Source organism: Callithrix jacchus, chromosome 8, assembly GCF_049354715.1.
Source record: "Callithrix jacchus isolate 240 chromosome 8, calJac240_pri, whole genome shotgun sequence".
Taxonomy (NCBI): domain Eukaryota; kingdom Metazoa; phylum Chordata; class Mammalia; order Primates; family Cebidae; genus Callithrix; species Callithrix jacchus.
Window position 1 is genome coordinate 88138951 of NC_133509.1, and position 72089 is coordinate 88211039.

A 72089-nucleotide genomic window follows, 5' to 3' on the forward strand; every position below is an offset into this window, starting at 1 on the left:
TCTTGATTTCTTGACCTCATGATCTGCCTCCTCGGCCTCCCAAAGTGCTAGGATTATAGGCGTGAGCCACCGTACCCGGACACAACAATGTTTTTCAACAACCCCAGTGATATTGAGAATACTTACCCATACTTGAAGGTGAATACTGAGATACTAAAATTAAATCTGATCATGTCATATCTATGTTTTGGTGTGAAATACCCTTTTGAAATTATGATAAGGGTTGTCCTTTCTTACATATTTACTTCTCAGAATAAAAAGCTGGCATATCTATTTAAAACATTACTCCAAATTACATGACTTTGTCTTCTTCCTAGCATTGTTGAGCTCATCTGATAAGATTTTAACCAGCACAGTCACAGGATGACTGATCATTTGCAAGTTCCAGGATCCTAAGAAAGGATCCTGAAGTAGCTATTTGGCTTTCTAGAAGCCAAGGCTGAAGCTGATGCCAGATGCTAGATTTAGTCTGAATCTGATGTTTAATGCCTACCTAAAATTTGTCTTTTTCTTCCCATATTCATAGCTTCCATCTTCTAGGTCTTGACTCTCTTTGTGTCTTCATTCCCGGGTTCTCTTTTCTGAGCTTCTACACATCTTATGTGAGGTCATTTGACATTTAGTCATTATATTTCTTTTTGCTTTCATTGTCTTACATAATTGTTCAATTTTTGTGTGCATGCTTCTCTTATTTCCAGCTCAATAATAAACTACTTGAGGTTAAGCATGGGCATTCTTTAGATTCTTCCCTACCTTTAATGCTGTATGGCTGAGAGCTCCATAAAGAATATATGCTTTGTGAGTGAATAAATGAATGACATAATTCAGCCTTTACTGAACATCCAGAGGGGGGAATAGTAGTTGTGTCTGTCCTGCAGAGACAAAGTCTTAGTGCTGAGAAATTCTGCCAAGCTTACTGTCCCATGAATTATCATGATAGGACAAACTGGCTTTTAGCTGAGTCACCCATGACATGTTTATGTTATTAGATCTTATGACATGGCAAATCTGCAAATGTTAGATCACAAATACAACTAAATGAGTGTGGGTCTGTGCGTGTATAAATACTCTGTTTCAAAGATCTCTTAATAAAGAATATGTATATGGGTTTATATGCCCCAACTAAATGATATGAAATGAAAGTGACAGAGCCAGGATTTGAACTTAAGCAGTCCTGCTCCAAAGTTCCAGTTTTTAATTGTTCCACTGCACTGCACCTTTATGAGGTACACACGGAATCAGAGTAATCATCATCTAACCTCATGGGCTCCATTAGCTAAGAGAGAAGCTCAGCTTAATGTCCTAGGCAGTGCCACAGCACCCCTGCCAGGAGCCAGATACTCATTTCCAGACCACCAAAAGCTAGCCCTGGAGGGGAGACCTTCTTCCAAAAGTTCTGGAAGAAGTCAAGGTGCCCTCAGTCAGGTGTGTGAGTTAGTTCCGAGTCACTCTGAAAGGCCAGCAGGGTGACCATATAATTTACCATCCACAGCAACATTGTTCTGAGAGTGAAAGGAAACTGTAATAATTATGCTGAGAGTACAAATGTAAGCTGGGACTACCCCAGGCAGTTCTAGGTTTCTGAGTCTGGAAAACCTCCAAGAAAAAAAAAATGTAAGTAAACTTAATAAATTTGGTAAGACAGTGATCTGAAACAGAATAAAATGGGAAAAGAGCAGTCTACCTAGGGATAGAAACCTAACGATTAATAATGTTTAGAAAAGAAAAATTGGGCAAGTATGTATGACAGATGAAATAGTGGGGCAACAAAGTACTTAAGTCTCTGACCCAGTAATCTGCTTGTAATAGAACAGAAAATCACCTATCCTGAATTGACATTATATAAGGTTAAAAAAAGTATCTAGACAGGCAGAGCGATATGGAAGTTTGTGCATGAGTGAGAACTAGTCAAGAGAAAAATGAAGCTAAAAATAGATTTCCAACAACTATTCTCGAGGTGAGGCCTGGATTGATCTAACAGGTGAGAACGTCACTACAGGAATTCTGAAACAAATTATGTGTATCACAAGCTCAGGGTGAATGTTAGGGAGCAAGTCTGGGTTGGCCGCATCTGTATCTTCCTGGTGCCAAGATTGTTCCATGTTTTTGTTAGATGGTGTGCAGGTATTTCTTCTTAGCTGTCTGAGTTTTCTGAAACTTTCAGTGATTGAAAACTAAATGTAAAAATACTTTGGAAATGTAGGATGCCAAGCATCTGAAAAGAGGTAAGACTGGGACAAAGTCAGTATACCCAGGGACAGAAAAAATGAATGCAGTCAATGCTGTCTAGGGAAGAAGTAGGTGAGGCTGTATGACAAGAAAAGACCTGAGATTTAAATTCAAGTGAAATATAAGTCAGCCATGCATTTCCAGATCAAAACTGACAGGAATGTGACATCAAATATTGGAAAGAAACTTTTCGTTGCTCCAAGACTTGCCAAGGACTTATGAGGGCAGGATGTACAATTCTGACTTCACGGTTAGAAAAATGATGCAAAGAATTAAAGTTTGCAAAAGAATGACCACAAGGACTATGATGGTGGGAGCATGGTCTCTCATGAAATTTAATGAATAAAGACAGAAAGCTAAGGGTTGATTTGACCGTTTTCAAGGATCATGAAGAATATAGATATTCACTGTTTTGTTCCTTTATAGTAGATTGAATTGGAAGAAATGGGCTGATGTTGCCGTAAGAGATAAGTTAGTAATATTTAAGGAAGACTTTCTTAACCAAATATTGGGACAATGAAGTGCTTGTGTTTCCAACTCTGAAATCTCTTTATAGTGGAATAGAAAAATCACTAGTTCTGAGTTGTTACTTTATAACATACTTGTTGTACGAGGGTGGGGAGAATGAATGGAGGAATTTGAGATCTGTCTCTTCACAGATCTGGGGTTTCTGAAACTGGTTAGAAGGGAGAGGGAAAAGTCAAAGTCAATTAACCATTAAAAATCATGTAGTCAGCTCTCTACCCCTAGGTCATGGGTGTGTTGAGATGGTTCCTCACACACCAGGGCCAAGCCTTCCCTTCTGAAATCCAGGTGGGGATGCTTTGACATTGTCCCGTGACTCCACCAGGGTTGTTCCTCCTTGTTCTACTTTAGTCCGTGGTGAGTCACCTGGGTGGGGACCTTGCCTTTGGCCCTGAGGAGGCAGCTGCGAGTTAAACATCTCTGCTCCCTTTTGAGCTGGGAGGAGCAGCTTCTGTAGGTGTCCCGCCCAGAAACTCCACGCAGCTTTGTCAAGCCTCTAAGGCTTTTCTCTGTCTGGTCAGAGATCCGAGAAAGAATAATAGTATCCACAATTATCTGGTATGGTTCTCAGTTCTTCTGTTAAGAGAGAAAGAACACCTTTGCACCAGGGCAGTCGCCAACATCAAACCAACTTCAGGAAACATTAAGGCCAATATAGTAGTACCCCTTAGAGTTCAGCATCCAGCCTTTCTCTGCCCAGCTGGCCACTAGACTGGAACTTACCTTTACTCAGATCTAGAAGCCCAGAATCTGCAGAACCAGAGCAACATAGCTGTCCTCACAGTGAGGTGCTGGTCTCCCTAGGGGGAACATGCCATTTTCTGTTTGTGATGCAGGTAGATTAACCAGACAATATATCACTGAAGATTTGCAACTTCTCACAAGAGGTAGGAGGTTCCACAGAAGAGAAAGGACACACGATGTGTCCTTACAATGTGGATCTGTGTATAGTCACTCTGACCTTCGTTCTGAAATCACTAAATGAAAAAAGAAAAGGGAAGTGTAGCACCAAGATGTGACTCTTAGAAAGGAATCCTACTTCCTCTCTGTCTTATGCTCTGTTTTTGCCTGCATTATGAGTCCTGCATTTGTTGAATTTATTTACTCAGCAAATATTCATAGAGTAGCTACTATGCTCTTACATAGGTACTGGACATCAAATGATCAATAAGATGATGTCTTCCTGTCATAGGGCTTTTTTTTTTTTTTTTTTTTTTTGAGATGGAGTTTCGCTCTTGTTACCCAGGCTGGAGTGCAATGGCGCGATCTCGGCTCACCACAACCTCCGCCTCCTGGGTTCAGCCAGTTCTCCTGCCTCAGCCTCCTGAGTAGCTGGGATTACAGGCACACGCCAGCATGCCCAGCTAATTTTTTGTATTTCTAGTAGAGACAGGGTTTCACCATGTTGACCAGGATGGTCTCAATCTCTTGACCTCATGATCCACCCGCCTCTGCCTCCCAAAGTGCTGGGATTACAGGCGTGAGCCACCACGCCTGGCCTGTCATAGGGTTTATACCTGATGAGGGGAGACAGATTATAAATAAAAGAAATAAGCAAGAGAATACAGATTGGAGTAGGTGATAATAAATCAGGGTGATTGATGAGAGTTAGTGCTGGGATGGGGAGAATCGTTTTAGCTTGAGATACTGTGGAGAGGGGCTCACAGAAGAGGTGACTAAAGAAGTTAGCCAGCAACTTGAGTGACAAAAGAGAGCTAACCTGGTGATAATCCCACATTCCAGCAGAGGGAATTGCTGGTGCAAAGGCCCTGTGCCAGGAAAGGGCTTAGCTTTTTGGAGGAAGGGAAGCCCATGTGCCTAGAGTTTCATGAGCCAAGAGCTAGGAGATCCGAGATGAGGTTGGAAAGCTTGTCGGGCCAGATCACTAATGGTCTTGCTGCCACGGGGATAGGGAATTCAAAATGCTTCAAGAATTGGATTAGACTCTGGAAGTCATAGAGTTTGCCCTTCTCACTTCGAAAATGGAGAAACAGAGCCTAGAGAGGTCAATTCTGTCACTCTGTCTCAGCCAGCCAAGCATGATAATGTGGTAACTAAATGTGAGAACTTCTGACACATGGTTTCTGCCAATTTCTGTTCAACTCTTCCTGAATACTAGAAAAGAGGAACTACTGAACGTCATTAACTATTTAAGCACCTCCTCTTTAAAATATGTCATGGTCATACTCTCTTTTTGACTCATACAACTAAAAAATCATGGAGGCAAAAGTCAATCTTACAGATTTCTATTTTCTATAGAGAATGATAGTTTGAACATTAGTTTTTCATTAAGAATTAAATTTTTTAGGGACAAAAAGTTTTTCATCAAGAGCCCATGTTCAGGTTCTATACTTGTCAATGAAGGCTTTTCCTAGCCAGGATGATAGTTCAGACTGCCTGCTTTTGATCCATAAGGTCAGGAGACTCTGGAGAAATGACTGGATGAGACGTACTATGCACGTTTTTAATGTGAGTAGGACAAGAGAGTGTGGGTGGATATGAGGAAAACACAGATGAGGTTTGGTCATTGTTAAAGCCACCGGGGCCAGGTGCAGTGGCTCATGCCTGTAATCCTAGCACTTTGGGAGGCTTAGGTGGTTGGATCACTTGAGGTTGGGAGTTCAAGACCAGCCTGGCCAACATGGTGTTGGCCCATCTCTACTAAAAATTCATAAATGAGCTGGGTGTGATGGTGGGTGCCTGTAATCCCAGCTACTTGGGAAGCTGGGGCAAGGGAATTGCTTGAACCGGGAGGAGGAGGTTGCAATGAGCCAAGATCACGCCACTGCACTCCAGCCTGGGTGACAGAGTGAGACGCCATCTCAAAAAATAAAGCCACCAAGAAGCATGGTGTCATGACTGAGCACATGGCCTGTGACACTAGACTACATGAGTTGCAACCCCAGTTCTGCTGCTAACTCGCTGTGTGAATTTGGACAGATGGCCTCATCTGTTCCTCAGCTTTGCTACCTGTAAAATGGAATGATGATAATATCCTTCTCATGGGGAATTAAATTAATATCTGCAAAAGCATTTAGAACTACATATGTTACATACTAAACACTATAGAAATGTTTCAAAGATTTTTTAAAAAAGACTTGTAAAAAATGTAGAATTATCTTTTGCTCCCCTTGTAAAAGAGTGGGGGTCTTGTCAGTATGTTTATGAGACAGTTTTGCATTGTCTCAATGTAGAGTGCATAGTTTCGCTATTTAATGTCACAGATCAAATGCAATCTCTTCATTCTAGGAGTAGGTCACATTCCCACCACAGGGACATATGGTGCAGCTTCTATGTCTAGAAGGAGCTAACATTCCACTATACATATAAACATTCAGAATCAGAAAATTATACTGTAAGTTATGTACACACAGGACATATGTGTATATACATCTTTGGTTTTTCAAACAGCAATGGCATTGCCTAAGGGAGCAATAGCTTTCACATCCTTCAGAGTTGAAAAGAAGCCTTTATTGAAGAGGACATATGGAAGGAGATTAATTTTGGAATAGCTGAGATTTTTAGTTCTAAAAGGATTTGAGGCTGGCTTGATCAAGCACAAACCCAAAGCAAAAGATGTGCTGGTGGCACAAGAGCTTGTCAGTGCTCTGGCCCTTGTTTAAAATTTACAGCCCAAGGACCTGCCATCAGCCAGATGTGGTGGCAGGTGGCACCCTCATTCTCTGGCCTGTGGCTCTCCCAGATGTCATGCTATTTCCTTGTAGGGCTCCTCATTGTTAGGCCCCCTCAGGATTCCCTCCCATTAACTGGCCAGTGAACTATGACAGACATTCTGTTTTCTTTCTTTTCTGTATTTCCCCTTTATCTCTATATCCGAGGGAGAATACAAGGAACCAAAATCCCATTCCTTCTCCCAGGAGATCTTGGAGGCACAGGAAGAGCATCCTCCTATCTTTGTTGAGCGTGGATGAGAATATAAATGGCATAATGATGTCTTCACACTAAGGATAGTAGGACTGGAAGTAATCTCAGAGTCCATTGGGAAATTGCCTTACTTTTTAGTTTTCATGGCACGTGTAGAAGGGTTTTGCACACTAGGGTAGATGGAGATTTCTTACAACTGAGGTGCCCAGCCCAGGTACTCCGGCTGCCCCAGACCCTGCTTGTCCACGCTGAGGATTAAGGGGACCTAAGATTGACATCTCTGATTTTCACGGCCAGTCCTAGGTATCACTAACCAGCTCAAGGTGAAGAAAAGCAAGCATGAAGGACCATCTGGAAGGTTTTATGATTAAGACCTGATTGTAAAGTGCCTGACTTTGGTCCACAGTCCAGTGGGCAGCACCTGTCACATGGACACATCTGACTCTCAGAAAGGCTAAGAACCAGGTTTAGCTGTGTCGGGAAAAAAGGACACAGGTTTAATGAATAGCTTAGCCAGTCTCTGCCACAGAGAGTATGGGACCAATGGTGCTCCAAAGATAGACACCAAATTGGAAGTAAGACACACATTGCTTAACCCATAGCACAGTGCTCTCCCCACCCGACCACACTTGGCCATACCTCTCATATGTCCTCTTTCTTTTAAAAACACAGCCCACAAAAGGTGCCCAAAACAGGGAACCAAGGACAAAGTGGCCGAGCCATATTCTAAGAAGGATTGGTGTGATGTGAAAACACCAGCTATGTTCAATTGGGAAACTGAACATATAGATATTGAGCGTATCTTTATTATCCCATAACATAGAAAAACACCGAAAACTCAAATTACATGTGATGGCCTCAAGGGTCATGTTCTTGAAGTGAGCCTTTTTGGTCTACAGAACAATGAGGTTGCATTTAGAAAATTCAAGTTTATTACTGAGGATATTTGGGACAAAGATTGCCTGACCAACTTCCATGGGGTGGATTTTACCCATGAAAATATGTGCTCCATGATTAAAAAGTGTCAGACCAGGTATGAAGTTTATGTTAATGTCAGAGCTACTGATGGTTATTTACTTCATCTCTTTTGTGTTGGTTTTACAAAAGAAAATATATATCAGATTCTGATGACCTCCTACACTGAGCAACTATAGGCCTGCCAAGCCTGAAAGAAGATGATAAAGGCTGGGCGCAGTAGCTCATGCCTGTAATCCCAGCACTTTGGGAGGCCGAGGCTGGTAGATTACTTGAGGTCAGGAGTTAGAGACCAGCCTGGCCAGCATGGTGAAACCCTGTTGTATTAAAAATGCAAAAATTAGCCAGGTGTGGTGGTGTGTGTCTGCAATCCCAGCTACTCGGGAAGCAGAGACAGGAGAATTGCTTGAACCCGAGAGGCGGAGGTTGCAGTGAGCTGAGATGGCATCACTGCACTCCAGCCTGGGCGACAGAGCAAGACTCCACCTCAGGAAAAGAAAAAAAGTAAAAAAGAAAGAAGATAGAAATCTCAACCTAGGAGGTACAGACGTATGTCTTGAAAGAAGTGGCCATTAAATTGATAGCAGAAAGCACTGGGAAAGATAGAAGAGGCTTGCCAATTCACTTATCCTCTCCATAAGGTGTTCATTAGAAAAGTGAACCTGAAGATGCCCAGCTCTGAACTGGGAAAACCTAGGGAGCCTCATGGTGAAGGTGGTGATTTTAGAAAAGCTACTGGGGGTGAGACAGATGCTCAAGTTAAATGGGCTGATGAATAAAAGTCCAAGAATCTGTTTAAAAATTCAAACTTTTAATCATGACAAACAAACATATTATTTGTGGGGAATTTAAAAAGCACATCTCATTAATTACACTTCTAGTCTACCATAAGTCAATTCCACTCATGGGCGAGGCTTGGTGTAATTTAGGAATCCCACAGTGAAGGTCAGCCTCACCTCTCAGAATGACAGAGAATTTCCACTGTACCATGAACTCTTTGTAAAAAAAAAAAAAGCAGCATCCGAATCTTCAACTTTGCTTTCTTCTTACCTCTTTCGATCCTTCCCCACTTGCTTGTTTCCCGAAGACCGGGGGCAAGATGAAGGTTACTGCATGGTTCACTGCAAACACCTGTCTCTCAGTTTTACCTCAACCTTTGATTCAAATGTTTTCACTTCCTCCTCCTCTTACATTTGGCCCTTTGGTCTCTGTCCCCTAGGCTGACTTTCATCATCCAATTAGAAATAACACTGTCTTCTTGCTACCATTTCTCTGAGAACTGTAGGGAGTAAACCCCCAGCCTCCTGCACTCCCCACAGGGGCCAGCCAGGCTTCAAAGGAGTGTGTTGGCAGCACCACCTCACGGCTGGGCTTCCTTTCTGTTTGAACAGCTTCCATTGCTCACTGCTGATCGGTAACTCAATGATTCATTAAACACACAAACAATGAGTGAATCTGTTCCATTAGCAAGGCCACCTGTTGATCTCAGACATTCTTAGCTGAACTCGGCGAATACGCACAACAGAATGCCTACATCAGTTGAGTGCTCTGTCTCTATTTGATGGCATGTTAGAGCAGGAAAAGCAGAGTCCAGGCTTTGCTGACGCTTTCATGCTTTTCCTTTCATCTGGTGGCAGGGCTGTAAGAATAAAATGTGGAACACAACCCGCCTCTCTATAATCAACTGGAAAATTTTAAGAGCTTGGTTGCTGTTGCTTCCTTAGTCTTATAGAATTAGAGAAAAAGGAAGAGTGGGAATATTTTGTACCCTTTTGCTTGCAGGTGCAAGGGCAATAGAATTAACCAAGCCCTAAACACACAGACACACACACACACACACACACACACACACACACACACATACACACACACACACTCCCCAAAAGAAGGAAAACTGTAAAAGACATCTTATTGATTGCAATGACATCTTCTGTGCCCTAGAAATAATACAATCTCTTTTCTATGTAGCTTCTGTTTCATGCAGCTGCTCCAGGCCTTTAAGAACTAGTCTACTAGTGTTTACAAGCTTTTATACAATATTATGCTTTATTTGACTACTAAAAGTCATATAAAGCAGACTGAGTTAAGCTGTTGATATAGGCATCACGGTCAATGAAAGTTGATATTTTATTTTTAAAAACAGCATTTTCCCTCTCTTATAACTCCTCTTATTATTATAATAAAGAGGAGAGCTTTCATAAAGTGGGTAGTATTTGTTTGAACCCTGAAAGGTGTACCATACCAGGAATAATGAGACATATGATCTTTTCTCAGTTAAATACTAAATTGCCTCTTTAGGGTGAATTTAGTGTTTAAATGCATAATTATGGTTGGTATTGTTATCTTTAAAATTCTCTGCAGTGACACTGATTAAACACAGCTCAGTGTTTCTGTTTGTGACAGATTTATTCTAGGACATCAGTAAAAACTTCACTGGTTGGTTGGTTTTGTAATCAAATGGAAGATGAAGAGGCAGAAGGAAACAACTTTTCAAAGAAAATTCTAGTTCCTATTAGTTTATTATGCAAAATTCATAAAATCATGAAATTCCCCACTGCATTTCAGAAACAACTGTTGCTAGTGGCTGGTTCACTTTCATCTGTGTGGCACTGGAAATGACAGAGTGCCAGGTGAGGAATTCGGCTTGTGTCTCTTTTGTGAATATTATTTTGCTTTGGGAGGACATGCTTTGAGCTACACATATTCAGAATGAACAAGGTAAACAGACTGAGGCAGGCAGACCCCACTACTTGGATTCTCTAGGCAGGTGTGAACATATCTCCCTCATCCAATACATAAAAGACCACGTGCATTTTCAAAGGGATTTCTGCAATCCCTTTTGCAATCTTTTGACAACCACTACTATGATTTGATTGCCTAATGCAGGTGCTCATGCAGCCGCCCCACTGTGCAATCAAAAGAACCCTCAGATTCTTCTGACTAAAAGGGACAGGCAGAAAAAGTGACTTTTTAAAAAGACTAGAAAGGAAATAGCCACATAAAATGAAAATTAGATGGAAGTTGAATAGCTGTTCCCTCCTGTGATTAGAATAGCACCATCCAATAGAACTTTCTGCAGTGATGCAAATGTTCAATACCTACATTATTCAGTGTGACAGCCACCAGCCACATGTGGCTACTGAGCGTTTGAAATGTGGGTAGTATGACTGGGAAAATAAAATTTAATTTTAATTAAATTGAAATATGCACATGTGTTTAATGGTTGTCATTATAATATCCTCAAGTAACTAGGTTGGTTTCCAACCTTCATTGTAAGCTCTCAGGAAATATCTGCTGAATAAAAAAGATAAAGGTGGCCGGACCTGATGGCTCATGCCTGTAATCCCAGCTCTTTGGGAGGCCAAGGCAGGTGGATCACGAGGTCAAGAGATCGAGACCATCCTGGCCAACAGGGTGAAACCCTGTCTCTACTAAAAATACAAAAATTAGCTGGGTGTGGTGGCACGAGCCAGTAGTCCCAGCTACTTGAGAGGCTGAGGCAGAAGAATTACTTGAACCTGGGAGGCGGAGCTTGCAGTGAGCTGAGATCTCACCACTGTACTCCAGCCTGGGTGACAGAGCAAGACTCCTTCTCAAAAAAAAAGATAAAGGTGATCATGGTCTATCTCCCTGAATACTCTTAGGTGTTACTCTCCTGGCATGAGGGTTCCAACTCACTGCAGGCCCTGCCTCCTCTACCCTTAGCTCCAGCTATCCATCCTGTTTCTCCATTGTTCGACTTGCCCTTATCGTTCCTGTTTCTGTGTTTTTGTGTGTACCATTCCCTCTGGCCAGAATGCTCTTCTTCCCACTTGTCTACCTTGGCAGACCTCCGCTTATAATACAGAAATATGACTTTCTCTGGGAATGCCATGCCAGCTGCCACAAATGAATATGGTCATTCCTCCTGGTTCCCGTAGTGGTGTAGTGTCAATGTCAGAACAGCGGTGTCTCAGGGCAGACTCTCTGATCTGTGTTAAAGTGTTCATGACTATATTAGTCAGGGTTCTCTAAAGGGACAGAACTAATAGGATAGATGAATATATGAAAGGGAGTTTATTAGAATTGACTCACATGATCACAAGGTGAAGCACCACAATAGGCCATCTGCAAGCTGAGGAGCAAGGAAGCCAGTCCAAGTCCCAGGACCTAAAGTAGGGAAGCCGACAGTGCAGCCTTCAGTCTGTGGCCAAATGCCATAGAGCCCCTGGCAAGTCACTGGTGTGAGTCCAAGAGTCCAAAAGCTGAAGAACTTGGAGTCTGATGTTCAAGGACAGGAAGCATCCAGCATGGGCGAAAGATGAAGGCCAGAGGACTTAGCCATCTCATCTTTCCATGTTCTTCTGCCTGCTTTTATTCTGGTCCATGCTGGTAGCTGATTAGATTGTGTCCAACTAGATTGAGGGTGGGTCTGCCTTTCTTAGTCCACTGACTCAAATGTTAATCTCCTTTGGCAGCACCCTCACAGACACACCCAGGAACAATACCTTGCCTCCTTCAATCCACTCAAGTTGACACTCAAAATGATATTAATCATCCCAATGAGGAAATTCCCAAAGGAAATTGGGACAGTAGTGGGGAGGGGGGTGCAGAGGTGAGGGAGGGAAGGAAGCCAAGGGAGTGTCCAATCGCAGACAAAGTCCATAAGTTTTTACCCAATCTGCAAGCAAAGTAGTCATTATAATTCAGGCCTCAGAGTTGTCTTAACCTAAGGCAAAGGAACCAGAGTTTTCATACCCTCGTATCCAGCAGGTGTGGGTCAAGAACTACCCCAGGGGACATGCACTCCTAAGGCACTTTGGTTTCTCCATTTTGTGTGGGCAAAGGAGACTCAAAAGATAGTTCTCCAAGAAAGAGTGCACGTGTTGGCTATGGGAAGTGAAGCCCATGTATGTGGGAATGGCAGCAAGGTGTGGAGTTAGGGTGAGGCAGGCAGCACAGAAATGGTGAGAAATGATCCTGAGGGATCTCCTGAGGTGATGGGGTGGGAGTGATAGAATTGGGTCTATCTGGGCTGCAAATTCAGATCTATCTTTTCCTAGAAGAGTGACTTAACTGGCTGGGTGTGGTGGGTCATGCCTGTAATCCCAGCACTTTGGGAGGCTGAGGCGGGCAGATTGCATGAGTTCAGGAGTTAGTGACCAGCCTGGGCAACACAGTGAAACCCCATATCTACTAAAAAAATACAAAAAATTAGCCAGGCATGGTGGCATGCACCTGTAGTCCCAGCTACTTGGGAGACTGAGGCAAGAGAATTGCTTGAACCTGGGAGACAGAGGTTGCAGTGAGCCAAGATCGTGCCACTAAAACTCCAGCTTCGGTGACAGAGCAAGACTCTATCTCAAAAAAAAAAAAAAAAAAAGAAAAGAAAAAGAAAAAAAGTGACTTGTTTTCAGCCTCAGTTTCCTCCTCTGTCAAATTTAGAAAATGATTGTATATGCCTCTTAGGCTCAAGGGAAATTTTTTTCAAGACAGACTTTTGTTCTTGTCAGCCAGGCTGGAGTGTAATGGTATAGTCTCAGCTCACTGCAACCTCTGCCTCCTGGGTTCAAGCTATTCTCCTGCCTCAGCCTCCTGAGTGCTGGGATTACAGCTGCAAGCCATCATGCCCAGCTAATTTTTAGTTTTAGTAGAGATGGGGTTTCACCATGTTGGCCAGGCTGGTCTCAAACTCCTGACCTCAGATGATTCATCTGCCTCAGCCTCCCGAAATACTAGGATTTCAGGCGTGAGCCACAGCCCCCAGCTGTGGCTTAAAGTAAAAGTTAAAAATAATAATGTAATTAAAGTATTTAGCATAGTACAGGACACCTAGTAAGAAAGTCTGCATACTGCAGGCATTATTATAACATTGTATTTTATTGTGAGTAGACATCCAATTCCTCCACCAGAGTTGAGATTTTCCAGGGAGGAACCTACTCCATTAGTCTTCCAATCACTGGCACCGTAGCCAATGCACGACCCAGAGTAGCTGTCTAAACATTAATTCTTGAGTAAATGAACAGTGTTCAACTTTGAACCTAATCTCTCTTATAATCTCTGAAGCTATAATCCACTGAAATGCTCTATTCATGTGGCCATTTTGCCTATCAAACCATGAGGGTAGGAGGATTTTCTATTATTTTTTGATTGCCTTAAATGTAGCACAACCTGGTACATGACAGTTGCTAAATAATTGTTGGTTGAACTGATGTTTGTTGGGTAAAGATTCAGCACGTTCCACGGGTAAGACTGTTATGAAACCTTAAGGGATATTTTCTCTACTTTAGGGTTTGTTTGCAGACAGTGGTCTCAGATCACTTACGGTTCAGTGCAGGAAAACAGAAACCACTATAGGTTTTTCATGCAGGATGTAATTTAACAAAGGGAATTAGGTGCTATGGTAGGCAGAGTTTATAAAATGGTTCCCCAAAGATCTTATGCTGTAATCCTATAAGCTGTAAATATGCTAATATAACTCTCCGGTGATGTGTTATATGACTCAGTTTATTTTAAGAAAAGGAGATTATCTGAGGGGCCTGATGTAATCACCTCAGCCCTTAAAAGCAGGCAGCTTTCTCCTGGTGAGAGCAGAAAAACAAGTCAGAGTTAAAAGTGTGGGGTTGGATTTGACACAAGGATTCTGTTGCTGGCTGTGATGTAAGAAGGACTCCATGTGGTGGATGGAAGAGGCCTTGTGGGAAGGAACATTGTGGCTTTAAGGAGTTGAGAAAGGCCCCTGGTTGATGCTAGCAAGGAAAGGGGAATGTCAGGCTTAAAACCAGAAGGAAGTAAATCCTCCCAACTACATGAATGAACTTGGATGTAGATTCTTTCCAAAGCCTCCAGGTAAGAGCTCAACCTGGCTGACCCCTTGATTTCAGCCCTGTGAGACTCTGAATAGAAAACTCAGTTGAACTCACCTGCTCTACAGAAGTGTGTAATAAGTGTTGTTTCAAGGTGCTAAGTTTGTGTTAATTTGCTATATCAATTTTTTTAATAAAATTAAATTGCTGCAACTTCCATTGCCTGAAACAAATAGCAATATTGCGGAAAAGACTGGAACCAAGAAAATACTGTGTTGTAGAAAAGACTGGAACCCAGAGAGTAAGGTGGATTACTCTTAGCTTTGAGGTTATGCCACACAGGTTGCCACCTGAGGTCAGGAAATGACAACTGGCCCACAACCCTAAAGTTGGTGCCTAGAGGTGACCAGCCAGCTACCATGTTGGTTACATCTGTCGAAGCTCATACTCGGGTCACTACCACCACCGACTGAGGAAGAGGCATCTCCATTGCTCTCTTCCCCCTTACAAATATCTCACAAATGAATTTCATTGTCAAATATAAGTCAAATTCAGAACCTTGGTGGAAATCAAATCTGGGACGTGTAGTTCCCAGGCTTCCAGTGCCTGAGATAAAAGGGAACATATATAAAGGGGAGGAAATAATGCTGATTGACCATGAATTTTCCTCAATATGGCTCTTTAGAGTTTCAAGATCCTTTTGAGTCGGCATTCTCATAGGAGTTGTTATTTTCATTTTACAGATCAGAAGACTGAGCTTCAATTGGGTTGAGTATCTTGCCAAAAGTTTCATAAACGATGTAGCAAAATTGAGAGTCGAAGTGAAATTTCTTTCTTCCCAAGCCTGCATTTTTCAGGCTCTGCAGCTGGTGATGGCCTGCAGATGGAATTTATATTCTTGGCTGACAATTGGGCCATGTAGACTCAACTGAGAAGGCAATGGAAGTTGCTCCAATTTCATTTTACTGAAAAAAAAATTGTCCTGGTAAAGGGCTGCTATTAGACTCTTGGAATCCTGTCCAGCTTCATCTTCTCCTCCCTTCGCTCATCCAAGCTTCCTCCTTGGCCCACATTACCTAACTTTGCACGCAAACCTTGCAGTATATGCTCTGATTTCTGGGTTGAATTTGGTGAAGGGCATCCCCTACTGTCCTTTTATCTGGTGAATACATGGAATTGGTCCTTCTCCTCTGCATTTAGGGTCTCACTGCCTTCCCCCACCAGTTGGGAATGGGTGCTGGGCTAACAGCAGCATCAGTAGTATCCTCTACTAAAGGGAATCATGTAGCATTTCCCCCAGACAGCTCTATCTTCCCTGCATACCAATCCAATTACAAACAAATTGGGCCACAGGCTTAAGCATGAGAGCAATTTGGCCTTCTCTCCTCTCTTGCTGACAGCTTTAAACCTGCTCTCTTTAAAAACTCAACTCCAAGAGGGGATTTTAGCACCCAAGCTCAAGAGCGGTGGGTGCAATTATCCCAAATATCAGGGTGCAGAGAGACTTAGAGAAGAGCTCCAGATAATATTTTTCAGGGGAAAAAAATAAAGAGACAGGTTCTTTGGGATTTCCCTGTGGCTGCAGGTTAGAGGCTTGGAGGCTGGTCTTTGCAGGTCTGTTATTAACTTGGCCTGACTTGATCAGCTCTCTCTGGGTTGCTTTTTCCTCTCTGGCTGGTTGCCCTTTTCTCCCCTAGACTCTGCCTTAGTGGTGAGGAATTGATTCCTAGGTTTCTGGAGGGACAGAAAGAATGTTTCAACTATCTTTACTATGCTTTAAAAGTCATAATTTTTGATACAGCTGAACTCACATAAAAGAAGGGCTTCTTCACATGGGATGAAAAGTGGACAGCCTACCTTTTTAGAAACTCCAGGATCAGCCAGGCTTTCTTCCCACAAAGAATCCCATGGGAAAGCTGCTGCTGGGGGAGATGCATGAATTTGCTCCTTCTGCCTTTTAAAATGTCTATTTGAATGTACTTTAAATTGACAATCCAACAAAACCAGAAAGAAAACAGATAGGAAGATTGTACATGTAAGTTTATTTTTTTCATCAAAATTTTCCAAGATCAGATTTTCCTGAAGTCTAATTATTCTGGGTTGCATCTTGGTATTGATGAATAATGTGCTACCTACCTCCCTTTCCTTTGCCTTTTTGAGGAAAAGATCATTCGCCATTTTCTATCATCACACCAGTTCTCATATGAGTACCCACTGGGGTTTCTAGGGGAAATCTGGTTCACTTGAGCGAGGTGCCCAGCTGGCAGTGAGCCTGAGGCAGACTCCCTCTTCATCCCAGGTCCCATCAGGGGCCTCTCCTACACAAAGTTCACCTCTCCCATGCCACTCTTCTTTTCCCAGAGGTGTCTCCAGTGGTTTCAAGGATGGTCTAGAAGACCTTACTGAGATCTTTAGATAGTGAAGTGAAGTGGGTAGGCGCATTCTCTGTGCTCATGGAGTCTAGCGGCCCGGGGGGAAGCAGATAGGTACAGGCTATTGCAGGCAGTAACAGCAGTGCTGGGATTGGAAGAAAGGTGCTAGGAGAGCATGACAATGGGGTATGTAACCCCAACTTAGCTGGAAGACCTCCTAGAAGAAGAGGCCATCTGGGATAAATATGTTAATAACATGGCCACAGTCTCTGTGACGGGTCTGAGTGGAGAATAAAGGTGAGTGCCACTGAGGTGGAGAATAAAGGTGAGTGCCACTGAGGTGGAGAATAAAGGTGAGTGCCACTGAGGGGAAATGCATCAAGGGAGAGCCTTCATGAGATCCGCTAGGATGACTGCAACAGCACCATGGCCATGCCAGTGGATTGTGCAGCTGCACTTTGATGGCCTTTGACTCTCTGTCTCTAAGTCAGTTAAAGGGCCAGAGCTCCTTTTCCTTTATTTCCTGTGTCTCTTAAGCAACAGCTGTGTAACTCAGTGCCTCTTGATGGGGAAATATTGAACAGGAGAGAGGAGTCCCTAGAGGGCTGTGTGGTGAGGGGAGTGGGAGATGAGGCTGGCTTTTCCTTCAGCTCAGTTATGGCACCTGCCTCACCTCTTCTGAGCTTTCAGCCCTCAGGTCGCGATAAAAAAGAAGATGCTGGGATCATCCTGTCAAACTGTCAAATTTGATGGTGAATGAAATATTCACTAGGGAGCTCCAAGAAGCCAGAAAACTCATATTTACTTTCAACTAGGGAGAATTTGAACCTGTGTCTCCAGATTTGAAAGTCCAGGCTATTAATTCATTGTGACATCTGGTCCTTCTCTTTGATATTTTAAAAATAGGCTAGAAATAGAATTGTGAATCTATGCTCCAAAGATTCTGGGAAAGCATGCAACTCTGAATGTATCTTGTTTATCCAGTAAGTCTCTGGTCATTTGTGTAACACGATATTTCATCCACTGGATGCTGTAAGCCAAATTCTAGTGCAGGGTTTCCATTTTGTTTCAATTGTCTGTGAAAGAAAAGAATGTGGCAATGTCTGTCTTGCCATTTTCAAGGACTGTGGTGGCATCAGTTGCTGGCTTCTGGCTTCTAGTTTTTGCTGCAGCCATTGGAGAATTCAAGACCCTTTCACAATTCTAAAGACTGCGAACTAGAAAGGAAATTCAGCAGTGTGTAACAAGAGCTGTAATGATGTGCTCTTTGTTCCACTCCTATGAATGTCAAAGGAATGTCACTCGGCAGACCCACAAATGTACATTCTTAAAAATGTTCACTCTAGAATTCTTTTGTAAAAGAAAACAACTTGAAAAACCACCAAAATGTTCAACATTATGAACCCTGTTTTAAAAATGAGAACACATTAACCTGAAGAGATAGTATACAGTCCTAAACTAATTATGAAAGCTATGCACGTCGACAAATATTTATTGAATGGCTGCCAGATGCCAGTGCTCTTCTGGAGTAAAGATACATGCAGATTGCAAATCTATGTACTCTATGACATTAGCCATGTAAAAGATGTGCGCTGGGGAAGAAAATCTGCAAAATGTTATTAGTAGACAGGTTATGGATGATTGTATGTCATTTAATAAATTTGTTACAGGTGTTACCTATTGACACTTGAGACAATAAAAACATATGGTAAGAGTACTGCAGAAGGTGCTGCTAGCTTTGGGAAAGACTTGAGTATTTTTAAGTGTGAGTGTAACCATCTCTTCATTCTTAGTTCATGTATTTATATAGCACCTACTAAGTATTAGAAAATATAGCAGTAGTTAAGACAGAGACACAATCCTTACAATTTTTAGTCAGATCTGTTTAACTTTATTAATCTTATACTTAATGATATTTGAATTTTAAAAGTCTCCTTTATAATAATCTATGCCAATTTTCCTCTTTCCTATCTCCTCCTTTTCCTCCTTTCTTCAAAAACAGTTGTTATAGAGATGGAATGTAAATCATAGAGACAGTAATTTGCTGAGATCACACAGCTTGCTTGCAGGCAACCTGATATTAGACTCTGATTCTTGGTTTACTGGCACCCTAACTTCTCTCCTGTAATCCTCAAATTTCTTTTGGATACAAAGTTGGAGAATTAACAAGTATTATTTGGAATCACAATTTAATTGTATTGGTCAGGGAGAGAATGATTCAAACAAGCACTTCTCAAGCTATACAGTATGTAGGCATCACTGGAGGATCTTGTCCAAACACAGAACTTGATTCTGTAGTCTAGGGTGGGGCTTGAGAGTCTGTATTTCTCACAAACTCCCAGGTGATGCTAATGTTACCTTTTCTTGAGTTGCAAGGATCTAAATGATAGAAAATAATAGGATTTAACTCTTGGCCAGAGTTATTTTTAGTATTGTCATCAGGGAGGTAACAAAGTCAATTTTTTACAAAATTAAATTTTCTATCACTAACTACTGATGCATTTTCCTTTTCCCAACCAGCATTCACTCTCCATCAGCATCTCTCTAACACAATATGGTCATGAAAGACGGAAATTTTCTAGACCCACACCACTAGGAGATAATGGAATAGGGTCTTGTGCCTTGGTTATCTGACTCCCAAACCCTTGCATGGCTCTTACCCACTAGGATACATGGCCCTCACCTTGTGTTCCCCATTACCTAGTGGTCAAAGGCCGGGTCTTTGGAGTTAAGACCAAAACAGGGTTTAAAACCTAACTAAGCACTCAATACTAGGGGTGAGTTACTGCTTTTCTTCATCTATAAATGTGGATGGTAATAAACACAATCTCCTTCGACAATTGCATAGATTAAATGAGATAATGTATACAAATCACTTAGTCCAGGGTCTGGCATGAAGTTAGTGCTCAGCAAAGGTAGGTATTATTATTGTATTGAGTTGAGTTTGAATCTCATTTTGAATACCTGACCTAGAGAAATTCACAGCCTAGTTGTTGAAGCAGAAAGGAAGTTAAATAATTTTATTCATTTTAATTCTAGTTTTAATTGAACATACTATAAATACAAATAAATATGAACATATTAATAAAATGCTAAATAAGTAGTAATGAGGATATATAGAAAACACACACCTATGAATATGTATATTTATATAAACAAATACATTTAAATAATGTATGTAATTAATGTTTACACAATAACTATAAATATATAGACAAACTATAAATTAGAGAAACAAACATATACATATATAAGGTATTACTAAAACAAATATAATAAAAATGTAATATAATTTAAATTTAAATAACATTAAATAAGATATTAATACACAAATAAATGTAATTTTTATATATAAATGCAACAATTGTTAGTGCAAATGTATTTATATGAATAATATGCAGACTCAGAGATGCAACTAGAATAACTTCCTGGATGATGGGAGAGAGCACTTTTGAGCTGAGTCCTGAAGGATTAGACTGAGCTTAGGGAAAAGCATTTTGTCCTGAGAGTTTGGAGTTAAGGAGGGCAGTAGGCAGTAAGCCAGTCATGCAGATTGGTGCTAGTTTGAAAAGTGCTCCTAAATCATGCCCTTTACCTGTGGACTGTGAGGAGCCATGAAAAGATGGGTTTAAGCAGACCAGGGATGTGACCAAATGTGTGCAGGTAAATCTATAGGGCGGTTACTTGGTTGGAAATCCTTTGGGATGCTCTCTGCTTCCTTCAGGAGTCTAAAGTGTTTTCCAAGCATCGTCAAACCCTGCAATAGTCTTTCAAAACAGTCGTAGCCACTGAAAATGTAAGGGGGACACAGTCACTATATAATTGGGTATATTCCAATTGGTGTACCTCTGGGTTCTAAAATTTCACATTCAATGCTGAGGTTTGTGGCAATTTTGTTGAAAAGAAAACAACAAGAAATGGTTCATGCAAAAGATGTATAAGAGGAAAAAAAATCAAAGATAAAAAAGGGGCGAGCACAGAGAAATGTCTTATGTTCCTATTGCTAACTACTGATTTATTCTTAGAGACCCTTCCCCTGAACCTGACCTTGAAAAACATGAATGCTCAATGATGTAGGATTGTTTAGGAGATAGGTAAAAACTGAAGGTAGAATGCTGTGATGATGGAGAAAGAATTTAGTTCTCTTCTCCTTCATTACAGGCTAACTCATGCAGTTGGAGATAATTTTTTAAAAATTCTAAAATTAGAGTCTTTCATATCATTTCTGTATAGGCTATTTGCTGGCCATCAGATGCACAGATCTGCATATCTCTATTGGCCTCTGTCAAAAGAATAGCATCTTAGGTCTTATTCCATAACATATCATGCAAAAATAAAATGATAATTATACTTCACCTTTCCTTTCATCTAAGGATCTTAATCTTCCAAACATTAATTAATAAAGACACACAACACTCTGTGAGATAGGTGAATATTATTGTACTGTTTTATGGATGGGGAAGGTGATTAAAAAGGAGATTAAGCAATTTGCCTACAACAAAGTGAGTCTGTAGATATAGGAGTCAAATTTCTACCCTCTGAGATGAACGCAATAATTGCTAAACCAAGATAAAAACCTTTACTTATCCTTTTAAAATGATGGCACAAAATTGAATCATGGCTTTTCATTCCCAAGTTACCCAAGAATCTAGAGATCATCTAAAATAAAAAAATATATATTTTTCAAAAAGAAAGAGTCTCACATTTATGTATATGAATTTGTTTCTTCATCATTTAATAGAACCTGAGGATATGGTGTTTTGTTCCTTACCTAATTTGTGACTGTATCACAATCTTTTAAAAAAAAAAGGCATGGAGTTTTGTTATTATCTAGCATACTCTAGGTATACTAAATCTATCCTGGAATTTAGATCTATGTCTTATAGGATACCCTTAACACAGTACCCTGCTGCCTTAGATGAGAATAATTTTGTAACACTTGTTAGGATGTAGGGTCCTCATGTATTTTCACTAGAAATATCAGTTATAGGGATTTCCAAGATAACGCAGTAGGAACAACTCAGGATTGCAGCTCTCAGTGAAGGTGCAGAGGGTGAGTCATAGCTGCATTTCCAGATGGATCTTTGTTGCCCACAGAACAGGGAAATTCCCAGGAGTGGGAGAGACACAGGATGCCAGTGCAGCCCTCTCAGCTTGCGCTGCTGTTTCGGGTGGATCCGCAGCGCAGCGGCACCCCACAGAAAACGTGCTGGTCTGGGTGCCCTGTTAAACCAACAATCTGAGATTTAAGAGGGCAGACTAGCATATCCATCTGATTAAACAGGACTTGGACAGAGAGCCAGACCAGGAGATTCCTGGGAAGTGACATTTGAGCTGGTGTAGTGGGTCGATGCACGGGAAATAGCACACATCCTAATGCTCTTTCAGCAGGTGACTAAAACACCTGGGAGAGAGTCAACTGCTCAACTTAAAAAAAAAAAAAAAGAGTGAGAGAAAGGGATCTGAGGCAGGGAGCCAGGTGATCAGGCTCAGTGGGTCCCACCCCCACAGGGACAAACAAAACGGCGATTCGAAACGCTCGGGGTTGAGAGTTTCACCGCAGGCACAGCTGAATCCAGGATGGTGCAGCTCGGTGGGGGAGGGGCGTGCGCCACTACCGAGGCATTCTGCGCCTACTGAGGTACACTCCCATTGCTGATGTAGCCTGCTGTTGCCTTGGCAACCCACCATAACAAGGAGACTCCGCCAACAGGGAGGAGCCTACAACAGCAGGGCAGAGCCCACGGGCAACAGGCCAGAGCCCACAGCAACAGGGCCAAGCCCATGACAGTAGGGCGGAGTGCATGGCAGAAGGGTGGAGTCCACAGCAGCAGGGCAAAGCCCATGGCAACAGGGTGGACCCTGCAGTAGAAGGGCGGAGCATCGGCAGGCAGATAGGGACTAGACTGCCTCCTAGCTGGGCAGGACAGTGCAACGGATACTCATAAAGAAAGCTCTAACTCCCCAAGTCAGAGCATCTGAGGAAAAAAAGGGGATTTATAAGTTGTGCTGCAGCAGACATAAACGCACCTGCCTAACAGCCCTGAATGAACAACGGAGCTCACAGCTCAGTACTTGAGCTCCTATAAAGTAGAGTCCGTCTCCTCAAGCAGCTCCCTGACCCCTGTATATCCAAAGAGTCACCTCACAAAGGACTGATCAGACTGACATTTGGCGGGCATCATTCTGGGACAAAGATAGCAGAAGAAGAAACTGGTAGCATCCCTCACTGTTACGCAGCTGCTACAGGTGTACCCCAGAAAAGCAGGGCCTGGAGTGGACCTCAGCAGTTGTACAGCAGAGGGGCTAGACTGTTATAAGGAAAACTGAGCAACAGAAATACTTCATCATCAACAACCTGAGCGTCCACTCAGAGACCCAATCGAAAAGTCAGCAACTACTCAGATGACAGGTTGATAAATCCACAAAGATGGGAAGAAACCAGCGCAAAAAGGAGGAAAACACCGGACACCAAAACACCTCGCCTCCTACAAAACTGCTCACCAACAAGGGAACAGAGATGGAAGGAGAATGAGTGTGACAAAATGACGGAATCAGACTTCAGAAGGTGAATAATGAGAAACTTCCGCGAGCTAAAATAACATGTTCTAAATCAATGCAAAGAAACTAAAAACCTTGAAAAAAGATTCGAGGAAATGATAACAAGAATGGACAACTTAGAGAGGAATATGAATGAATTGAAGGAGCTGAAAAACACAACACGAGAACTTTGTGAAGCATGCAGAAGTTTCAACAGCCAAATTGACCAAGCAGAAGGATATCAGAAGTCGAAGATCAACTCAATGAAATAAAACAAGAAACCAAGATTAGAGAAAAAAGCACAAAAAGAAATGAACAAAGTCTCCAAGATGTGGGACTATGTGAAGAGACCTAACCTACATTTGATAGGTGTATCAGAATGTGACGAAGAGAATGAATCCAAGCTGGAAAATACTCTTCAGGATATTATCCGGGAAAATTTCCCCAACCTAGCAAGGCAGGCCAATATTCAAGTCCAGGAAATACAAAGAACACCACAAAGATACTCCTCAAGAAGAGCAACCCCAAGGCACATAATCTTCAGATTCACCAGGGTTGAAATGAAGGAGAAAATGCTAAGGGCAGCCAGGGAGAAAGGTCAGGTCACCCACAAAGGGAAGCCCATCAGACTCATAGCAGATCTCTCGGCAGGAACCCTACAAGCCAGAAGAGAGTGGGGGCCAATATTCAATATCCTTAAAGAAAAGAACTTTCAACCCAGAATTTCATATCCAGCCAAACTAAGCTTCATAAGTGAAGGAAAAATAATATCCTCTGTGAACAAGCAAGTACTCAGAGATTTTTGTCACAATCAGGCCTGCTTTACAAGAGCTCCTGAAAGAGGCACTACACATAGAAAGGAACAACCAATACTAGCCACTCCAAAAACATACCAAATGGAAAAGAGCATCAACAAAATGAAGAATCTGCATCAACTAATGCGCAAACAGCCAGCTAGCATCAAAATGGCAGTATCAAATTCACACATAACAATATTAACCCTAAATGTAAATGGGCTAAATGCACCAATCAAAAGACACAGACTGGCAAATTGGATAAAAAGCCAAAACTCATTGGTGTGCTGTATCCAGGAAACCCATCTCACATGCAAGGACACACAAAGGCTCAAAATAAAGGGATGGAGGAAGATTTACCAAGAAAATGGAGAGCAAAAAAAAGCAGGAGTTGCAATTCTCATGTCTGATAAAATAGACTTTAAAGCAACAAAGATCAAAAGAGACTAGGAAGGTCATTATATAATGGTAAAAGGATCGATACAACAAGAAGAGCTAACGATCCTAAATATATACGGACCCAATACAGGAACACCCAAATATATAAGGCGAGTTCTTAATGGCTTACAAAGAGACTTAGACTCCCACACAATAATACTGGGAGACTTTAACACTCCACTGTCAATATTAGATCAACCAGACAGAAAATTAACAAGGATATCCAGGGCTTGAACTCAGATCTGGAACAAGCAAACCTGATAGACATCTACAGAACTCTCCACCCCAAATCCACAGAATATACATTCTTCTCAGCACCACATCACACCTACTCCAAAATCGACCACATAATTGGAAGTAAAGCACTGCTCAGCAAATGCAAAACAACTGAAATCATAACAGTCTCTCAGACAATAGTGCAATCAAGTTAGAACTCAGAATTCAGAAACTAACTCAGGCCACACAATTTCATGGAAACTGAGCAACTGGCACTTGAATGTTGATTGGATAAACAATGAAATGAAGGCAGAAATAAAGAAGTTCTTTGAAACCAACAAGAACAAAGACACAACATACCAGAATCTCTGGGACACATTTAAAGCAGTCTCCAGAGGAAAATATATAGCAATAAGTGCCCACATGAGAAGAGCGGAGAGATCCAAAATTGACACCCTATCATCAAAATTGAAAGAGCTAGAGGAGCAAGATCAAAAAAAACTCAAAACCTGGCAGAAGACAAGAAATAATGAAGATCAGAGCAGAATTGAAGGAGATAGAGACACAAAAACCCCTTCAAAAAATCAATAAATCCAAGAGCTGGTTTTTTGAAAAGATCAACAAAATAGACCACTAGCCAGACTGATAAAAAAGAAAAGAGAGAACAACCAAATAGATGCAATAAAAAACGATAAAGGGGCAATCACCACAGATTCCACAGAAATTCAAATCATCATCAGAGAATATTACAAACAACTCTATGCACATAAACTAGTAAACCTGGAAGAAATGGATACATTTATGGACACCTGCGTCCTCCCAAGCCTAAACCAGGAGGAAGCCAAAACTATGAATAGATCAATCACAAGGTCTGAAGTCGAGGCAGCAATTAAGAGCCTACCACACAAAAAAATCCCAGGTCCAGATGGGTTCACAGCCGAATTCTACCAGACACACAAAGAAGAGCTGGTACCATTCCTTCTGAAACTATTCCAAATAATTCAAAAAGAGGGAATCCTTCCCAAATCATTTTATGAGACCAACATCATCCTGATACCAAAACCCAGCAGAGACTCAACAAGAAAAGAAAACTTTAGGCCAATATCCATGGAACATAGATGCAATAAAATACTGGCAATCCGATTGCAACAGCACATCAAAAAACTTATCTATCATGATCAAGTAGGATTCATCCCAGGGATGCAAGGCTGGTTCAACATACGCAAGTCTATAAACGTAATTCACCACATAAACAGAACCAAAAACAAAAACCACATGATTATCTCAATTGACACAGAGAAGGCCTTTGACAAAATTCAACAGCCCTTTATGCTAAAAACCCTCAATAAACTCGGCATTGATGGAACGTATCTCAAAGTAATAAAAGCTATTTACGACAAACCAACAGCCAATATCATACTGAATTGGCAAAAACTGGAAGCATTCCCTTTGAAATCTGGCACTAGACAAGGATACCCTCTCTTACCACTCCTATTCAATATAGTACTGGAAGTTCTAACCAGAGCAATCGGGCAAGAAAAAGAAATAAAGGGTATTCAAATAGGAAAAGTGGAAGCCAAATTGTCTCTATTTGCAGACGACATGATAGTATATCTAGAAGACCCCATCGCCTCAGCCCAAAAACTCCTGAAACTGATAAGCAACTTCAGCAAAGTCTCAGGATACAAAATCAATGTGCAAAAATCACAAGCATTCCTATACACCAATAACAGACTTAAAGAGAGCCAAATCAAGAACGAACTGCCATTCACAATTGCTACAAAAAGAATAAAATACCTAGGAATACAACTCACAAGGAATGTAAGGGACCTCTTCAAGGAAAACTACAAACCACTGCTCAGTGAAATAAGAGAGGACACAAACTGATGGAGAAACATTCCATGTTCATGGTTAGGAAGAATCAATATCGTGAAAATGGCTATACTGCCCAAAGTAATTTACAGAATCAATGCTATCCCCATCAAGCCTACCATCGACTTTCTTCACAGAACTGGAAAAAACCACCATGAACTTCATAGAAAACCAAAAGAGAGCCCGCATAGCCAAGTCAATTCTAAGCAAAAAAAAAAAAAACAGCAGGAAGCATCACACTACCGGACTTCAAACTATACTACAAGGCTACAGTAATCAAAACAGCATGGTACTGGTACCAAAACAGAGATAGACACGACTAGAACAGAACAGAGGCCTTGGAGGCAACACAACATATCTACAACCATCCGATCTCTGATAAACCTGACAAAAAGAAGCAATGTGGAAAGGATTCGCTGCTTAATATATGGTATTGGGAAAACTGGCTAGCTGTGTGCAGAAAGCAGAAACTGGACCCCTTCCTGACACCTTACACTAAAATTAACTCCAGATGGATTAAAGACTTAAACATAAGACCTAACACCATAGAAACCCTAGAAGAAAATCTAGGCAGAACCATTCAGGACATAGGAGTAGGCAAGGACTTCATGACCAAAACACCAAAAGCATTGGCAATAAAAGCCAAAATAGACAAATGGGACCTAATAAAACTCCACAGCTTCTGCACAGCAAAAGAAACAGTCACTAGAGTGAATTGGCAACCAACAGAATGGGAAAAAATTTTTGCAGTTTACCCATCTGACAAAGGGTTGATATCCAGAATTTACAAAGAACTCAAACAGATTTACAGGAAAAAAACAAGCCCATTCAAAAATGGGCCAAGGATATGAACAGACACTTTACAAAAGAAGACATACATGAGGCCAACAAACATATGAAAAAATGCTCATCATCACTGGTCATTAGAGAGATGCAAATCAAAACCACACTGAGATACCATCTCATGCCAGTTAGAATGGCGATCATTAAAAAATCTGGAGACAACAGATGCTGGAGAGGATGGGGAGAAATAGGAACACTTTTACACTGTTGGTGGGAGTGTAAATTAGTTCAACCATTGTGGAAGACAGTGTGGTGATTCCTCAAGGCCTTAGAAATAGAAATTCCATTTGACCCAGCAATCCCATTACTGGGTATATATCCAAAGGACTATAAATCATTCTACTATAAGGACACATGCACACGAATGTTCATTGCAGCACTGTTTACAATAGCAAAGACCTGGAACCAACTCAAATGCCCATCGATGATAGACTGGACAGGGAAAATGTGGCACATATACACCATGGAATATTATGCAGCACTCAAAAATGATGAGTTCGTGTCCTTTGTAGGGACATGGATGAATCTGGAGAACATCATTCTCAGCAAACTGACACATGAACAGAAAATGAAATACCACATATTCTCACTCATAGGTGGGTGAGGAAAAATTAGAACACATGGACACGAGGAAGGCGGTACTACACACTAGGGTCTATTGGGGGGAATAGGGGAGGGACAGTGGGGGAGTAGATGGGGAGGGATAGCCTGGGGAGAAATGCCAAATGTGGGTGAAGGGGATGAAGGCAGCAAAACACACTGCCATGTGTGTACCTATGCAACTGCCTTGCACATTCTGCACATGTACCCCAAAACCTCAAATGCAATTAAAAAAAAGAAATATCAGTTATACTTTATCAATCACTTATTATGTGACATACACTGTGCTAAAGGCTCAACATACTTTGTATTTATTGCTTTTACTATATGAAAGATACTATTTCCATTTCACAGATGAGAAATCTGTAGGTTAAATAGGTTAGGATACTTCCTCAGTAGAGATAACACACCTAGTTAGGAGTCTGTAGAGCTTGGAATCTGTCCCAACCCTTTCTGACCCACCACCTCACTATTCTGAGTATCAAATCTTAATCACAAAGATGAACTCATTAGAATTCTTTCCTAAACAATAAGAAAAGTTGAATATATATGAGGACTTCAAGATGTCATGGAAATGCATATAGTGAAAAAACTAAGCATGGATTTCAAAAATTTTTTGAACCAAAAAACTTGTATTAACTTATAACATGTCAAATAGGACCTAATGTGAGACACTAAGAAGGATAAACATCAGTTTGAAAAGAGCCCTTATTTGAACAACATGAATTCTGCTAAAACTGAGGCAAGAACAAATATCAAATTTATGGTAAAGCTTGGGTGGAAGAATGGCAACATTATTGATGTTTTATAAAAAGTTTATGGTGGCAATACCCCAAATAAATTAACAGTTTACACATGTTAATTTGTTTTAAGAATGAGATGATGTTGAAGATGAGGCATGCAGTGGCAGGCCATCCATATCAATCTGTGAAAAAAATATTTCATCTCGTTTGTGCCTTACCTGAAGAGGACCAATGATTAACAGCATAAAAATAGCCAACACCACAGACATCTCAATTAGTTCGGCGTACACAGAGTTCTGACTTAAAAATTAGTGTTATGCAAACTTTCCCCTTGCTTTGTGCCAAAACTATTGTGTCCAGATCAGTTGCAGACAAGATCAGAGATTTCAATGGAAATTTTAAGCAAATGGGATCAAGATCCCAAAGCCTTTCTTTGAAGAATTGTTAACAAGAGTTGAAGCGTGGCTTTACCAGTATGAGCCTGAAGACGAAGCACAATCAAAGCAATGGCTACCCAGACAGTGAAGCAGTCCAGGCACAGCAAAAGAGGATTGGTCAAGAGCAAAGGTCAGGGCAACAGATTTTTGGAGCAGCTCATGGCATTTTGCCTGTTGATTTTCTGGAAGGCAAAAGACTGATAGATAACATCTGCTTATTATGAGAAAGTTAGCCAAAACTTGAGCAGAAAATGCCCAAGAAAGCTTCACCAGAGTCCTCCTCCACTATGATAATGTTGCTTCTTATTCTTTTCAACAAACAAAGACAATTTCTCAAGAGTTTCAGTGGAAAATAATTAGGCCTGCACCTTACAGTCCTGATTGCTTTTTGAGTTTGTTTTATTTTCTAATCTTAAACATTCTTTAAAGGGCACACATTTTTCTTCAGTTAATAATGTAAAAGACTATATTGACATGATTAAATTTTCAGGACCTTCAAATGTTTAAGGATGGACTAAATGGCTGGGTACTTACAAGAGCATCTTAAACTTGGTGGAGCTTATTTTGAGAAAGAAAGGAGGGGAACAACACACATTGGGGCTTGTGGGGAGTCAGGGAGAGGGAGAGCATCAGGAAAAATAGCTGATGCATATGGGGCTTAATACCTAGGTGATGGGTTGAAAGGTGCAGCAAACCACCACGGCACACATTTACCTATGTAACAAACCTGCAAATCCTGTACGTGTGTCCCAGGACTTAAAATAAAGTTTATATCTTTCATTTTTATCTTTAGATTATACTTTCCACAAACTTTTTGATATCCCCTCCTAAGTCTCTCCTTGTGCTTTAGCTTCCATTAAAATAAGGTTAAAAACATGAACATACTTTTCTATCCAATTAAAATGGCAGTGAAAATTTGTAACGTGACTCTTGCTTATAGTCCCAGATAGAATTTATTGGAGGGTTGGAATTGACTATGTTAAACCATTAATCTTGAGAATGTTTTTCTGATTGCTGGGGGTTCTTATTTTTCTTCGCAGAGTAAGGTAAATATTCTATTAGTTGGTGTCCTCTATCTCCCCAACCAGACCCAGCAACTCCCACAGGATACATACTTGCTGGTGGTTGTCAAAAGTTCATTTTTTCCTTTCAAAGCCTTTTTTGTCCTATATTCAATTTTAGTTTCCTTTCCTTTTTTTTTTGACTTTTCTATAAAAAGTTGGCAATGTCTGAAGCTCCATCCTCTCTTCATTGTGATAACATTCCAACTCTATTACTATTTACCTTGTTGGTTCCATGGGGGACATCCTAAGGATTGTTTGTTTTGCTGAAGGACTGGTAAATGATGTGTTTCAGAAGTGACATTTTGACTTGTAGAGGCCAGGCAATCTGGACGTGGAGAGAATTTCTATAAATCCCACATGTTTTTCTGTATTTCGATGCTGTCATCTTAAATGCAGCATCTGTAGCATAAAACTGCCAAAGAGGGTCATATTTTTACTTTTACCAATAATTCTAGGTGACCTGGTTTAGCCCAGATCCAACAACTTGGATTCTTTACTGATTTTTCTATTAATCTGAACACAAAAGATTTGATACAGTATAAAATATCTCTTTGGCACTGCCACATGAGAATATATACACATGCTACTTCCAGAAAACAGTCTTCTTGAAGAACAAGATGAAAATTTAATGGCAGCTTTAATTTTAACTTAAGACACTTACAAGATTACACTAGCAAAAAAGAATTCACCACCAGCTGCATGTCTGAGAGACCAAGGGAATGATTAAATCTGTCACATGGACAACATCTAACTCTTTGAATGGTAGGTGTGCACTACAGCTTGCAGTAAGTTTGTTACCAGATGAGCCAGCTTCAAAGATAGTGGTGGGTGGCGCAGAGGATAGTAGGAGGTGGGGAAGCATCAAAAGCTTCAAAGAAAGTTGAAGTTAGTTTTTTTGCAAAAAATTACTTAAATTCACTGAACACAAAGATATTTTGAGGCATGTTGATTGTGACCTAATATTTACTTTCAGTTTTTGTGACATTAGTATGCAAAGACAGATTAAATAAATAATGCAAATTAATTGCATTTGTATTTTAAACAGAAGAGTGGTTAAAATGCAAGTAGGAGACATCCTGTCTACAAGGATATTTAGCCAATAGCTTGATGCATGTGGTTGCAGAGAAGATTGAGTATTATCCAAGAGACACAGATGGGATGATTTAGGCACAAACAACTTTTATTTTGTTACTTCTGTGCACTCTCTTGGACATACCTGCGTTCGTAAAAATTATATTCTTGATGCACATATAAAAGCCTTAAATATACATCAAGAAATTATACATAAAGCCCTTTCTTGGCTGATTTCTAGGGTTGTTAAACTCTAATACGTTACAGATTTATATTCTTTAGAGATTTGTTATAATTTAGAAGCTAAATGTTGACAGTTCATAGTTACAGATCTTTTATTTAAGATTTCTGTTGAAATAACATTTTCCACCTGATTTGAAGCAGCAGTTCCTAGGATTTTAAAAAATGCATACGTATTGTGAATGTACTAGGTGATATAGTCAGCTTAAAGTATTTTTAATACTAGGAAACTTTTATGCTTGAGATGTTTTTAAAAACTTTTTCCTAAGCCCCTCAAGTGCCCACTAAAGTATCTGCCCTTTCGAAGTGGGCTAACTAGGAAGCTTAGAGCCAAGTTTGTAGCCCACCTCCAATAAGGCTAGTATTTCATGACATGCATATTTGTATACTAGCTTTATTCCTGGTTTGAATTTATTTTCTTACCCCTTGTTTCCTTTTTTAACTTTTCTTTTTTTGAATTATGTTTAATATTAAATTTCTAAAGTTTAAACAGCTTTCTTTTAAATTTTATGTATTCTTGTCATTCTACATAAGCCACTTTAAAAATATTTCTCAAAACAAGTAGAAATGAATTAAATAAAAAATACTGATGTTTTGATACCTATAGCTAATTCATGATGTAATGCCACAGCTTTAACTGCCTTTTTGCTGGGCAACTAGGGTTGTCTAGATTTCCAAGGGTAAAGTGGAATTAGAAATATTATTATAAATAATTAACTCATCCAGGTCATAATGAGGATAATTATTTTTGTGCATCTTTATCCCTCTGGGATATGCAGTAATAGCATCTGATCTTTGCCAGGGAACATTTAAATATGGTTATTGGTTGAAACAAAATGCAAACCTCTCTTTGGCCTCTTTCGATGTGTCCAAAGATACAGAGAAGGTAACACCCAGATTCACATTCACTGAGGGATTCCAAATAATGCCCTAAATGACTGTTTTGGAGCTCAGTTACATGCAGGTGGTAGGAGGATTTATGCTGTGAATGCCTAAAATACTTTCTCCACCGAGGGGAGATTATTAAGTCCTAGTGAGCCTGAATGTTCGGTGCCAATACTAACCATTAGCTTTTGGCTCTGAGCCACGACTGTCTACTCTGCGGTGGATTCTGCCACCAAGGGGAAGGTCATTAAAGGCTGTTCTTTCTTCTCGTTAGTATGTTCCAACATAATTAACAGAAGTTGTTCACCAGATGGTTTCCTTCCTGTCAGCAAGTACCTCCAGCTTAATGGGCTATGCAGGATTCTTTACTTTAAGTGGGTGAGGCGGGAAGCAAATTTAAAATATATCATCTTTGATCCTCCCACTTCTAATTAGTTCTAAAGGTTTTAGATAATAATGTAAAGGGGGCAGGGAAATGGAATCATTGTAGAAATCAAAGAATCACAGAAGGCTATCAGGCATTTCACACATACTGTGGTGTGTTCCTTCCTCCCTACTAGGCCTCCACTCAGCACCAAGAAAAGTATAGAAATGACTGTCAGCTTACCACTGAAACATGTTTATAATGCCTGAGAGCTAAAATGGATTTAAAATCTGGTGATAAAATTCAGTAAGTACTTACTGAGTTCCCAGTGGGTTTTGGAAATTGTCTTGGGTGCTTGGGATGTAAGAGCAAGTTGCCTCTCTTGCCCCAGAAGTTAGAGAGTAATGGATTCAGCCATGTAGACAGGCCAATTTTAGTAGAGTTTGGTAAGTACTGTACCAGATACTTTTGGTCTCCAAACTCAGCACCATTTCTCTTTCTTGAGAAATCAACTTTGCTCTTGTTCAGGTATGCATTCTCTTGAACATGGTGTTGGATGCAAAGGAAATATGTCTAAGCCAATTTTAGCTGTCCCGTTCTCCTGTGCCGATGTTCAGTTTAATAGTTGGACAGGTTAGCCTCTTCTGACCAATGAATCAGGAGAGGCGTTTGATTGGGAACTTGTAGGAAAGGCTTTCTTGCTCCTAAGAAGGCACTAGGAAAGATGGCCCCATTTATTTCAATGTTGTGATTCTAATACTAGGAACTGTCTAGTTACAGGGTATAAAGTGTTATAAAATACATCCAAGTAGCTAAAATCAAATGGTCTCTCTCTAAACGTATATGTTCAAATAATAATATCTAATTCTCATTCAGTATCTCCTGTGATTATTGAAACAACTTTGTAAGTCATATAGGATAGAAACTATCCCCTTTATTTAGATGAGGAAACTAAGACTCAGACTTATGTGATGAGCCTGGACAAAGGTGATGGCTTCTGAAATTCAGTGCTCTTTCAACCTTTCCATGTCGTTTCTTAAACAGTAAAAGCAAAAAACTCAATCACACAGGCCAGGAACACAATGTAATTACAAAACTCTTTCCTTTTTTGGCCTAAAAACCACTAATTCTGCTTCTTTTGAGCTTCCATCCTGGAATTTTAAATTCAGTTTTATTTCTTCTGTGGAAAAAAATGAAGTCGCTTAAGGTGAAGATGGCTCTTTAATGGGAAAATATATCATTAAACATCAACCTAGACTACTAATGATTAGAAATGGTTTTCAAAGATGTTTGAGAGACAAGATGAAAGGGCCTAGTTCCAGGTGTTGTATGCTGTCACTCCACCAAGGAAGGGCTGTGACAGTGATGAGTGGGCTAAAAGACTGCATTATAAAAACTCTGGCCAAAGTATTCATGGGCTTAATAATCATGTGCTATAACTCAGTTGCAAAGACGATTTCACTCATTCACCAACTGTTAGTATGCTTTTGTGTGCAAAGTAACAGAAAGCCTAACTCAATCGGTTTAGGCAAAATGGAATGTATTGGCTCACAACACTGAATGATATTCAGCAGGTGCTCTGACTGCAAATATAGCTTGATTCAGGGCTCAACTCCTGCCACCAGCCTCCACCTATAGGCTCTCCTTTCTCTGTGGTGGCTCAGTTCTGTCTCTGGGTGGTGGTCCCAAACTTTAGGCTTGCTATATCATAGCACCGAGTCTACTGAAATAGAGTCTATTGGAAATAGAGTTTCAAATAGAAATCGTAGTTTCAAGAAGAACTCAAAGGAAGTCTAAAATCTCAATTCTGTTCACCCAGACAGCTTCGTTGTGGTAGATTGAGGTACTTCTTGGTCACAGTTCTTTACTCTGTTGTAACAGCATTACATACTCCCTTATGGCCACAGTGTCATGGTAGGCAGTTTACCATTGTCCAAGCCCACTGGCCATGGACTTCCTCATGTGACTTTGTTAGCATCCCATTAGCCAAACAAGATTCTTGAAGAAGAATCTTGAAGTGCACAGTTGGGCTTTCCCTCTTGCTGCACACCTGCCTTTCACCATGGCAAGAACATGTTTTTTTTGAAAGACATGTTGTGCAGAGGATCAAAGACATGGAGCAACCCTGGATGTCGTCATCTGCTTGGAGCTGATGTCATCCAAGCCCACCCTTTGTTAGTCAAATCCTGGCCGCCTGCAGAAATGTGAGCAAGAAATAAAAGCTTGTTGTTATAAGCCACTGAGTTTTGTAATAATTCATTACATGGCATTATGATAGCAATATGTGACTGGTAAAATCCACTAGCGTACTCTGCCCATTCCTATGCCAATCTCTAAGGCGAAGGCTTGGTATGTAATTGGGTAAGTCTAGGTCATGAGTTCTGCTTCTAGAATCCAGTGGTAGAGTCTGACTCACCTTTAGAATAAAGATTGAAAGGGCAAAAAGTAAGGACACTGTTACCTGAAGAAGATTCCGATGAGCAAAAACAATAGGTGTCTTCCACATCCATCATCAGCAAAACCTACATTTAGAGTTGTGATGAATTGCATCAAGATGCCACATGCTCCATGCTGAACCCTTATAAGTAACTGGCAACCTGACATGCCTGTGACAAACAACTGATCATTGAAGGGGGGATGGTAATGAGGGGGGAAATCAACCTTCGGAGTCTTCATGTTGTACTGAAGCTGTGTGCCCAGAACAGAGCAAGTAGGTAGCTTGTGATTGTGCTGGTTGGAAAACACCTGAAACGGGTTTTGGTCCTGAGCATCATCTATTAAAAGGTACGTTATTACATTGAAACCTGTGGAGAGTGAATAATCCAGAAATATTAAAAAGAAAAAGCTGGTGCCTGTTGGTAAGGCAGATGTGGGGAGGATGAAATAAGAATCAGGATCATCAAGGGAAGAGATGATAACTATTTCAAATATCACAGGAGCTGACAAATGGAAGACAGATTGGATTTAGTCTGCATTTCTCCAAGAGCAAACTATTTTGACCTGAAGATAGGTGTTATTGTGGAAAGAATATGGGCTTTAAGATCAGGAAGATAGAACTTAGTTCAAATTCTGGTTTACTTCTTATTAGTGATATGTCCCTGGGAAGTGACATACCCTCTCAGTGTCTGTTGCTTCATCTGTAAAAGGGGGATGCTACAATGTAAATAGACTTGTTGGAGAGCTTCAAAAACAATTCATGAAAGGCCTGGCCCTTTGCACATGCTCCAGAAGGATAAGCTATTTTAATATTGGTGATATCATTATTATTAGATCTATTATTGGTACCAGTGTGTGGAATTCACAGGGAAGCTAATTTTAGCTAAGTATAATGAGAAAGAATAGTTACCACTGTCCAAAAATAGAATGGGCTTCTGAGTGTCATAGTGCGTCCCCAGTCCTGGAAACTGTTCTAGTGAAGGCTGGACATGGGGACTGTAGTAGAGAAGGCCTTCTGGGAGTCCCAAGAGACTGCTACGTGGATTTCTGGGGGTTCACTATAACTCTGAGGTCCCAAGATTCAAGACACTATGAGTGAGATTCATTAATGCCAGTCCCCACTGAGTGAATAAAGGTGTTATAAATAAGGGAACCAAATATTTGGATGTACTTGGAGCAACCTTGGTTTAGACTTGCTGTCCTGGTGTAATTATGAAATCATCCACTTTCCCTCTCAACAGTGTCCCAGTTTGAAGAATAATATTATAGGGTTACCCTAGTTCTAACTACTTCAGCAAATAGAAGCTAAGCACATTCTTGTTATAAGTTATCTAAATAACTTACAACTAAGTAAGTTACTGCCTTTCTCTGAGCCCCGGAATGACTACTCTTCCTGGGTTCCCCTTCCCTGTATAATCGTATTGTCATCCTCCTGTGAACCCAGCCTCATGCGTATAGAAAGCCACTTTAGCATTTCTGCCTCCCTTTCTCCACATTTTCAGTCATTTGCCAAATGCTTTTAATCTTATCTTCAACATGCCTCCCATATCTGCGCTTCTTTTAAGTCTCACTGCTTTAATTCAGGTTCTTGTTCCCTCTTGCCTGGAGGATTGTAAAATCCTCCTAACAGCCCAGACCCATCCTATTATCCATAAACCTCACTGCCATTGGAGTGTGCCTTTTAAAGCATGCCATCAATCTTGCTGATTCTTTTTACTTACCTAGATAAATAAAATTGAGTTTCTGTTGTCTGAGTCTTACTGCATCATGTAAATATAGATACAAGGATCTTTATGAAATGTGGATGATATGTTTAGGGTGGTGTGATTTAGAATGCAGAGTTATGTGGATGACACAGAATTCCCCTGAAGGCACTCAGGAGGGCATCTCAATTGTATTGGCCATTAACTTCAGAGCAGCTGGAAGTAAGGTATGGGGGACATGCTTGAGACACAGCCAACAAAACCAACCATGGACAAAGAAAACAATGGTTTCCAATCTGAGCCCGTGTTTAATGTTTAAGGGCAAGCTCTCTGAATTGCAGATGCTGATTTGCAATAGGTGTTGATTTTTCATGGAGTTGCTGTTCTTGTGGACAACTCAATATAGCATTTGCTGGGGTTATTTATACAATGTTGGTAAATAATTCCATTGAGCAAGACCAGAGAGACCAGCTAGAACAGAAAAAAACAAAAACTTCTCAAATAGCCTTTCACGGTCCTCTGTCCTGGTCTCTGAGTCTCTACTAAAGCTATGTTCCCCAGATGCACTATTCAGACCACATTTGGTCACTCGCCATGTATACATTAGCCTTCTTCCTTAACTCTGGCTTGGCTGTTCTTCCTCGTCAGGTGAAACATTTTCCTACCACCTCTAATTGTGGGAGTGTTCCCCATTGGTCAAGAGTCAGCTCAAATACCACTTCTTCCAGAAGACTTTGCCAGATTCTCAAAGAGTTCTTAATTTCCTCCTGTACTACTTTTCACTGTTTGTTACTGTTTTTTAAAATGTATTTTATTAGATTTTGTTTATTAAATTTAGCTATTTGCTTATCTTTGTCTTTTTACCTGCAAGTCACAAGGGAAAAGAATTGTCTTGATATCCTCTTTAGTGTTTTGCACATGGAAATTTTCAATAAAAGTTTATTGGATTAAATGATATTTTAAATGAGTATCTCAGTGTGGTTGGGTCACCTTCTCACTGGGTGGAATTGAAGTATTTCCTAGAAAGAGGATCATCAACGCAATGCTATACCATTATTTAAAATGTGATGGGTTCTCTTTGCTGGAGAAATCCATTTGCTTTGCAATTAACAAATGATAGTTATTACACATCTTTTAAATATGAGGGTTTATAAATTTTTGAAAAGCTATAAAATGCCAGAAAATATTATAGACTAATCTCAATTCTTAATGCTTGGTCATTCTAATACTTAAATTCTTAAATTTGCCTGTAATATATGAAATATGCTGAATGTACAGTTGGTGGAGCAACTTGTTCCTCTACTCACCTATTTTGGGCAATAATCTCTAGAGGGTATCAAATCTTTAGCAACATTGTTGGCCTCAATCGAAGCAATTTTGACTTACCTTATATGTTCCAATCAGTGGGATATCAGATTGCTTCCTGTGTAGTATGCAGGTTTAAACCAACAATCACAAGAGTCTATCTTTGAAGCATAAAACCCTTGGACGTTAAAACTTCTTTCTGGCATCATGCCAGAGGTCAGAAATCTGCATTTTTAGCACACTTCATCTGGGATTTCAGCACACCTGGCCTGAATTCTCCATTCTTACTCAGCTTCCAAGCACGCAATTCTGCTGAGAAAAGCCCACTTTTGGAGTCTATTAGAAAAGAAGTAGAGAAATGGGACCTCGACCTGGGCAGAGAGTGAGAAAGATGCCTTCTGGAAACAAGACAGACCATGACACAGTTATCAGGAAGTCATTTCAACTGCTTAAGATGAAACTGAGTAGGACATTGGGTCTAGACGGGCACAAACACAGAGAAGTTTCCATGAAAACGGGGAAGATGAAAACACCGGGAGAATGTCAAAGGGACAGAGTTGAAAGGGCTCTTACTAGATTGTTTCAATTCTGGCCTAGAATTTCAAGGTGAAAAGTCCTAAAGCAATACAAAACCCCTAATTTGGAACTGACAGAATGAAAGAGAAGAAATAATTAGGTAGGAATTCAGCCCTTAGAGAATTGTGGTAGTATAGGATCAGACACAGGACTTGGTCCATTCAAAAGGGGTGATGAAGGAGCTACCATTTGCTTCTTGGAGTGTGAAACCAAAGGGTGAGAGCAATGTGAGGCATTGTGAGGCCAGTGGTCAAACATAAAGACCCTGCAGGGAGCACTTGCGGGGGGCCTAATGGGGAACTGTATGTAGATGAAGTCACATCTGCCTGTGATCCTTGCCAGGCATGTCCAGAGTAGTCATCTCTTCCTCCTGATGCCCTGAGACCTCGAAGGGACATTAGAGATGATTTAGTCCCACACTGTTGTTACACAGAAGGAAGCTAAACACAGAAAGGATGAGTGAAGGACCCAGTCACCCAACTGACAGAGCTGGGTCTTAAATCTGATTGTTAGATTCCTTCCCTGTGCTTTTCCCACTGGGACACATGTCCTCATATGAGACAGTATCCTATCACCGAGCTCCCACTCCCTCCCCTCTGCAGGGCCCCTTCCTGAGTGGTTTTAAATTTTACTCAAAGAGAAAGAGTGCACAGAATCCTAAAAGATGTCACTAGCGAAGGTCTGTGTTAGGTGCTTTGTCTTTGTAATCTTTGAACAGTGTGATGACCACAGTTAATAATGGACTATATATTTCAAAATTGCTCAAAGAGTAGACTTTGCCCTTACAACAACAAAAACATGATGAGTAGGGCTGATGAGTATGTTCATTGGCTTGACTTAATGTTTCTACAATGTATATGTATGTGAAAACATCACATTGTACCACATATATACAATTCTTATATGTAAATTACAAAAGACTTTTAAGAACCAACAACCCCAAGAGGTAGTGATCACTGGTCCCATTCTACAGGAAAGAGAAGGTAAGGACCTTGTCAAAGGTAACAGAGCTAGTCAGTTTGGAAGATGACAACTGAATTGGGTCCATCTATTTTCAAAGTCAATGCTCCTTCACTTCTTCAGGGAAACTGCCCTGTCTTCCACCCTCAACCCATTTCCTGAATGGGCTTTATGAAATTACAGAGAATCTGCCCTTCCCTGTTCTGCTCTGGTTCTCAGTTCTCAGACCCTGAGCTTCTGGGGGACTGCTCGGGATAACACTGCACCCCTGCCCAGCAGGCAGTGGAGACTGGAGCACCCCCGCCAGCTCCAGTCACACTGGAGCTTTCTTCTAGGATAAGAAGCCTCTCTTTAGGAGTCTGCTCCAGACACCTGCAGCCTCTTTAAGCTTGGTCTTGGGAGACCATCAGGTCAGGGACACTCAACACTCTTAACAAGTACTTTCCTGTAGGTGGAGGTCTGTGTACACTACAACTGGAATGCTCAAGGAGAATGAAAATCTCTTTGTGGAACTGGAAAGTAGCAAAGGAGAAGACAGTGCTGCCTTCTTCCTTTCTTCCCCAAAGACAACATACCCAGAGGAAGGCTCAAAGCCAGGCTAGAGGGATACAGCCAAGGATAAAATTTAAAAAGTACTTAATAGCTCATTGCCCTATAACATGACCCTGGGCCAACCTCACATAGAGGATTTTGTAGTGAGGACGGATCTTTTCATGAGCCGAGGTATCTAGGGGCTTGGACCATGACCACTAAATGGTGTGAGGAGAAGGTGGCCGAGGGAGCTTGGGGTTGGTTGGAAATGAAGTGTTTGTACCCTGGGCTGTTGGGTTACAAGGTCCTGGTTGTATGGAATGAAGGCCAGAAAGGAGGGTCTGAAGCTGGAGATGTAGGCTACTTTTACATGTCAGCACAGTTTTTTTTAATCTGAATCCCCTTTGCTTTAGAACATTCTCAGCTATAAGCCACAGGAACTAGCTTGTGCAGTAAGATTTTTCTTTAGCTTACATATGAGATGAAAACAAGAAGTAAGGGTGTTTGGCTTTAGTAGATCCAGAATTCCAATAATGTCATCAAGGACTTAGAGTCTTTTCATCTTCCATGCTGCTGTCCACAGCATCAGTCTAATCCTGAAGCAGTTCCTCCTGGGGCTGTGGGAAGGCTGCCAGTAGCCATCGGCAGAGGAGTGTCTGCTTTCCTGTTGCTCTCTTAAGAATGAGAAAGCACTTCCTCAGAAGCCTCCAGAAAGTCTTTCTTTGGTCACATGCCCATTCCTAAACCAGTCACTGTCATGGGTGTCGGGGGTGGGGGCACGGGGGCAGGATAACTCCATATACATCATGTCTACCTTTTGAGATACAGGCAGTTTCCCAGACTGCTTGGTCCCATCTCCTATGTTCTAAATGTGTCCCTTTCAAATGTATATGTTGAAACCTAATCCTCGAGGCAATGGTGTTTGGAGAGAAGACTATTGGGAGGTGATTAGGTCCCTCATGAATGGGATCAGTGCCATTAGTGCCCTTATAAGAGAGATGTTTAGGAAATCTGTTTGCCTCTTCCACCAAGTGGAGATGCAGCAAGAAGATGTCTATGAAGCAGAGATGAGAACCCTCAGCAGACACTGGATCTCTGGCACCTTGTTCTTGGGCTTCTCATCCTCTGGAGTTGTAGGATACAAATTTCTTTTGTTTATAAGCCACCCAGTTTATGGTATTTTTTCTGTATCAGCACAAACAGAATAAGACATCAAGAGGGGAGGTGTGCACTGGATGTTGCTTAATCAACCACCCTGGCCACCCAATCCTCGAAACACCTAGCTAACAAGTTGTACTTAATGAATGTTAGCAAGGGTTTGTTGATCGAATAGAAGAAATCTAGATTGTGGGCCAGGTGTGGTGGCTCACGCCTGTGGTCCCAGCACTTTGGAAGGTTGAGGCGGGTGGATCACCTGAGGTTGGAAGTTTGAGACCAACCTCACCAACATGGAGAAACCACATCTCTACTGAAAATACAAAGTTAGCCAGGTGTGGTGGCACAGGCCTGTAATCCAAGCTACTGTGGACGCTGAGGCAGGAGAATAGTTTGAACCCAGGAGGCGGAGGTTGCTGTGAGCTGAGATTGTAATAATACCATTGCACTCCAGCATGGGCAACAGCAGGGAAACTCCGTCTCAAAAGAAAAAAAAAGTCTAGATTGTGAAGTCAGTTTCCTGTGGCTAGAACTGGGTCCAGAAAGTCACCGAAGTAAGGCTAAGTCTAAGAAAAGCCACTGGGCTAGGAGCTGAAGACACCACATTACCTTCTCGACAACTTTTGACACTTACTTTTCGTGCAAGCCTTGGATATTCCATATGCCAAATATATTTAATCCCTCCTTCCCATAGCCCCAAGGGGCTATTTTGAAATTAAATAAGATATATATCAAAGTACTTTAGCTTCTTAGGGAGAAAGAAAATTTGCTATCCATTGTTGTTTTATAACATTTTAACAAGATGGGAATTTTCCAAGTACTTGAAAATCTCTGTTGAGATAAAAATCTGCTTATGACAGGTGACCAGAAGTACTGCTTTTGAACAGAGCCAAAAAAATAATGGGACTTAAGGCAGCATGTGGGGAGCCACCCACGCCTCTGAGTTGATAATTGGCCTGTCCTTCCTGGACTTGTGCCTCCCATTTGATTTAGTGAAGCCTCGATTAGAATTTTATTCTTTTTTTTTTTTTTTTTTTTGAGGTGGAGTCTAGCTCTGTCTCCAGGCTAAAGTACAGTGGCAGGATCTCAGCTCACTGCAACCTCCGCCTTCCATGTTCAAGCGATTCTCCTGCCTCAGTCTCCCGAATAGCTGGGACTACAGGCATGCACCACCACACCCAGCTGAGTTTTGTATTTTTAGTAGAGACGGGGTTTCACCATATTGGCCAGGATGGTCTCGATCTCCTGACCTGGTGATCTGCCCTTTTCAGCCCCACAAAGCATTGGGATTACAGGCATGAGTCACCATGCCCAGCCAGAACCTCATTCTTTAGCGTCTCTGTCTGCTGTTGGGGGATTTGAGCTTGTTGGAGCAGCAGTATTAGAAAACATAACACTTTTATTAACTTCATCAAACAACCCACTCTCTGTTCTGGGAGCCAGAATGTGTTGGTCTGTTACCGTGGCTCTGTTCCAGTCCTTCTCATAGCAGCTGTTTTCAAACACATTCTTGGGCTCATACTTATAGCATGATGTTAATCCATTTGTTCACTCAACTATCTGTTGATGTATAATCTTGATCATTATCAAGACCCAACATATTCAGTAGGCCCAGATCCAGGAATAGCACTGAGCTGTGCTTTGTTCAGAAGGAATTACTCAGACATTTTGCCTCTGCATATGATCCTCAGTGACCCGAGGGAGCTCACACTGTTTCATTCTCTCATTACTACATTTGCCACCTGCAACTCTTATTTTACAATACCCTTCACTACAGTGATGATGACCATGTTAGCACAATTCAGCTGTCCCAGTGAGCCCTTGAGAGAGGATGACTGAGAAGCCCTCTGAGTTCTTCTCAGAATCAGGAAAACCTTAGCCCAGCAGTAAGAAGCCCAGTGTTTGTGTCGGTATCTACTTCCTACTCACTTATCCTTCACCACGGTTCCTTGGCTACTGTGTTTATCACCGAATCTAAATTTCTAGGTCATATCCTTTCTTCCTGCTCTGCCACAGTGTGGTCTGTATATTCGGTAACCTGTAAATTACCAGATTAACAATGACTAGTATACTCTATATAAACTAAAAGGGGTAAAAGATGAGAAAAATTATTTTAAAGATAGAAACATACATATCATGTAACAAGGTAAATAAAATACAGATAGATGTTATAACAGTCCACTTATCTGAAGCTGATGAAAAAGCTGTAGTTAGTGTTTATGATTTCCTTTGCCTATTACCCATTCATTTTCCCTGTGTTTTCAGGCAGGTTTTTATTCAGTGGGTTAAACTATATCCTCATACCTGCAGGTTCTGAGACATTGATGGTCTTGCTTATTTCCAGTTTCTGTAATCTTCCATTAAGTCTTCTTTGGAGACTACTATTTCATCTTCCCTAAATTTTAGAAGAATTCACTAGGGATGATATCTGGGCCTAAACTTTTCTGTCTTTCAAGTTTTTAAATTGCCATGTGTATTTTTTGAATATATATATTCAGATGTTATTATTTTTCTTGAGCTCATTTTTGTAACTTTTTTTCTAGAAATTTTGTGTTTTCAGAATTTTCCAATTGGTTGCCACATAGTTATCTATAATAACATTACATTATCTTTTGAATGTTTGTAATATCTAACGGATGATATGATAAGATCAGAAGTTTAATTTAGTTGTCAAGATACCATACGCAAAGTTTGTCAGGCTGTATTTGCATTGTCATTTAGTTCAAAATATTTTCTAATTTTCACTAAAATGTATTCTATCCCATAAGTTATTTGTAAGTGTATTGCTTAGTTTCTAAACATGTATGTATTTCTAGTTATCCTGTTGTTACTGATTTCCAACTTAATTCCAATTCAGTCAGGGAATATATTCTGATTTCAATCTTTCAAAATATGTTCACTTGTTTTATGGTCCAGAATGGTCGATTTTGGTAAATGTGCAATGTGGGTTGAATATTTACCAAAAAATGGAAAAAATGCATGTTCTACATCTATTGAATGTGGCATTCTATACCTGGAACTAGGTCAGATTTGTTCAGGTCTTCTGCATCTTTAAATAATATTTACTCTGTTCTCTCAGTTCCTGAGAGATGTATATTAAAGCAGAATCCCCCAACCGTTTTGGCACCAGGGACCAGTTTTGTGAAAGACAAGTTTTCCATGGACTGGGGTTGGGGATGGGGATGGTTTCAGGATGAAACTGTTCTGCCTCAGATCATCAGGCATTAGATTATCATAAGGAGCGTGCAACCTAGGTCCCTCACATGCACAGTTCACAGTAGGATTTGTGCTCCTATGTGAATTGAATGCTCCCGCTGACCTGACTCAGGCAGTAATGCTTCTTCATCTGCTGCTTCCTCAACTGCTGCTCACCTCCTGCTGTGTGGCCTGGTTCCTAACAGACCATAGACCAGTACTGGTCCACGACCCTGGGATTGGGGACCCCTGTATTAAAGTATCCCATTATGATTATGGATGTATCTATTTTTCCTTTTAATCTTATGAAATTTTTCTTTACATATTGTGAAGCTGTCCATGCTCTCAGATACAAATTTATAACTGTAATATCCTCCTTGTGAATTGACACTTCAATATCTCTTTTATCTTTAGTCATGCTTCTTAGTCCTCTGTTTCAAAAATATAGTAGCTGCAACACTTTTTGCTGATTAATGTTAACATTGTATCTGTATTTTTTCATTATTTTACTTCCAATTTTTCTCTTTATATTCAAGATATGTCTTCTTAAAGTAGCATACTTGAGTGCTGATTTGATTTGGTCTTAAAATCTTTATGTTTCAATTGGATTACTGACTTACTTTACACTTAATATAATTACTTATATATCTGGTCTTATATCTACCATTTTTCTATTTGTTTTCTATTTGTCCCAATTCATAATCTTTTCAAATAAAAATTGGAAGCTAATTCAATATCATTTTGCATGAATACATGAGACTGGGTAATTCATACATATGTAAAAATTATTGTATACAGTTCTGAAGGCTGGGAAATCCAATATTAAGGCACCAACATTTAGTGAGGGCCTTCTTTCTGCATCATAACATGGCAGAGGGCATCACATGGTACACTTATGACTTCTCCCTGTTCTCAGAACTGTTAATGAAGTTAGACTCCTTCGTAAGTCTTCCAGTCATCTCAGTAGGATGGGTAGGGAGGTGGATTTATACTCAGTCTGCCATTTTGAACTGGAAGGCTCTATTCAGTTTTCAATCTAATACTCTACTGGTGAAAATCACCCATGCACTGCAGGTTGCCAAGTCTAACCAGTCTATTCTGGGCCTAGTTTATTTGATCTTTCTGGAATTTGATATTGTTAATCATTCTCTTCTAGAAAATCTCTCATTTTTTGGCTTCAAATATTTGATACTTTCTTGGTCTTTGATTTTTCTTTTTCAGGTTGTTTTTATAAGATTCCATGTTCACTTGTAATCCTGAAATGCTGGTGTTACCAAGTTTCCATCTTTGACTTTTCTCTTTTCTGTTTTTATGGTTCTCCCTGAGGTGGGAGAGATCCATGCCTAGAGAAGAATAAGACTAAATAGGAATTAGATTGGGAAGCCGAGGCGGGTGGATCACGAGGTCAAGATATCGAGACCATCCTAGTCAACGTGGTGAAACCCCGTCTCTACTCAAAATACAAAAAATTAGCTGGGCATGGTGGCACGTGCCTGTAGTCCCAGCTACTCAGGAGGCTGAGGGAGGAGAATTGCCTGAACCCAGGAGGCGGAGGTTGTGGTGAGCCGAGATCGCGCCATTGCACTCCAGCCTGGGTAACAAGGGCGAAACTCCGTCTCAAAAAAAAAAAAAAATAGGAATTAGACACCTCATTAACAAGCCTGTAGAACATGAATCAAATATTTAATAATATCTGTCTAGAAGCTCATGCCTAACCAAACAATACAAGGATATGTTTAAGCATGCAAAGGCTGCCATAGCCATTAATACTGTCCGTACGCTTATGACTTCCAAATCTATACATTCAGGCCAGACTTTGACTCTAGAGTTCCTCACCTATTTAGTGACCTATTGAGTAACTCCATTTGGATATCTGAAATCTGTTTAAATCTAGTATGTTCAAAATTGAACTAGGCAACCTGCCTGATAAAATCTGTTCCCCGAACTGTATCCTTTATCTTAGCAAATAACACCACCAGTATTCACATACAAAACTTTCAGTGATTGTCAAATTCTTCCTTTCCCAGTCTCCGACACCAATCGGTAACCAAATCTCAGTTCTATCTATTGGCCATTTCTTGTATTCATCCTTTCTTTTTATTTCTCTGTTGCTCCCTTAATTTATTTTTAAAAATCATTTCCTGTTTGGCCACCCCATTTCCAGTCTTAGCATACACAAGACCCTCCCCTAGACTGTGGCTGCAATGATTTTTCTGCATAGTAAATGTAGTCCTGTCTCTATATTTTTTTTTTTGAGACGGAGTTTCGCTCTTGTTACCCAAGCTGAGTGCAATGGCGTGATCTTGGCTCACCGCAACCTCCGCCTTCTGGGTTCAGGCAATTCTCCTGCCTCAGCCTCCTGAGTAGCTGGGATTACAGGCACGCGCCACCATGCCCAGCTAATTTTTTGTATTTTTAGTAGACACGGGGTTTCACCATGTTGACCAGGATGGTCTCGATCTCTTGACCTCGTGATCCACCCGCCTCAGCCTCCCAAAGTGCTGGGATTACAGGCATGAGCCACCGCGCCCGGCCAGTCCTGTCTCTGTTAAGAGACTCAGTAGTTTCTCATTTCTTACGTGATGGAACCCCAACTCCTTAGTTTCATTATCTCTCTTCAGACCATCTTCTCCTTCTTACTTCTTAGTATTCTCCAGTTCATTTTTTTTTTTTTTTGCTCAAACTATACTAAATCATATTGTACTTGTAGTTCTCTCGTGCTGTCCTATTCTTCCATATTTTTACTCCCACTGCTGAAAATGCTGTTTCCACTGTCGATGATACCCTAATCATCCTCCAAGACAACTGGAGCATCAGTGTTTCTAAGGAAAATTTTCTGAAACCTTATGCAACTCTGTCATTTGGTACGAATATCTGTTTATATTTTGTATTCCCCTAGTGTGTCCTGGAAATAGCTGCTAACATGCCCGCTCTCTACCAGACTGAGGATTCCTTAAAAGCATGGACCATGTCTTGCTTATATTAATATTATCAACACAGTCAATATTTCTAAATGAATGAATAAATAAATAAGTGAATGAATAAAACCTTCTTTATTATCATTTTTGTGAATGATCCTTCTCCAAACTTGACTATTATCCTTAAGCTCTTGCCTAATTCTCTGCTTCCTTTCATAGACCAACACCTTGGACTAGGGTCAGGAAGTTGACTCTCCTGGGTTTGGAAGAAATCTGAGATGATCAGGATATGTGTTGGGTGTCCTTTGCAAGCTTGCAAGCCCCTCAGAGAAATCCAACCATGGGACTGGAATAGTAAAGTAATGACCCAAGGAGATGTGGTGGAGGTAGATCTGAATGGTCTCCCAGAATCCTACTCACTATTTAGTGGCACAGAGAAAGGAGCTGAGAATTTACAGACCCAGAAGGAAGTCAGGAACAAGCAGGGGTAAGAAAACGAGTGGATCAGAAAGGATCAGGATCAGGATCCCAGAGCACCAGGACAGGTTACAGGCAGTGGAAGTCTATGGATTCCAGCTCGATACTTCAAAGATCAAGTTGAATTTATGCCGCAGTGGACAAGGCCAAAAAAATGTCAATGTCCAGAGACCAACTGAGGTGAGAAACCCAATTCAAGGGCCACTCAGCAGTAGACATCTGCCAGGACAATGTGAAAGTCTCTGGGAAATTAGATGATCTCCAAAAAAGGAAAAGGAAGAGGGAGAATCCCTGGAAGACTCATATATAAGCTGTATGTGTACCTGAGATTGTAATATTCAGATTTGGCTAAAAATCATTAGAGCAGACTATATATACCTGAACAGAATAGGATAAATTGTCTGTCCTAGGAATACAGAAGAGACTCAAGTGAAAAGTTGTCAGTTATTAAAAATTTAAAAGGCTACATTTCTCCACATATGAATCCTAACGTGCACATTTGGATCTCCCCACTCTGCCCTCAGGTACCCATGAGTCAATCAGGATTGGAAAAGTAGGAGATCCAAAACCACATATCCCAAACATTCCAGGAGAGCCCTCATTTTTAATATTCTGTTCCCTTGCCACTCTGACTGCTTAGATACTTAGGAGACCGGGTGACCCACATTTTGGTGTGGAAAATTCTATGCACTTTGTTCAGTTATTGACTTGCGCCCACCCCACACTCACACACCAAAAGAAAAGACTAGGTGGTAGATTACATTTTGCTTTCAACTTTCTTTAGCTGTGATCCATGCATTGTTAAGATTTTGTGTGGCACATGCTGTGCAGATGGATATGTATTGATGTTTGGTAACTGAGGCACATTTAAATGTGCACGTTGGCCTTTTGGGAGAAAGGCTGCACTGCTTCTTCATTTGTTTCATCATTTCATTAGTAATTATGCATAACAAATGTGACCCTCTGGTGAAAAATGATGATAGAGGTAGAAACATGTTATTAATCCTTAAGGGAAGCTTTGAGCAAAGTCAAGGTTAGTTAGTGTCTATAGTTAAATTAGCCTCTGGAAGTTTACATATAAATAGAAACAAACAGAGAACCTCAAGGACCTCTTGGGCAGTTGGAAGTGGAAGGAAAAGAAGCTGTAATTAGGTTTCCTTCGTCATCAACCACTTCCCAGATAAATGATCATAAATTACTAGAATGTGTCTTAACCCCAGCACTGCAAAGCCATGAAAAGCTCTTTCTTGACTTGCTTTAGAAATTTGGCTTACATAACTAGAAAGTAGGAGGTTCCTAGATTCAAACCTCCTACTTTCTTAGACTCATAAACTAACTTTCTAAATGAATCAGAATAGAAGAAGATCCTTAAACACTCTGGCTTAACTGTTAACTGTGCCATTTTTGCTAAAAGAAGAATGTATATTTTCCAGCATTATATTTAATTTCATTAGCTACTGTTGCTTTTTGGGAATCTACTTATTACACATGAAGATAAACATTCTCCCTGTGATAAGGCTGTGTTTATAAACTGGGTTTAGGATAAAAGAAAATGCTAAACCGATGTGTTTTCATTGTGGGGTTAATGGTGCTTTACTAATCCCCTTTCTGTGGGCCAGCAAGGCTCAGGCATTTGAGCATTTTTGGTGACTCTTACATGTTTGCCTTCTTGAGCGCCGTAACAGGAGGAAGCCCTTTCTCTTGCCCCAGGAATGTGAAGAAATGATGCTCCTCTTCATCCTGGAATGGAACTTGTATGCTGTAAAAATAAAACGTACATGGACTTTTCCAAGCTTACTACTGAAGTTTGAATAAAAGCTGTTTGTCCCTTTAATAGCTGAACACTTTATGCACAGGATCCTCTCCTTTTTTTCCTCCCCACTGTGGATGTGGTTGTCTTCTACGCTGAGGAGGAGGGAAAGCGAGTCTACTTCTGTGTTGAAAAAGGCCCAATGCCAGGGCAGGCTTTTCCTTTCTTCTCAGGAAAGAAGTGAAGTCTGAACTAAAATATATGTTAAATATTTTAAAGCTACAGAAAGGCATAGGAATTACTGAATGAGCACCCAAGTACACAGTATCCAGTGAACAAGATCAATCAATACAACATGGTAGAAACCCCGGTGCACAGGCCCATTGCATTTTCTTCTTGCCCATACCCCCCATCTGGATGCAAGACTTTAAGTATTTTCATATATTAAAGTGTTTCTAAACAAGCAAAATATGTTCCTTTACAGTTTTTAGACTATGTAAATAGAATCTTGCTGTATACATGTATTCTTCTGCAACTTGACCATTCTATTTTGTTTTGTGTGGGGGTGCATGTGTGTGTATGTGTTTGAAATGGAGTCTTCCTCTATTGCCCAGACTGGAGTGCAGTGACGCGATCTCGGCTCATGGCAACCTCTGTCTTTGAGCTTCAAGCAATTCTCCACCTCAGCCTCCTGAGTAGGTGGGACTATAGGCACCTGCCACCACACCTGGCTAATGTTTTGTATTTTCAGTAGAGACGGTTTTTCACCACGTTAGCCAGGATGGTCTCTATCTCCTGACCTCATGATCTACCCTCCTGTGCCTCCCAAAGTGCTGGGATTACAGGCATGAGCCACTGTACCCGGACCCATTCTGTTTTTTAGTTTTATCCATGTGGATGACATTTTATCATGAGTTTTATCACAAATGCTGCTCGATTACATAATTTCTATTATATGTTGGATAGGGATAGCACAATTTATCTCTTCCCAGAAGTGCTTCTTTTCTCCTGAACAGACAAAGAAATACCTGGAGCATTAATGGGACCCCCTGATGGCAGAATTCATAACAAATACAACACTCAGACCTAAGAGAGATTCTCACAAAGAGAACATGTCAAGACAATGCATGGTAGATGATGCTTTTGTAGTTCGACTTTCTGCTTTTAGCTCTATTGTATCTTCTTCTGCATGTATTCAGAGGTATATTTCTTTAGTCAGGTGAATTTACTCTTTTGGCACATCACATTAAGTATTTTAAATGCTGAAATAAAAAGCTGAGACCTGTTGTAACCTAATAGTCTTCATGGACCCAAATTGTCCAGTATGTGAGGGCATTTCTGGATGTTTGTCTTATTGTGTCTTTAGCCTCGGAGGAGGCAGGACTAGGTGGGGAGGGTTTGGTGAGGTTGGGAGAAGCCACCTTGTGAAGTGGCAGCCTCCAGGAAGTTTCAGGAAGGCTCTATTGACAGGGCTGGGGTGTCTTTTCTCCCCAAATCTTAGACCTCTTACACAGCGGCAGAATGCAAGAGTCTAGCAAGTTTCCATAATGGCGAGGCTACCTCTTGGTTTTAAAGAATGCATTAACAAGTGCATTGGGCAAGGTCATAGATTGCTGACTCCCAGGTCTGGCTTCTATTTTCTTGACCTTCTATCTTCTGCTCCTCCTGCAACTGTTAGTCATTTTCTTATCTCTTCTGTTGCGACCTCGGTAAGCCTAGAGATTTTGATCTACCGAAAAGCGTTTATTAAATCCTGCTGAGTCTTCTTTTGAAATGTCTCTTATCCACATCCCATCCCTTCTCCATCACTCCCCAGCCCCTCAGTCATCACTTCACACCTGGATGACTGGCATGGGCTCATAGCTGACTAGGTGAGGCCTCCCCCTCCTGCCCAAGTCATCCTCCATGCCAAGGTTATTCATCTTCCTCAGATACTCGTATTCCACAGATCACTGTCCTTAAATCATCAGAGATTCCAATTTTTTTGAATATGAAATCTAAGCTTCTGTTCTGGGTTTTCCAGACTCATAATTTTGTCCGTCCTGCTGATTCTTACTTCCTGTTATTTCATGCTACTGAACTTCAGCTCCAGTTTGCCTAATCTCTTCAGATCCATCAATATGCCATTCCAGTGCCTCTCTCTGATGATACCGATTTCCACTCCTGGAACACTTTACTTATGTAATCTTCAAACCATTCTTTCATTCATTTGTAACATACATATTGAAGGCCTCCTATGTGCTAAATCCTAGAGTTCTAAGATCAAGATTTCTTTTTACCTCAACTTTGTTTTTTACTGCCTCGTCTCTATTAATCTCTTTTTTTATTAGTCTTAACCACTTGAAATATATAATGTAACAAAATGTAAAAGTTGACACAGTACATTAAGGTAAAAGCAAATGTGAAGTGTGTTCCTTTTTCATTCTCTTCAAATAGCAACCTCTTAAGCAGCAAGAGGGATGAAGAGAATTTCAGCCTCTAGAGAAGCGTATATGGAAGGGAAGCTGTGGGAAGTAGATGAAATGGAATGTGATTAACAGAGCAATGCTTTAGAACAGAATTCCTGCAATCTTATTTTGTTTAGTCTTGTTTCAAATATATTTTTTCTTCATCTTTTTGTGAGAAGATAATTATTTAAGGGCAAAGCCTAAGTTTTCTTCTTTGAATTATCCCAGTTTTTAAACAGTGCTAGACACACACTTAAGCCTTTACCAACTTTCTATTTTTAACTTCTACAAAAAAACAAAAACAAAAACAAATCGCTTGCCTATATTTCTGGGAACAATGCTGACGAAAGGAACAGTTCAGGATGCAACCACCTTCCTGTCCTTATCCATGGTTATATTTCTTAGAGAAATGGAAGCCTTCGGATAGGCAAGAGAATGCAGCAATGCAATGGAAGCAGGTAAAGCCTAGGCACCCACCTACTTTCCTAGTGAGTCTACCCCCATAGATCATTAAAGGTATATTGTGGTATTTCCTTAGAAACGTTCATCTGAATGTTTACATCTTTTGATGTGCTCTTTTTCCTACATGTGTCTCCATTGTTCTAGTCATCCCTCCACCCAGACATATCATGAAATTTTTAACAGTTCTCCTAAACCACAAATCTTGGTGATGCTGCCACAGCGGAATCTAAACCAGTTTCGAGTTGGAGCTAAATTTTAGTCCAGTTCACCCTGCTACTTGTTTCAACTACTGTTCATAGACGTGGCATGCAGATTGTGTTTTTGCTTATCTCAATAATTTCACTCCCTCTGATGAAAGTTCTTTTTAACAAAATCATAATTTGGGTTGTTTTTGGATTTTATCAGGGTTATTCTCTATTGTGAGTTAATATTTTAGTGTTTTCTGTTTCTCTCCTACAGAACTGTCTGCTAGGACCTTTAAATTTAGAACATCGGGTCTGAACAAACAATGAAGCATGACCTTTCAGAAAAGCTGATTAAACTGTTTTTTTACTTGAAGGGAAGCAAGCCATAAATTCTAAGGAAGTGAATGATTTATGATGCAAATTTTTAATTGAAAACTAATAATAAACAGGAAGTCCAGGGATGCTGCAACAGTGTGGCTACAAGCAACCCAAGTAATTCTTCACGGTGTACGGTAAGATTGAACTTAATCATGGGTCCAAATACATGAAACAAAGGAAAAGACTCTTCAAGAATGTTTCTGATAACTTGGAAGGCGGTAGTTCTATTCTTTTGCACTTTGGAAAAACACTGATATCTCTATAACCATTTGGAAATTGGAATGGAGCAGGGAGGGGCGAAACCATGCTAATTGATGAAGACATAGATTTTTTATAAAATATCTTGGCTTAATAAAGAGGCAGATTCTGTTTTTCTTTTCCATCTACCCCACTCTCTCATATTATTTCAATTTATATTTGGCCTAAGAGGACATTATTGCAATGTTCATTTTATGGGTAAGAAAATTGGAACACAGTGGTACAAGAACTCAAATTTAAAACATCACTTGGGGAACCAGTAGTAACAATTGTTCTTCCAGCACCAAACTTGTGCTCATTTTGGAAGACTAGAACATACCCTGAGACATAGAAGGATGGCCTCACATAGGATACATTTCTATGATCTGGGCTAGTTCTTTCTCAGGACCACCATACCTGCAGCCTCAGTGCAATAGTGCACCCTCTTCCTGAGAAGTCCTGGCTAATAACCAAGCATGTAACACAACCTGGTCATTTCTGCTGGGTGCAGAACTTCTTTGTAGGCACCCTTTGCATTGGAGCTCCCCATTGGGATGACTAGGCCTCCCAGAGCTCTAGCACAAGGTGGGCCTCTTCCTACTCAATACTTTTTCCCTTGCCGTCTTCATTTGGGGAGATCAGAATAGACTAAAGGCTTTCCTTGGCTCTTCCTGTTGGCACTCCCCTTATCATTCATGATCTTACCACTCCCAGTTTCTTGGCACTCTTAACTCCATCTTGGTGTGTGCTTCTCCAAGAACCTCAACCGATACTAACAGCCCATCTACAACATTGCTAGTTGGCAGAGCCATGTTTATATTAACTACTCTAACACCATTTCTATATATCTAGAGGGTAGAACTAAGACCTTGTACTGCCCATCCTGACCGAACATATAGACACTGCCAATTTCCTTTTATTACCTTCTTAAGTGTCCATGTAGGTGAGACTGTGATCTAAGACAGTGGGACAAAACATGTTTTAGTTTCGTGGCCCAATAAAATAAATAAGAAAAATATTAAGGAATTGATACAGTTTCCTTTTTTTTTTTTAATTTTACCAGATAAAAGTATTTTTAAAAATCTGTATACTATCACAATTGTTTCATAAAGACAGTACTTTTTAACAAAAAATATGAAGAACACAATCTGAGAATCGATAATTTTTTGAAGACTTTTTTTTAAGAGAAGTTTTAGGTTCACAACAAAATTGAGAGGAAAGTACAGATATTTCCCATATGCCTACTTCTCCCACATTTGCATAGCCACCCCCATTAATAATATTCCCAGTCAGAATGATACATTTGTTACAATGAATGAATTTACAATGACATATCATTGTCACCCATTGTGCATAGTTTACATTAGAGTTCACTCTAATGTATCCTTTTATAAGGTGGTTATACTATAGATAAAATCACATAATGTTATTTGAACTTAGACTATGCTAAGTTAAAGATATATGTTGTAAATCTTACAACAGGAGTTGGCAAACCATAGCCTGTGGGTCAAATCTGGCCTATGGCCTGTTTTTGTGGTTAAAGTTTTAGTGGAATGTAGCCATATCCATTCTTTTACATGTGGATCACTGCTTTTCAACTACAATGGCAAAGTAGTTGGTGACAGAAACCTAAAATATGAGCCATACATAAATATGGTTCAGAGACCTAAAATATTTACTATCTGGATCTTACAAAACGTTTGCCATCCTCTGATCTTGACCATTTAATAGTAACAATAATAAATAATATCAAATAAAGATATGTAGCTACCAAACCAATAGTAAGGACAAATAATCAACTAATAAATAAGAAGGCAGAAAAAAATATTAAAATGAAAAACATCAGATAAGATACATAGAAAACATATAGCAAGATGACAGAATTAAACTCAAGCTCACTGATAATTAGATTAAATTTAAATTTTCAAACATTTCAATTAAAAGGCAGAGAGCATCAGATTGGATATAAAAGTGAAATATAACTATACACTGTCTGTAAGAATCCCACTTTAATACAGATAGGTTAAAAGTGAAAGGTTGGAGAAATACATAACATAAAACAATAATTAAAAGAAAGCTAGAATGGCTATATTAATATCAGAGTAAATGTCAGGAGAAAGAGTATTACCAAGGATTTTGAATTTTTCATAATGGTAATAGCATAAATTCATCAAGAAAATAGAATAATCATGTATGCATTAAAAACAGAGCTTCAAAATACATGAAGCCTAAACTGGCAGACATGAAAAGAGAAGGCAACAAATCTGTAATTACAGTTGGAGACCTCAACACTTCCCTAACAGTAACTGGTAGGACCCATAGAACAAATCAGTGAAAAGTTCATACAGAAGACTTGAATGATATTAACCAATTTAATCTAATTTTCATTTATACAACACTCCACCAACACCATACTACATAATCTTATATATACATGGAGAGAAAATAGTCTAGATTCTAAAATAAGTTTTAAAAAAAATGGATAAGATTGAAATATTTATAGAGTATATTTCCTAACACCAATGACATTAAACTAGAGATCTATTAGGGGAAAACCACAAATAGTTAGAAATTAAACAACACTTTTCTAAATGACTCATGGCTCAAAGTACACGTCTCAAGGGAAATTTAAAAATAGTTTAATTGGATATGAATGAAAATGGAAACATATCATCAAAAGTTGAGGATGGCTCTAAAGTAGTATACTTAGAAAAAATATATAGCATTAAATAATTATATTATTATAGATAAAAAGTTATAAAATCAATGATCAAAACTTCTACCTGAAGAAACTAGAAAAATAGGGAATATCAGTAGTCAATATAAATGGAAAAAAATAAACATAAAACTGCAGAAATCAATAAATATAAGAAAAACAAAACAACCAAACAAAAAAGAAAATCAATAAACCTAATTAATAGGTGGCTATTTGAGAAGATCTGTAAAATTGATAAAAATTTTGGACAAGCTGATTAGGAAAAGGAGACATCACCATCAGAAATGATTAAGAGAATGTAATTACAGAGCCCAAGAATGTTTAAAGAAACATAAGGTGGCCGGGCACGGTGGCTCAAGCCTGTAATCCCAGCACTTTGGGAGGCCGAGGTGGGTGGATCACAAGGTCAAGAGATCGAGACCATTCTGGTCAACATGGTGAAACCCTGTCTCTACCAAAAATACAAAAAATTAGCTGGGCATGGTGGCGCATGCCTGTGATCCCAGCTACTTGGGAGGCTGAGGCAGGAGAATTGCCTGAACCCAGGAGGCGGAGGTTGCGGTGAGCCGAGATCGCACCATTGCACTCCAGCCTTCGTAATAAGAGTGAAACTCCGTCTCAAAAAAAAGAAATATAAGGCAATGTTATGAATAACTTTATGCCAGTATATTCATCAGCTTATGACCAAAATACTACTTGAACTATTAAATGAGTTTGGCAAGGTTAGACAAGGTCAGTATACACATATAAATTGTATTTCTATCCACTAGAAATTAACAATTGGAAATTAAAATTTTAAAGCAATATAATTTGCAATAGCATGGAAAACATGAACTAGGGATAAATTTAATGAAAAACGGATAAGATGTGTAAACTCAAAATTATAAAACATTATTGAAAGAAATGAAAGAAGACAAATAAATAGAGAAATACATCAAGGTAATGGATTGGCAAACTCAATATTATGAAGATGTAAATTTCTCCCACATTTTTCTGTAGAGTGAATGAATTCCCAGGCAAAAATCCCAGCACGTTTTTGTAGACATGAAGAAGCTCATTCTAAAATTTCTGTGTAAAACCAAAGAACCTCAAGCAGCCAAAAGACTCTTGAAATGGTAGAAGAAAGTTGAAGGATTTACATGATCTGATTTTAAGACTGATTGATTGTAATGCTACAGTAATCAAGACAAAGTGTATAGACATATAAGTCAATGTAACAGAATAGGGAGTTCAGAAATAAAGGGACACAAAAGACGTCAACTGATTTTTAATAAAAGTGCTGAAATAATTCAATTGATATAATTTTTTCAACAAATGAGGCTAAAATAACTAGATATTTGTATGGAAAATATGAACTTAAAAACCTCATATCATATGTGTAAAAGCTGGTAAACTGTCAGGGTATCATAGATATAAGAGTTAAAACTATAACACTTGTGGAAGAAAACAAAGGAGAAACATCTTTGTTACCTTTTGTTTGTAAAAGAAAAACAAACTGTATTTAGGACAAAAAAAGAATGAACCATAAAATAAGAAATTATAAGTTGGATTTTAGAATTAAAAATTTGCTCTCCAAAGAACATTCTTAAGAAAATATAAAGGGGAACCATATAGTGAAAGAAAATATTTTCAGAGTATGTTTTTGATAAAGAATTTGTATATAATATACATAAAATCTCATTGCTTAATAATGAGAACATAAATAACCCAATCAAAAAATGAGAGAAAGATAAAAAAAAAACATTTCACAATGAAGACATATGAATGCAAAAAGTGCATATTCACTGTCAGTTATCAGAGAATTTCCAATTCAAACTATAGTGAGATTCTACTACATATCCAATAGAATGGTTTAAATTAAAATATTGACAATACCAACTGGAACTCTCATATCTTGCTGGTGAGTATGTACAATGTTACAGCCACTTTGTAAAACAGTTTGGCAGCATCTCATACAGTTAAATATAGACTTCCCATATGGCCTTGCAATTACACTGCTGGGCATTTACCCAAAAGAAATGAAAACATACATTCCTACAAAGGCTTGTATGTGAATGGTCATAGCAGCTTTTTCATAGAAGTCCTAAACAGAAAAGTATCCAAGTCCACCAATAGGTAAATGAATAAACAAACTGTGGTATGTTCATACAATGGCATACCACTTAGCAGTAAAAAGGAATGAACTACTGATAGGTGCAACAGCACAGGTGAATTTCAAAAGCATTATTCTCAGTCTAAGAAGCCTTACACAAACAATACATACTGTATGATCCCATTTATATGAAATTCTATAAAAGGCAAAACTGTAGTGACAGAAAGTTGATCAGTGGTTGCCTTGGCTCAAGGATAAGGAGAGAGTATTAAGTGCAAAGGGGCAAAAGCAGACAGAACTTTTTAGTGTGCTAGAAATATTCTATATCTTGATTGCAGTGGTTACATGACTTGGTGACATGACTGTATATCAATATTCTGAATGTTTACATTAAAATTGGTGAATTTTAATGTATGTCAGTTATACCTTGAAAGAATTGATATTTTAAAAGGCCTACTTTAAAAATTCTAGTTCAGAAAATTACAGCATAAAATTTTGTGTCTGTTACCCTTGTATGAAATTGTGATCCAGGCTCAGTGTTTGTCGGTGAGCCTTGCGGTAGAGCTTGATGTCTGCCTGGGTGCTGGGTGCAGAACTTTGTTTTCTTATCACAATGTTGTCTTACCTCTTTTTTGCTGGTGTTTAAATCAAAAGTCAAATTTCACATAAAAATTGGAAGCTAATTCAATGCCATTTTGCATTAAATAGTCAGGTTTTGTTCTAAGAACTGTGGAGCCCACAAACTTTCTTTACTTTTTTCTCAAGGACCTGGAAGCCCTGAGATAGGGGTGGAAGTCAGGAACGCAGACAGTGAGAAATTCAGGGAGAGGGTAAAAGGGGACTTCTGTCTCTCCCTTAGTGAATTCTCATACCTGGAATATTGGAAGTGGTTGCTTAACAGAAAGCAATCAGGGTGGTTCACATAAGCAAAAATTTCATTTTTAAGGACAGGATTAACATTTGGGAATCACTGATCTATGGTACTCAGGTAGCCATTCTGAGCACAAAGTATTGTTAAGTACACAGGATTTAGACACAGGTCGTCCTAGATTTGAATCCTGCTATTTCTTACCTGTGTACCATTTGGGAAGTCATTAAACCTCTCTCTCCCTCCATTTGCCTATCTCTAAAATGGGGAGACATTTATCTACCTCACAGCATCGACGTGAGGATTAAATGCAGTCATATATGCAGAATGCTTAGTACCATGCCTGGCACATAGTAAGTGCTAAATACATAGAAATGACTTCCATGTTTTCATCTGGATTTTCTGCATTCAGTGATTGCTGCCTGCTCTGTCCTTAGAACCACAAGGGAGCCCGAAAAGCAGAGCTCCTGGGAGAGAAAAGCAGGAGCCCCGTGACACCCAAGAGGGGAACAAGAGGAGTAGGATAACTTGAGTTGTTGGCCCAGAGGTGGAAGTTGGCAGCTGGGGAGATGAGAAGCAGCCATAACTGGCCATCTCCAGGATAGAGCCCCTTCCCTCAGCACAGCCATTCTTTATTTTTCTGTGTTTCGCTTCTTCTATTTATTTGACAATTTTCAATTTACTTCATTTTCTTACATTTAAAAGGTGATATTCTCTAATGGCAAAACTGTTTTTAAAAACACAGAGAGCACTTAAGGGCATACTACTAAGTGAAACAAGCCAATACAAAAAGGCCACATACTGTTTGATTTCAAGTATATGGTATTCTGAAAGAGGCAAAACTGTGGACAGATGATAAAGAGATCAGTGTTTGTCAGGGATGGGGGTGGAAAGAAAGATGAGGTAGAGCACAGGGGATTTTTAGAGCAGAGAAATTACTCAGTATTAAAGTAGGAGGGTGAATACATGTCTTATATATTTGTCAAAATCCATAAAATGCACACCACCACTCTATTGCAAATTATGGACTTTAGTCCACTCTAATGTAAATTATGGACCTTGGTAGATAATGAAGTGTCATTGCTGGTTCATTGCTGGTAACAAATGTACCATTGTGGTGGGGCATGTTGATGGTGTGGAAGTCTGTATGTGTGGTGGGAGGAGTAACACAGAAACTCTTTAGACTTTTTGGTCCATTTTGCTATGAACCTAAAACTTCTGTGATAAAATCTACTAATTTTTTAAAATGAAACAAACTACCTATGATCCCAACAGTCACTAAAAATAGGTGCATTCTTATTTTCCTATAGTGGCCTTTGTGCACATACACATATATTTTAATATAGCTGTGATTACTGAAGGATAACCACTTGACCTTCTGCATTGTAATTTACCATAGAATAGTATATTCATTCCTTAGAAGAAGCCAAAAGTTTTCATTGCTTAAGTATTTCTGCACTTAAACTAATGTATTTGTGAGATGTATTAGATATTAAACCTTAATGGAGCAGCGGAAGATAGGAAGCTAACATTTCTGGAGCACTGACAAAGTACCAGGCCCTATGCCAGAAGCTTTACACATTTTTTTTTATTTCATCCTTGTAACAGCTATATGAGGTAGGTATTATTATCTCCATTTTGTGGTGAAGCAAACTATAATTTAGAAATAATTATCAGATTAACCAAAGATCATCCTTGGGAAGCTTAGATGATATTTACCAAAGTATGTTTTATGCAACCTGTTTTCACAGGAGGTTAAAAAGTAGATAAATGGCTAATGGATGGATGGGGGCATGGACAGACAGCTATAGATGGATAGCCATATATGTAATTATAGGTACGTACATCTCATCCTTCTAAAAGTTTTGAGAAGCTTTAGGAAAAAAATGGAAGAAGCTTCTTTCTTATAGGATATTGTAGGACTTTTATATGCTAATGTCTACTGTGAATTTCAATCATTTCCCACTTTCTGGAGTAAGAATATTGCAAGAGTAGTTCCATCAAACATGGTTTGAGGAATCCTGACCCGTAACATTAATTATAATTTATTCAGTAGATTAATTAATTTAAAGAATTTTCAGGCTACATTCTGTATTAGTGTCCACAGAGAATTCTAAGTTTTATCCCATAATTTATTTTATCAAATGAATGATACACTTTAGGGTTAAGCCACAAAAAGATGTAGAAGCATGGAATTGTAGGCCTGGGAGTGATAATAAGATCCAGTCAGGACACCTCCTAGACTTCAGAAAGGACCACACCTAAGCCATCATGGACAAATGGTACCTAGCTTGTTGTAAAATCCCTCCAGGGGAGGAAATTCCATAACCTCCCTGTAACCTGTTCCAGATGCCCAGCTTTTCTGAGAAAATGATGAGTTCCTTGAAGGTCTTCTACCCTAGTGTGCAAGTGCTGAGTACTTCATTATTATGGTGGTATATTATATGAAGGTGTATAGATTTTTAAAAGCATGCTGGTGAAAGTAGAATAAAGGTAGATCTATCTGTCTATCATCTATCTATTTAATCTCTATTATCTATTGATTTATCTAATCTCTATTACCTATTTATCTCTTTATCTAATCTCTGTCCTCTATCTACCTATCATCTTTAGCTACCTGTCCAGAAAGTGTAGAAATTTAAAATGTGACTCAGTATTATCTTTTACTTCTTCTTTTACCTATTTTCACAGTTTCAATGATCTCAACCTGTAAGTCTCCTCTGAAGTGTCTCTTGATTCGGTTTTAACCATTTTTTTCTCACCACCCATAGTTGAAGCCCACTTCCTTGTTAGCTTGGATCTCTCAAATACCTCTTGAGAAATTTCCCTATCTCTGTACTCTTTTCTCCTTTGCCCACACAGTGCTAACATCTACATCTTTTTTCTCTTTTTGTATTTTTTTCTTCTTTTTAGAGACAGGGTCTCTCAATATTGCCCAGGTTGATCTTGAACTCTTGGGCCCAAGTGATCCTCCTATCTTTGCCTCCCAAAGTGCTGGGACCATGCCCAGCCATTTTCATCTTTAAAGTGCAGCTCTGTCAGGTGCCCCCCATGTCTAGCAGACCCCCTTGCCAACAGGATAAATGTGACCTCTGTAGCCTGTTCTATTCAACTGCTTGTGGTTTGGCCCCAATTCCCCTTCCCAGTCTCATCTTCAATTATTCTTCACTACACATGTAACACAACACTAATAGTAAACATTCTTCTCTCGATTTTCATGCTTTCATGCCCCTTTTTCATGCACAAAACTCCTTTTCCTTCCTTCTTTGTTGTGTTCTTGCTCATGTTGAAGTCCTAGCTCATCTGCATAGGTCTGTCTATGCCAAACTAATTATTTTCCCACTTTTGTTAGTAGCCAAAACTTTTAGGCATTCCTCACTCACATCACTTAGAATGCTATGTTGCAAAATGTGGCAAATTTCAACTAGTGGGTCATCTGACTGATACATTCCATGGAGAAAGACAGTGGGAAGAGGCTGAACAGAGCAAGCAGATGGGAGACCAGAATGACTGACCAGCAAAGAAAATGTCATGGAGGTCACAGGAAAAGCAGGTGGTGACCATGACTGTGGTGTTGATTGTGAGATGAAAAAATCCATGAAGACACGTTGCCTTGTGAGTGAGAGGGCTCTATCTGTAATACAGGAAAGATAGACAGGAAGGGACTGAGGGCAGATAGCAGTTCTTCATGTCCTCTGGAACCCAGGGGACGTAACATGGGGAAGATAGCAACCACACAAGCAAGAAACACCCATTGAAAGAACTTCCAACTTCTGCACCATCCTCAGGGCAGGTGATAAACAGTGTTAAGGCCAGGAACTTTGGGGCAGGGAAAGGGAAAGGGTAGTTGTCAATTTCACATCGCAAGCACAGATTTAACATTGTTTTGTATCACAGTTATTTGTATCATTCTATTGTAAGAAAACCTGTTTCACATTTCAGTTGTTCTCAGGATTTCTCATTGGGATAGGAGGGGGGAACGGCAACTTGGGGATATTCTGAAGTTAAGTATGTACAAATGTTCTGAATAAGTTGAGTGGTATGTTTAATCATACTGATAAATTGGGGAATGCATACATGAACTAGAAATGAAAATATATTCTCTTCAGAAATACTCATCTAAGAAGGTCTGATAGTTCCTTCTTCCTAATACATAACTTTGCAGTCTATAACTTCTGTAGTAGTTCACTGATTTAACTAAAAGGGAATAAAATTGATTCTTGAAAATACTACAACTTACACATGTAAACAAGTATCTTTTTTTTTTCTCCAAAGTAGTTACCTTAGGCAACTGTATACTTAGGATAATCGGATTGCCATTTCTGTTTTGTTATCATTTATTGGGTGTCTGCCATGTGTTGGACCCTGTTATGAATGCTTTATAATCTCTAATTTTGCAGCATTCCTAGGAGGCAAGCATCATTATCCTCATTTTACAAATGAGAAAACTAAGTAATTAACTTGTCCAAAAGAGAGGACAGCTAGGTCAGCTGGTGCCAGAGCCAGTGGTCAATCCAGCTCCAATCTGAGACTAAAGCTCATATTCTTTTTTTTTTTGAGACGGAGTTTCGCTCTTGTTACCCAGGCTGAAGTGCAATGGTGTGATCTCGACTCACCGCAACCTCTGCCTCCTGGGTTCAGGCAATTCTCCTGCCTCAGCCTCCTGAGTAGCTGGGATTACAGGCACGTGCCACCATGCCCAGCTAATTTTTTGTATTTTTAGTAGAGACAGGGTTTCACCATGTTGACCAGGATGGTCTCGATCTCTTGACCTCGTGATCCACCTGCCTTGGCCTCCAAAATATTTTTTGAGAAATGCTTTAAAACTTAAGGTAGATTCATCTAATATACTCACTAATACATCTTCGTACTTTCAGATGAGTTTGAGTTTTAAAGACAGTTAAAAGACTTTTGGAATAAAGTATGTTGGAAGTGGTGGGAGACTGGGGCACACTAATGTGCTCTGGGAGCAAAGATGAGGTGTGATCTTGGAGGAAACATTCAATACCTTGGGTGGTTTTAAAACTGAATTAAAAGATAATTTAAAGTATAATTGATTCTGGAATATCTAGACCACCATAAATACTGAAAGAGCGATATTTGGTATAAAAATGTGAACATTTTCATTTTATAGCAAACCTGTAATTCCATCATTGAATTTTAGGATTGGAAGGACTAACATATAGCGCTGATTTTTTTTCTCAAATACCGTATCAGAGAGTGGCAGAGCAAACCTTTGCACCCCAGACTGTCATACTTTCACTGTATGTCTTTGCCCTCAGACACTTTGGAAAATAATTTTAGAGCCCAAGGCCCTGCCTATTGAGGCTCTGTGCTGTGCTAAAACCCTCCAGGGATGACAGAGACTTCTCTGACCTTTCACTCATCCATACCCTCAACCTGGGACTTTTCCTTGAGCAGTTTGTAACTATTAGGAAATACTTTTCTTTCATATTAAGTAGAAGTTTATCTCCATGTATTAGGACATTTCAAGATTTTTATAAATACAATTTCATGAGCAAAGGGAAGTTAATTTAGACATAGTCTAAAGAGACATGTCTCAAACGAAATTAAAGCTTAAAAGCAGAAAAATCTGAATATCTCTTGCCAGACTGGTGGTTTTTTTAGCTGTCACCCAACCTAATTTTCAGAGTAGACTCTAAGGAAAAGCACCAAAATACTTTTCTGACTTTTCCATATTTAGCACAACAACACATAAAATTGCTAAATACCATATAACCACACTTACCATCCTGGGGCCTATAAATTCTGAATTCAGACACTTGATTACAAACCACAAAATGACTCTGTTTAAGAAATAGTATGTGGGATTGTAAGAGAGCTGCCCCTATTTAGATGTTCTTCTGGTTATTAACTTAGTAACGTGGGCTTTTCTTCCCCTCTCTCTTCCTTCTCAATTCTTCTACCATGGCTGTCATCTCCAATTTCTGGTACAGTTGCATGAGTATTGGGGGTGAATGCCTGCAAGAGATGGGGGAGCATTTTCTGCTATAATTATAGTCCAAAAGGAAAATAAGCACATACGTTTTTGGTTTCACAGGAAAATTCCATAGCAAAACAGGAGTCAATCACCAAGTTTTGGGAGGGCGAACGTATGATTGAAAATTCACTATGACCATTTAGGGGTAGTTCAGGCACCACTGTGGTGTTATTTTTCTCTCTACTCAGTTGCGAGGTCACCCTGCCCCTCAGGATTCACAAACCATCCTCATCTGTTCCAAACTTATACACCCCTACCTAACCAGACCCATTAGGCACATTAAACAGTAAACAATGAGAATCACAATCTCAATTTTTTTTCCTTTATAGAAATAAAACTGTTAGCTAAGCCAGTGGAGGGCACTCACCCCTCACCGGGAAATACTTCAGAAGTACAAGAAGTCACCTTCCTGCCAGCCAGAGTATCCCTCACTTTTTATCAAGGACACTACTTCTAGTAAACTTGTTTAAATAGATTAGAAAATTATAAAATTTAAAACTGCTTAAATATTATTGATGACAGAATTTTGATTTGTAAATATAAATTCTTCATTTTATCCCTCTATGAAAGTACAAACCTCTTCTTGTAACCCAGAAGCCATGCCACAACACTGTGAAAAATTCTTTAGTAATTTTAGAAACTCACGTTGAGACTTTAATTAAAGTTCCAGAGATATGCTAAGTGCTTTACAATGCTTTAACTAAATCTTAAGGATTAGATACTGTTATCTCCATTTTTAGCTAAGAAGACTGTGAATGAAAACAGATATATGTTGTTAGTAAAATAATGGAATTATATGACAGAGACAGAATTGCATTCATCCCCTTAACTACTGTACTGGAAAACCTTTCTAGACAGACATCCATCCCTGAGGCTGCATACAATGAGAACTTTAATATCAGCCAGGGTTTGGGGAGGCAAGCAACAGATATTAATTCTGGATTCTTTCAGAAAAAATGAAAAGTTAATAAGGAGCCTATAGCAACTTTGCAAAAGCTGAAAGTCCAGGCCCAGAGGTGCTGCCATCAGGAATGATACAAAATTGCACTGCAAAATAGGTCCAAGAAGGATGACCATGGAGCTGCTGCCACTGTGCCCTAGGCCTGCACTTAAGCTGTGATACAATGGATCTCAGATGCTGGACACAGACACTGACACTGCTCCTCTGTTGCCCCAAGAACTTGGGCATTGCTCCTCTGTTGACCCAAGAACTTGATCTCATAGCAATGGCCTTCTCTGCCAGGAAAGATTCTTTTCAATCTCTCTTCCTTTCATCTTTGGTTCCCTATTCAAAGACTAGGGTTGGTGCATTTCATTGGAGGAGACCAGGTCACAGGCCCACACATGACCAGCAAGGAGGCCTGGGAAAGTGAGTTTGGAGCATTTTTAGCTTCTATGATGATAGATTTCTGTGCCTCCCACCAAAACCTGTGGAGTGGATATTGCCAAACAGAGGGGAGGTTTAAATGCTTGGCAGCCAGAAGGAATAAGATTCCTACTACACTTGAGAACTAGAGTGGCAAGGTTTCTAGCACCATACAATTTACTCCTTCATCCACATGAGTATAAGATGCTCCTGATCCCTCAGCCCTGTGATTCTCAGGTCATCAGTATGTATATATCAGAGCTTTGTGGTTCACCAGAGTGTTCTGTGGACTCTGAATGGTGTCATCAGAGATCCTGAGTCATGCATAACTACTATTTGAAAAGAAGATAGAAGAAAATTTTAAGTACTCTTGAAAGCTTGGTGCTGGTGAATCAATGCTCTGTGGATTGAGGCTAAAGAACACTGTGTCCAGAGTAACTGCAGTTTGGATGAAAAAATAAAAGAGCTTCTGTAAACTTGTAATTATTCTTCTGGTTGTGTTCATGGTAAATGCCAACAGTAAGGATGTCAGCTTACAACTTCAGCCAATTTGTTAACCGGATTCGGTTTATTTTCACCAGAACTCATCTCTCAGAGGTCCTCCATTATAAAAGAGAAAGAAGAGGAATATCTTTATTAGAGGAAGGATAATAAATCTTGCCTGTTGTGGAAATCTGTTGTGCTTCTTTACTCTGCTTTCATTCTTCTTCTTTCATTAATGCCGTAGTATGCCTTTGGCAATGACCCAGCTCTGCTGGTTCTAGAGATGTCCATGTGACCCACATTTAGATTATGAAAATACTTGTATATAGTGACTGGTTCAGGGAAGGGTGTGTGATACCAGAACATCCTAATCAGAACATTCCAGGTCTCTCACAGAACCATTGGGAAGGAGAAGTTCTCGCCACTAAAATTATTAAGCTGGTAGGTTGTGTCTGGATCTTTTGGTGAACAGCTTGCCCTGCAAGGTGAGGGCCTATCAGAGAACAGACCCAAAGAGAAACGGAAGCAGATTTTTCTTTTTTTTAAATTGAATGCTTAGAACATCATTTTAACATCTAGATCAATCCAGGTTTAGAGGCAATAACCTTGGGTTTTTCAATTACATGAGCTTATAAATTTCTTTTCTCTCTTACACCAGTGTGAGTTGGGTCTCCTATCGCAACCAAGAATTCTAGCCAATTCACCCACCTAATTAATTTGTGAAGTTCTGGGCTCCATTGGTTAAAGGAAGAAGCCCAATAACTAGTTGTCTGAATACTGTGGAAGAGAATCATAGTTTCGGTAGAGAATTAGTTTAAATGATTTCTTTGAACCTTAAGAGTCTAAGAATGTATGAATAAAGACAAATTGGAAGCATTTGTTAAAATATATTAGATGCTGTCTCAGAAAAAGATAATGATGGAATTGCCACTTAGCCCAACAACAACAACAACAAAATCACCCAAATTAGGTTGGTAACTATTTTAAGTTCCATTTAGCTTCTCGTGGTAATGCTTTTCATAAGTACTTTGTAATTTCCAAGTTTGTGAGGCTTAAATCATTATGTAATTACACCAACCACAGAACTCTACTTGGTTCAGTAGCTACTTTAAGCCATGTTAAGTTTTTCATTATAAATTATATTACATTTAGTACATAATTTATAGTTTGTATGACAAGAGTAACCATATCATGCAACTATTCTGTAATGGCATAGCAATTACCCTCATATTGTGGTAACTTCCAGTGGAATGGATATTTCTTCTGTAATTACAGAAATGATAACATCAAATCTAACAATTTCTTGGTGATAACATTTATAAATACAAATTCAACTATAATTTGTGTGTGCTTCTTCCTGGCCATCCTAGCTGAGCAAATAAATAAATAAATGGAATACAATCTTTTTCTGCCACTTTAATATTAGATGATATTTAGCAAGTATGTGCAACATACTTGGAAGCAGATCCTGTGTAATGAGATCAAAGTATATTATTTGCCTCCATTTATACTCAGGCAACAAACAGGCCTTGATCAATTACAACAATTCAAGATCAAGGGATTATGCAGGAAAGTTATATTTTATTGTAACATAAACGCAGTTGACAAACTGCCCTGAAAGATGTGGTGTGAGAGATAGGCTTCCGTATGGCCTGAAAGGAAAATGAAAGGCACAGGATGTGGAATTGGAAACCTGAGTTTGAGTCTAACTTTGTCATTTCCTAGCTAGGTGATCTTACCAGCTGTATAATCTTTCTGAGTTTATTATTCTTTCTATAAATTTGACTTAAACATACTTATCTCATAAGGTTTGTTGTAAAACCAAATGACATAATATATTTGAAAGGGTTATGTCATGTACAAACTAAGTATCAGATACTATTAAAGAAGGAAGCTGTTTGTTCTCATTCAACTCATTTGGTTTGAAATAAGATACCCTTCCTTCATATAAATTTTATAATGAAAGATTTTTTAAAAAGACAGTGCCTACTATGTGTGTATGTATGTATGAGAGGTTACACTAATGTAAAATATTTCTCATGGTATCTCTTTCCCTTTTTTTTTATTTTTTTTATTTTTGGGTGCAATCTGGACTTTTCCCCAGAGCTTCTGCTTTCTACTACAAGGTATACTGTTTGAGGGTCTTTGAATATTAGTGAAAAGCACACATTTTCTTAGACAAACAAGGAAAAAATTGAAACAAGAGGCTGTTTCTTCACCAAAGGGCTTGGTTATGGAATACAATGCTACACTCCAATCAGCTTTTAGAAAACAAGTATCTGAGTCTTATCTGGAGGATATCACTGTAATTTTTCTAGGCTTGCTAGAGTGAAGTCTTAGGAAGAACATTTTTGGAATATAGACAGCTATTTAATCTTATATAGGTAATTTCATTTAGTTGATAGTCTTCAAGTCTTTAGATAGTAACTCTATATTACATGTTAAGTTTAATTGGTTTAATATATTGTGTACACATACTGTTGCCTTGGATATTAAAAAGTTGTGTTTGTTATTTTTAATTTAGAAATGAAGATTTTAAAGGGATATAAAGGTTTTATAGAACCTTCACTATATGTGAGTTTTTTTGTGGGTTCTTTAGATGTGAATAAGGAATAAAGAATCAAATTATCTTCCTTTAAGGATGAAAGAAAAGAGCAACATCTTTCAAGATTGATCTTTTCCCTATTAGAGTTGAGTACTAGAAGACTTCTTGCCGTCGAAGAAGCTACTTTGAATATGGCTGGACCAGAAATAAGACATTTTTCTAAGTTTTTACTAAGAATTCTAAGTTTTTACTAAGAATTGAAGAAGTTATGTATTGTGTGATATCTCTAGATTCCTGATGATTCAGTAAAGTTTTCTTATCAGTTACTTTTATGTATTATTTTTATAAAGCTTCTGTACAAAGTACCTTAAAAACTTAAACATCACAATTTTATTGTCTCACAGTTCTGGAGGAGAAAAGTTCAAAAATCAAGGTGTTGGTAGAAGAAATCCTTCTGAAGACTGTTCAGATCTCTCTCCTTGGCTTGCAGATGAATACATGTACACGTATTCTCCCTATGTGTGTTCATAGGGACTGAATGCTTGTGTCCCCCACTCCCCAAAATTCCTATGTTGAAGACCTAATCTCCAATTGGAAGGTATTTGGAGATGAGGCTTTTGGGAGGTCTTGACAGTGGGGCTCTGGTCTGATGGGATAAGTGCCCTTATAAGAAAAGACACCATGGAGCTTGCTCTGTCTCTCACATGTGCATAAAGAAGTCATGTGAGCACACAGCAAGATGGCAGTCATGTATCAGACAAGAAATGAAGCCTCAGAATGAAGCTACCTTGCTAGCACCTTAATCTTGGCTTTCCCAGCCTCCAGAACCTTGAGAAGTAAATTTCTGGGCCAGGAATGGTAGCTCATGTGTGTAATCCCAATACTTTGTGAGGCCAAGGTGGAATGATCACTTGAGCCCAGGAGTTTAAGAACAGCCTGGGCAATACAGACCCTGTCTCTACAAAGACTTAAAACATAGCCAGGCAACAAAAAACAAAAACCAAAAAGTAGCCAGGCGTGGTGGCACGTGCCTGTAGTCTCAGCTCCTTGGGAGATGGAGGTGTGACGATGGCTTCAGCCTGGGTGGTTGGGGCTGCAGTGAGCTCTGATCGTGCAGTTGCACTCCAGGATGGACAACAGAGTGAGACTCTGTCTCAGAAAAAGAAAAAAATTCTGTTGTTTAAGCTTAGCCTATTGTATTGTATTATGGCAGAACAAATTAAGGTGATGCTTATATCCTAAGTTCCTCTTTTCTAAGAACATCATTCATATTGGATGAATTGGATTAGGGCTCACTCTAATAATATAACTCAAACTTGATTATCTCTGTAAAGACTCTATCTCCAAATATTCTGAGATACTAGAGGTAAGGATATCAACCCATGAATTTTGGAGAGGGGGCACAATTCAACTTGTAATTTCCTTCCTAACTGATGTATAAAGAGATGTCCATAGTGAAAATAACTTACCAATTCGTTTTCTGCCAACAATTTCATTAACACATAAATACAATACACTGCACATATTTAAAATATACACTTTGATAAATTTTGACAGGTTTATATGTATGAAGGCATCACCACAATCGGTATGCAGTTTCTAGTTCTTCTATTTCTATCTGCTCTTTGCTCTCCTTTTCTTGTTTTTCTGCCTTTTTTGTTTTATTAATCAAGCCTTTTTCAATACCCATTTTTAATGACTTTTTCTTCTTTTTTTGGCTCATTAGCTACAACTTCTTTCTTTTGTTAATTTGGTAATTGATCTAGGGCTTACATGATACCCTTTGTGCTAGCGTAGCTTACCTTCACATATCACTTGACATACAGCAGAAGAACCTTACAAGAGTGTGCTTCTCCCATCCTGGCCTTTGTGATATTTTGTCGTGTACTTTATTTTGACATATGTTATAATCCTCACACAACACCTTATTTTGAATTAATAATGTCTTATTTTCATAAGAGAATTAAATATTATGAATAAAATCTTAACTGATTTACTCATATAGTTACTATTTCAGCTGTTCTTCCTTCTTTTGTGCAGATGCGTATTTCCAACTAGAATATTTCCTTCTGCCGGAAGGATAATCTTTGCTATTTCTTTGACTGGAAGTCTTTCAGCTCTTGTATGTCTAAAAAAGCCTTTAGTTGCTTTCTGTTTGAAAAGTATCTTTACTGCGCCTGATTGTTTGGGTTAGTCCTTTTCCCTACTTTAAAGATATTACTCCCCTGGATTCTCACTAACAGTTTCTCATAAGAAACCTACTGGCATCCTTATCTTTGTTTATCTGTAGTACCATGTCTGATTTTTTTCTCTGGTCACTGTTAGGATTTTCTCCTTAAAACTGGTTTTGAGCAATTTGATTTTGATATGCTGCAGTGAAGTTTTCTTAGTGTTTGTTGTGTGTGGGATTTGTTGAACCTCTTGG